The following is a 72,089-nucleotide window of genomic DNA, read 5'->3' on the forward strand; positions in this document are numbered from 1 at the left end:
CCACTGTGGTGCTTATCCCCTGTGAAGACCCCTGGGAGGGTGCAGAGCATGCCTCCATGTTGTCCAAGGAGCCATCCAAGAGCCAAGGAAGCCAGGGGATTTGTCCACCAACTGTGATAATGCAGAGGCTGCTCTCAGGAGCGCCAACTCCCCAGCACCCCTGGCCTTCCCTGCAGGAGGCTGGGTCTACACCCCAGCCAGAGAAAGCACTCAGGCAGAGACATGAGTGTCTGTAGTAATAGCTGTTGTTGTACGTTGCAACAGTGAGTGCTCAGGGCCTGGGGTGGGGGGCACCAAGAGCATCTCCTACAACTCTCAAGTTCAGTCAGCATTTTTGTCTTCTTCCTGACCATGCCAAATGTTGCTATTGCTGTTTGAGGATTTAGTATTATGCTTTCTTTAAACACACACAAAAAAATCTATTATTGCAGTTTTAAAAATAAGTAACTAAGTACACATTCAGATATATTTCATCAATAACTGTGCCCTTCTGGTTTCTTGTAACTTGCCCTCCATGTTCCATTTCCTTGTTGCTGGAGTACGTCCTTCAATAGTTGTTTCAGTGGAGCCTGTGGGTGGGTAACACCCTCTATGCTGTCATTTGTCCAAAATGTCTATTTTTTTCTTATGTAAGTGACAATGTAATTAAATTAAAACTTCAAGCAAACATTTTACCTGCAGCTCTCATGGATACTCCAACTGTCTTTTGCTCTTGCCTCTCAGAAGGAGGAATCTGAAGAAGCTGCCAATCATTTATTGTCAACCTTTCTTTTTCTGGGACTTTTCAGGAGTGTTTCTTTAACTCTCATGTCTGTGGTCTCACTACAGTATATCTGAGTATGGCTTTATTTTTCTTTATGCTTCTCAGAATTCAGGGAGCATTTTCATTCTAAGAACGTGGGTCTTTCTTTGGTTTTCAGGAAGTTCCCTTTCAAATGTCGTTTCTCCATTCCCTTCTGCCAGAATGTGTATTATGCTAATAAAGCCTCTCAGTCTACATTTCAGGTTTCTTAATTGTTTTTTCATATTTTTAGAAGCTGTGCTTACTTATGCTTAATTCTAAGTGCCTTGGTGCCATCTTTCAATTAATCAATTTTCTCTTCAACTGGCTCCAGAGTTTATCACAACGCTTTCATTTTTAAAATTTAATGCAACAATTTTATCTCAAATATTTTCATTGGTTCTTGCAGGGTGTTAGCTATGCTCCCAGCAAAAAATCGGGTCTCTCAGGCAGGGGTCATTGCAAAGGATAAGGAAATAATAGAAGATAGAAAATAATAGAATATAGAAATAAAAGAATACACAGAGATGAAAGTACAGTTTTATAAAGAATAGACTTTATAGGTGGAGACTCGAGACGCCCCCGCCCCCCGTATTCCCATGAGCTGTGAGGCCACCAGTGAAGTTTCACATCGGTATTTATGGGTACAGTGATGGGTTGCCAGGGGTAACAGATTTACATAATAACAGGTAGTTCACTTTAGGTTAAAAGTCTCCCAAAAGGCTTCTAGAGATCCCTTAATTAACTCTATCTACATGAGCAAATGGTTACAAAATCTTTCAAAGACAAGCTTCTAAGTTCTAAGATAAAGCTATCACTTATCAGAAAAGTTAAACAGAGACATAGTGGCTCCATATTTCTTTATCTAGTTATTGTGGATTCAGACAGGCAGTCAAGAGTGAAGCAGGAACTGTCCCTTGGGCTAACTGCTTTTAGCTGCAAGTGTCTGTCTGTCGGGTGGGCACTCTTTGATCAGCTGTCATCCCGTGGCTCCATGCAAACCTGCTTTGTGGTACAAAGCCGGTGAAAGCCGCAGGTTTGAGACTGCAGCCTTACGTTGGAGAGCAGCTGTCACTGACCACTGAGGCGCCCTCCTGAGGCGAGGCAGCTTTTGATATGCGAACTAACACTTTCGTATATTCCTTCAGGGCAAAGCCCTGCAAAACTCCTGAAATCATTTCTGTCTCTAATATAGCAATATTAATCTATGGAGCAACAGGTTCTTTTCCACAGTCATCATTCATGGTTCATTTCTGACTATTTCGCTTTACTGTGTTGTATTCTATTTTGGTGGGAGGTATGCTTTCACTTGCCTCTTCATATACCTTTGAGATACAATTTTGAATTCTTCGTCCTACTTTTCTACAAAATCAGTTGCATCTTGAGTGACCTATAATTCTGAGTGTTTATTTGGCTTATGTTTTAGATTGGTTTTTGTTTTCAGTCTCCTTTAGAAGGGTAGATTTAAACTTTCCATTTTGTTGTCATCATTTTTGTCTCTCTCACAACTGTCCCCCTCTAAAATGTGCACCTGCCCCCCATGTTCAGCTCAGTGATTTGTGTTTGCTTCTTTCCAGGCCTCTGCGTGTCACATCCTGAAGGAAGCCTTAAAGTGAGAATTCAGAGTTGCCACCCACATGGCACTGGCACTAGGGCAGAGCTGAGTGACCGGTCAGAGGCTCCGTCTGAGCCTCCCCAGGCCTGCAGCTCACCAGGCACTGGGGCCCCAGGCGGCACTTGGCAGCAGGTGTTTAGTTTCTTTTGGGGGGCTCAGGTGTGGAATCCCACACCAGCTCCTGGCTACACCCTGAGAGCATGGCTCCTGTCCCCTGTCTTTCATGGAACCTTTGTAGGGTCCTTTACCATGCAGGGACCAAACTTTGCCCATTCTGGATGTGACCAGGCCTGGCCCTCTGCAGGCCCGCAGTTCCAGCCCTGCTCACTATTTGGGATTCTCTGCCATCTCTATCCCACACAGTTTCTTGCTGTGTATTTGAAACCAGCTCTGTCTTCTTGGTTTTCTCTTTTTATGTGTTATCCATTGTTTCTACATGTTTTGAGGAGAGAGGTTTATGATGCATGAATGCACTGTACCATCTTAACCTGAAAGTCAGATGTCCTTCTCTTTTTTAAAAAATGCTCATCTACTCCACCCCACCCCCAACACCAGGCACCTCTACTCTTCCCTCTCTACCAGGGCCAAACATCAAGATGAGATGCCACCATGGGCATCTTCCCTGACTTCCCTTCTGCCTAGGTTGGCTGTGGCCTGGAGACATGCAGGACAGTGAGAGATGCAAAGGGAAGGAACTTGGCTTTGCCCAACTTTCACTCCATGTCACTGAAGCCACAATGGAAAGAACACTTTTGGTGCAGGGCTAATAAATACCTAAACACATTTGCAATTAAACATGGTTTTTCATGCAAAACACAAACCTTGTCAGTCTTGCAGAAGCACCACTCAGGTTTACTACTCTTCTGTGTGGGATATGACTATATCGGTGATGTGTCTGGTGGGGGGGGGGGGGCACTTTCTGATACACTCAGAGGTGATCATTCCAAATGCAGTGTTGAGTGATAAGGGATATACAAACACAGGTAAGCCCATGTAGACTTTTGCTTAAGCAAAAATCTCCCAGATTTTCAGGTGCAGGATGAACCTGGAACTATGCTATGTATAGCACTGGTCAGCCTGAATCACAGCCCTCTCCAAGCCCCTGGAAAGCAACTCTAAACACACTTAGGGGTCCCGTGGCATATGCCCCCTCCATGTTACATCTTCTTGTAGCTTATCATCCTAGCCCCTTAGAAGCACCCACTTAGCATTCTAAAAGACAGCTAGGAAGATGTAAGTACAGTAGTCTCCCTTAACACCATTTGGCTTTCTGCAGTTACCTGCAGTCAACATGGTCTGAAAATATTGAAATGGAAAATTCATAAGTTTTAAATTGTGTGCTGTTCTGAGTAGCACAAATTATCTTTGTCCAGGGTATCCACACTATGCTCCCTGCCTGTTAGTCACCAGGTAGCCGTCTCAGTTATCAGCTCAACTGCCACAGTACTGTAGTGCTTGTGTTCAAGTAACCTTTATGTTACTTATTAATGGCCCCAAAGTGCAAGAGTAGTGATGAACATGCCAAAGAGAAACCATAAAGTGCTTCCTTTAAGTGCAAATGTGAAAGTTTATCATAAGTATGTATGTATAGGAAAAAACATAGTATATATCAGGTTCAGTACTATCTGCAGTTTCAGGTATCCAGTGAGGGTCTTGGAACATATCCCCTTGGATAAGGGGGGGACTATTGTAATGCCTATAAGCATGATATGAAAGTCATACCTATATCATTTGCTTCTGTCAAATACAGAAGCAAATTATCAGATTATCATCACACTTCAGATCTTCCTATTTAAATCAAGTCCTAAGAATGAATGATTCTATCAAAGTTTTATCCTGTTATTTTGTTTCTTAGCTTCCTTGAGTGGAAATACAGGAAAGTCAGGAGAAGTGGAAATGTTTTTGGTGGGTCCCACCTAACTCTTCCCATATGTTTCGTCTTCCCTTAAAGAACCCACCTACTCCCTTCTGAGCCACAGGGTGTAGGGCTGCGGGAGAGTGCAGGAACAGCACTCCTTCCTCTGCAAGAACTCCTTTCTGATCGGCTCCCTTCACCTCTCAATACTTCCCATTCTGGTCAAGGTTGAGATGAAAGACAATAAAACCCACAGCAGCAGAAAGTTTTCAGAACACAAAGCTCTTGGGGTACTGAACTCCAAGAGTAGGTTTCCTAGGGCTGTCTCTGGAGTCCACACAGAGGTGAAGTGCGGGGAGTTAGCTACGCTCCCCGCAAAACGGTTTTTTTTCCGGTCGGGTCTCTTAGGCAGGGGTCATCGCAAAGATGAAAAAATAGTAGGAAACAGAAATAAAAAATAATACGCAGAGCCAAAGATATAGTTTATAAAGTAAAGGTTTATGAAAATAGACAAAGGAGGGTGTCCAGATGATTATATCTCTCCTGCAGAGATATAACAAAGACTCAGCTTACACACAGGTATTTTATAGGGCAGATACAGGCAACGGGATTTACATAATAACAGGCAGTTTGGTTTAGGGTCAAAGTCTTCTAAAAGGCTAGTACAGATCCTTTAACTAACTCTATCTAGGTGAACAATGAGTTATAAAATCTTCTTAGGGCAAACTTCTGAGTTTTATGATAAGGCTATTACTTTAGCAAAAAACAGAGACATCTTGCCTCCGGTAATTGTGTTCTTGGAGACAGAGATGATCTCAGAAGTCAACATGAGCTGTGCCTTGTGGTAATTACTTTAACTGCATGGTTCCATCTGGGCCGGGCTTGGGCATTAGCATATCTATTTAATCAGCTCTCATCTCCAGTGGCCTTTGATCAGCTCTGGCAACCTATGGCCCTAGGTGAAGCCTGTCTTGTCTTTCAAAACAGGTGAGAACCATAGGCCCAGCTTACAGCTGTCTTTTTGAAGTGCAGCTGTTACTGACCAATGAGACGCCCTCCTGAGGCAAGGCAGCTTTTGAACTAACACATTTATTTTTTCTTTAAGGCAAAGCCTTATTTGACTTTTGAAACCAAATCTTGTCTCCAAAAATACAGGGGGCATTTCTATAACTCAGTATCCTTAGGCTCAACAGTGAAGATCGGAGAGTCTGTCTCAGGGACATCATGAAGAGGTTGGGCACATTGTAGGAGGCTTTTCTTGGCCATCTGGCATCCTGTTGTGTACACTTCCCCCTCCTCTCCTTTGCCCTGTCTGGACCCCAACTGTAAGACCCATCGATAGTTGCTCCTCCAGCCTACAGCCCACTTTTACCTAATCTCCTTCTCAACATCAGAACTTTAGACCAGGACTGAGTGTCCCATGTGCCCCTGTCTCCACCCAACAGCCCCTCATTGACGCCTCCCGTCTCGACCCATTGGCATTTGAATCTACAAATCCTGCCTTAAGCCTTTTTGTAGATGTCTGTCTCTATAGTGCCATTTCTGACCTCTCCCTGGTACCAACAATGCAACAGAGCCCTTCGTGTAATGTGCCTACATTATACATTGAATGCATGTATATGACCATATGTAGCAAATTCCAATTTACCACCATTACTGAATTTCTGTGTGTCACAGGTCAGGTTTTCCAGAAGCAGGCTGAGACAGGCTTTGCATGGAGGAGATTTATTGGAAAGTGCTCTCAGGATCAAAACCTTTGGTTGAGGGAAAAAGTTGAAGCAAAATTGCACAGAGGGAGAAGCTGCCTATGATGTCTCAGATGATCCTATGGAGAGTTCTGGGAACTGGGGTGGCCTTCAGGGTCAAACTGTGGCAAGGCGACCAGGCTTTTATAACCTTCATTGATCAATCATGGGATTCAAGCCTCTCCCACTCCACCCCCAAGAAGATGGCATGACCTTGGGCAAGATAGCTCTCCCCACACATGGGCAATTCCTGGAGACAGACACATCTGAGAGCTGTCACCCGGTGACCCTCCCAGCAGCTGCTGGATGAAGACTTCTGTTACTCTTTGTAACCCTGTAGGCCCAGCCTTCCTTGTGCATTGCCCACACTCAGCGTGAACATGATGAATTAAATTGATGTGTTAATTGGATCAACTGTGCTCAACCAGCTTTTTAACTTTTCAGTAGGGCTCATTTGTTTCTCCTCCAGGCAAACTACAGTTGACTGATCCAGGTTCCCAGGCACAGAGCCCACATCTTCAGGTGCCAGCACAGACCTAGCCCCGTTCCCCGCCACAAGGACACCTGCCCAGGAGCTTCCTCAGAGCCCCAGCCACTTCCTTGTTCCTCAGACTGTAGATGAGAGGGTTGAGCATGGGGGTGACCATGGTGTAGAAGGCCGAGACCACCTTGTCCTGCCTGGCAGAGTGGTAGGCCTGCGGCCGCATGTAGGTGACCATGGCAGCCCCATAGAAGAGCGAGACCACCACCATGTGCGAGGAGCAGGTGGCGAAGGCCTTCTGCCGGCCGTGGGCGGAGCGCATGCGCAGCACGGCCCCCAGGATGCGCAGGTAGGAGGCCGAGATGACGGCGAAGGGCAGCAGCAGCATGAGCACGCAGCACACGTAGATCATGGTCTCGTAGAGCGACGTGTCGGCGCAGGCCAGCTTGAGCACCGCGGGGACCTCGCAGAAGAAGTGGTCGATCTCCTGCGAGCCGCAGTAGGGGAAGCGCAGGGTGAAGACGGCCTGCACCAGCCCGTCGGCCAGGCCGAAGAGCCAGGACGCGGCCACCAGGAGCCAGCAGACGCGGCGGCTCATGACCGCCGCGTACCTCAGCGGGTGGCAGACGGCCACGTAGCGGTCGTAGGCCATGCAGGCCAGCAGGAAGCACTCGTCCCCCAGCAGCGTGAGGAAGAAGAGGATCTGGAGCCCGCAGCCCGCGAAGGAGATGGCGCCCCCGCCGCGGAGGAGGTCTGCGGCCATGCGCGGCGCGACGGTGCAGACGAGCGCAAGGTCGGCGAGCGACAGCCAGCCGAGGAAGAAGTACATGGGGCTGCGCAGCCGCGCGTCCGCGCCGATGAGCAGCAGCAGGAGCGCGTCGCCCGAGAGCGCCGCCAGGGGCGCGAGCGCGAGCGCGGCCAAGGCGAGGAGCGGCGGCGGTGAGGGCGCGAAGGGCCCCAGGAGCATGAAGTGGGGGATGAGCGTCTGGTTTCCCGCCCAGGCCATCGTGCCTGCGGGCCGTGCCGGGAGGGCTGCGGCCTGGAAGCAGGAGGTGCCCGTTTAGTGCCGTGACGTCGGGGACGTTGCAACTTTTCCCAGGGGGTCATCCTCTTTAAATGGTACTTGGTTTAGAATAAAAGGCATAGGCTCTTTAAGGAAGAAAACTCTCTAAGGAAGACACAGGTGGTGGTGGTTGTTATTTTAACTACTAGGACTGTCTGCATATGGTTGAGAAGTGAATTTTAAGCCATTTATTGCTAATGTGGGAAACTGCTTCCGCCTCAGCTAGGAACTGGTCCGTTCTCCAGCCCTCATAGTTGCTTTTCCTAGAAGCTCTAGGCCAATCTCACTAAGGATTTGCTTTTGCAGGAAAAGTTCTCGGGCAGCATAGACGGTATCAGCTATGGGAACTGGGCACATATTAACCTTTTCGAATCTCACTTTCCTTGTCCTAAATTGGGATAACAATACTATCTTATAGGGTGACGGTAAGGATTGGATGTGATAACATAAGCAAAGCTTAGTCATTTAAGAATGATGACAGCTGAGGTTACCTGTGCATTTCTCGTGTGCTAAGCACCACATGCGCCCACTGCTGCATCTTCACATTTAATCCTCACGACCACCCTGAAAGATGGGGATGATCATTATCCCCATTTCACAAATGGGGAAACTGAGACAGAGGGAGGTTTATTAATTTCCTTTCAGATGTGAAATCTTAAAGTGTTTCTTAGAAGCTTAGTAAATGAAAAATTGTAGGCAACCCAAATGCCCAACATAATGGAATCACTAAGTAAATTATGGTACAATCACATGGTAAAATAATATATACTCAATAAGCTATTTATGACATTTTAATAGATATTGAGCAAAAATATTACTGAATATTCTTAAGTATTTCTTAAGACTGGGAGAAAGTATGCCAAGATACTGACTGTGTGGTTTCTTTTAGGTAGTGGGATTAAGGGTTATCTCCCCCCAATTTTTTTGTACTTTACACATTTTCTATAAGAAACATGGAAATTTAATTTTTAAAGCAAAGTCACACTATATATAGGATCAACACAAAAATCAGCAGCTATCTCATAAATAATGGCAACTAATTAGCAAAAGTAGAAAAAGTATTTATATGTGTGTGTATACATATATATATATTAGTCACAATTATAACAAAGCTGTGAAGTATGTTAGAAAGAACCGTAATGCTAAAAAATATAAAACTTTACTAAAAGATATAACAGAAAGCTTGAAGAAAGCTATGCATGTGTTTGGATACATAGGCTCAACATTAGGATGTAATTTCTCCACCAAATTATAGAAAATCCATGTGATCACAATTAAAATCCTAACAGGACATTTACAGTTTAAAAATGGAAGTTCAGAGTTAAAATTCTCTCAGAAGTCTGCCCCAAAGCAGTAAGGAGATGGAAAACAGAAGTACAGTCTGCGTTGAAAAAGTTGGGGTAGTTGACAGCTGAACACAGAAAATATCTGGAAGAGACCCCAAAACCAGTAGATGCTGAGCAGGAGTGAAGAAGAAAGTGGGCAAAGAACCCTTGTAAGCACAGACCACAAAGTGTGCTCTCCAAAGAGAGGGGCAAAACCAAAATAGCTAGTATGCAGCAGCAGAAGCAGGTGCATGGACCGCTACAAGGAATCTCTCAGGACGCAGTTTATTCCAAGAAGCAGAGGGGAAAGGATGTGAATAAAGAATCACACAGATCAACTGTATCTGCAGGAATCGTTCTGCCCCTGTGGCAGGGAGAGGAGAGAGGATGGATTTGCATTAAGAATAGCCCTATAGTCCTCTGTCTCAGTAGCCTAAAGATTACTAAAGTTTGCTTTCAGTACCCAGGGTCTGGAGAATCAGGATGCACAAAGAACTCCACCTCTGGACTAACATGGCTGATTAAACATACTCAATCACCATTCCCTCCAAAAATCCCACTAGAATGAGTTACCACAGACACAATGAGAAAGAGAGAAAAGACAACAAAAACAGTTTTTGGAAACTAGAAGCTGATAGATGGGTTGTAACTGACTTGCAAAACTAAGAAGGCTGTGTTCTATGCTGGCACTGCCCAAGAGAACAGTAACCACAGATGGGCCAAGGGCTCAGGAATTGGTGGCAGGAGGTGCCAATATAAGCAGGGATGAGGATGAGACCAAAAAAGGGATTGCTTGGGCTGAAAAACCACGTTGCTACCTAGATCCCCTCTACTCCACACAATGGGCCCTGCCCCTCCTTCACCCTGGCATGAAGTGTGAGACTGATTGTCCCAGGGAAGGTGAAACAGAGGGTTCCAGGACCAGGGGAGGCCCACAGAAGGTGGGGGAGTTGTGAACACTAGAGGAAATTGAAGAAAGCTGAGTGTCTGGCCTCTTCTCCCACTCAGCTCTGGGACTCAGACTTATTTCCTTTGGGCAAGAAATTAGTTGACCCTCCTATTCCCCAACCAGTAATCTGACTGGCTCAGGAAATATCTAAAATTACTGATGTTGCAAGTTTAAAAAAAAAAAGTCCAGTCATCGAACCCAAAGTGAAGCCACAACTGATGTGCACCGCCCACATGCTCAGAGTACCCAATTTGTTTTTTGGTAACCCACACTTTAATATGAACAGACAACCAAGGGTCAGCAAGCATCCAAAAAAAAGTTTCCATCCATGAAGAAGGGAAGGAAAACCAACAAAGCAATACGGTGGGGAAAAAAAACTCTTTGGGGAAACAAAAATATTTTTTAAAAAATTTATCATCAACATGAATGAGATAAAGAAGATATTATAAACATGAATCAAGAAAAAGATACTATAGAAAAAGGAGCATTCACCCATTATTGGGCATCTACCCAAAAGAACAAAAGACATTCTATAACAAAGATATCTGCACCTGAATGTTTATAGCAGCACAATTCACAATTGCGAAGATGTGGAAACAACCCAAGTGCCCATCAATACATGAGTGGATTAATAAAATGTGGTATATGTATACCACGGAGTACTACTCAGCTGTAAGAAACAATGGTGATATAGCACCTATTGTATTTTCCTGGAAAGAGTTGGAACCCATTCTACTAAGTGAAGTATCCCAAGAATGGAAAAATAAGCACCACATGTACTCACCATCAAATTGGTTTCACTGATCATCACCTAAGAGCACATTTAGGAATAACATTAATCGGGTGTCAGGCAGAAGTGGGTGGGGGAGGGGATGGGTCTATACGTACATGATGAGTGCAATGCGCACCGTCTAGGGGATGGACATGTTTGAAGCTCTGACTCGGGGGGAGGGCAGGGGGCAAGGGCAATATACATAACCTAAACTTTTGTACCCCCACAATATGCTGAAATAAGAATAAAAAAAAGAAAAAGGAGCATTCAGAGGACAAAGAGCTCTTTTAAAAATAAAAATACCTTTGTGCAGTTCTGCTTGGAGGAATTCATTTCATGGATACCTTGGCACATATATGAAATGACTTACAGACAAGATGATCTGGTGTAGATTTATTTATAGTAGAAAAAAGATTGCATAAAACCTAAATGTTTATCAATGGAAGAAAGGCTGAATGAACAATGGAATAATGCAAATAAGAAACAACATGGGATTTGCTTTTTATATGTTGATATAGAATTCTCTCCAAATTATATTGTTCAGTGAAAAAGACAAGGTACAGAGCAATGTGTATGGTATAGTTGCATATATACATATATATGTATGTGTGCATATATATATATATACACATACATGCATACATTATATAACATGTTATACCATGTACTATATAATTGTATATCACAATTACATATTATATATTATATAAATTATGTTTTAAGTTACATAATCATATAATTATACTATATTATATATCTTATATCATGTGATAATATATACTATTACATTTTACATATATATTTGTAAAAAAGGAAGTGTGTGTATGTATATATACACAAATCCATAAACAAAATTTCTGGAAAGAAACATGAGAAACTAGTAATACTGCCTCAAGGGAAAGAATCAGAAGAATCAGATTGCTGAGATCTGGGGTAAAAAGAATCTGTGGCATATGATTTTGTACCTTTAGAATTTCCATCTTTGTGAGACAATAACCTCATAAACGTAAGTACATGTAATGTTGAAGTGATCCCAGTGGGATTTGCAGGAAATTGACAGGTGAGAACCCATAGCACGCACGGCACATTGTAGGTGCATCATAAATATTTGTAAACAAATAGCCAAAAAAGTCCTGGAGTTATCAGTTATCAAAATGCCATATAAAGGTGCATTCATTAAAAGAGTCTGGTATTGGTAAAGCAATAAACACACAGACCAATAGAACAGAAGTCCAGAAAATTTGCAATGGAATTTAAACAATGGAATTCAAACTCTGTGAGGAAAGAAAGGTTGTTCAAGAAATGGTTTGAGACAATTGCCTACTTGTTTTGAAAGAAAAAAAATCCCTACCTCATACCACACACAAAAATAAATTTCTGACAGATTAAAGAACTAAATGGAGAAACAGGAGAATGTGTTTATGACCTTGAAGTAGGAATGGTCTTACATAAGGCATAAAACATGTATAAAATATGTAATGAGCAGTAATTCTCAGAAAAGAAAATCCAAATAAACATAGAGAAAGATTACTTCATCTCACTAGTAAACAGAGAAATTCGAATTAAAAGAGATACAACTTTTTACCCCTGAGTAGAGTTTGGTCATATCAAGTGCGGGCAGACAAGACAAAAGAAATAAGTACATATATAAAGTGTGAAAGGACACAGAATATGATAACAATGGTCACCTCTGGAGAGAAGATTAAGATTAGGTGAGGATCTAGTCAAAGGGACACTCTAGCTTGATCTATAACGTTTGAGGTTTTGACACAACCTGTTCACGTATTCCTTGATTTCAAGTAAAGATTGTCATGATATATCTGGGAGGTCTTTTCTCTTTAAGCTTTCTTTGTATCACAACACTTTTAAACACATAAAACAAGTAACAATTAGGAAATATTTTGAAAAAAGTAAAAGCAATAAATACATTTTTTTTACAGAAAAGTAACATTGATTGGATACTGTTCTCAATGTCACCTCTGGGGTGTGAGGTGGGGAATCCCTATGTTGCCAAAGCTACCCAGGCACACACACCACAGTCACAGCACCTGGGAGCACGTCAAGAATCCCATCCTAGGGAATGATGGCGACACCAGGCAACAGGACAGGTGCAAGTGAGGCATGAGAGAAAGAGGCCAAGGGGTTGGAAAGGAGAGGAGGCCAGGTGCAGTGGCTCATGCCTATAATCCCAACACTTTGGGAGGCTGAGGCAGGAGGATCACTTGAGCCCGGGAGTTAGGCTACAGTGAGCTATGATCACACCACTGCACTCCAGCCTGGGTGGCAGAGCAAGACCCCGTCTCTAAAAATAAAATAAATAAAAATTTTGAAAGGAGAGGAATGAGGAGAAACATTAACAATAGGACAGGAGAGGAGAGATAAAAGGAATAATGGGAAAACATCAAGGAAAAGGAGACAAGAGAAAGAGACATGAGACAATGGAGAAAAATAAAAGAGGAAAAATATTAAAACATTGGGAATGTTTTTACCCAGAAGATACAGAAAATAGTAAAACAAAGACAGTGAGAGGGAGGCAGAGAGAGCAGACCTCATGAGCAGGGTGAATGGAGACACTGAGAGAGAAGGCTCAGGAAGGGCACACAGCTGGGACAGTGGCGGGGAGGGAACAGTACCTGAGTAAAGCCGGCAGCCAGGTGGAGGGACGGAGCACTCCTGTTCCCAATGGGACCCTGCAGGTGCTGTGAGAGTCAAGCCTCTGGCTCTTCCCATCCTTCTAGGAAGGGCTATGGAGCAGACTGACTGCATTCAAACCCCTGTTGCTCTCCTGTGCGATTCCTGCTCCCTTTTCATAGCTGCTCCTGGCCCCCGGGCCCCACAGGCTGCTGCCTCCAATCTGGACAGAGCCATTCCCTGACCCTTCCCAACTTGCTCCCCATTGGACTGTCCTGTGCATAAAACGTCCACGTTCAAGAGCCTGGCCTACTCCAGGCAACCCAGGGGTCGTTGGAGCCTGCAAAGCCAAACTCAGCAGGTGCAGACATTCCAGGCCTGCCCATTCAGTCCCAGCCTTCCTCTTCATCTTAATACACCAAAGTCCACCCATCATCCCTCAGAATGCCTCTGCCAGCAGGACTCTGTGGTGACATTCACACCATCCCGTCTGCCTGGAACGACTTCCCTGGTCCTCCATTCATCCAGCAGCTACTTGCTGAGCATTCGTTATGTGCCAGGCGCTGTGCCAAGTGTGGGGATAGAGTGAACAAGCAGATGGGTCTCCCTCCCAGGAGGCACACTCTCGGGACCTTATCCTCCTGCCCCCAAAACTCCCAACTTCGTTCCTCACCAAGTCCCTCTTCCTCACTGATCTTCTCTCCTCTTTTGTACAAAACTTGGTGTCTAGACTCACTAAGTTGCTGATTGACCAAGTATTTCCTGGTTGACATATAGAACATCAAAAGTTCCTAATATGGGGGTCTGTGAACCCTAAACTTATATGAAAATGTGGTGTTTATGTGCATAGTTCTGGATAGAAAGCCCGTAGTTTTCATTATATTCCTTAAAAAAGTGAAAAGACCCTGCCTATTATTGTTAAATTGAAGTTATTTACCTTGCAGTGCTGTTTACATTTTCAAGAATGGATGTCTAATTTCCCCAACCATATGTCTTGTTCATGGGGCACAAAGCCCCTGAGTGCGTGTCTCTGTGTGCCCCGTGTATTCACACCTGAGCGCACGTAGCACTCGGGAGAGATGCCATGGGCACAACCTTCCTGCCCTTAAGGGTTCCAGGGAGGAAATTTTCATCTGCTTGGCAGGATCAGGTGAGACTTCCTGAGCCCAGGAGGTTACGCCAGATCCTGACGGAGAACTGAAATACCAGAGGCCGAGCAGAGAGAGTTGGGTTCGCCGGGCAGAGCCTGAGGCAGAGCAGGTCGCACAGTGTTGATGGGGAGGCAAGTCAGGCCCCTCGGCTGCGCAAGGCCATGGCAGGGGGAGGGGGGGGGCCTGACCTGAACGCAGGCTAAAAGGGGAGGACTGTGTGTCACTGGGTCATGGCTAAGAGCTAGGGTTTGACCAATCATTCGTTCTCTGTCCTTGGCCAAGTGTTCACTGAGCCTCTCATTCCATCTGCAAAATGAGGACAAGAATAATCACCTCCCAGGGTGGTTATGAAGATTAAATGAGTTAATGTGTTCAAATGCACCAGGCACATGCTTGGTTTGCACAGAAATGGGTCAGCAGAGTCTGTTGTTGATCATTGTCAAAGGAGTGGGTCTAAAACTATTCACCAGAGACAGAGTGGAGTAGGGGAGAGACTACAGGGAAGCTGCTGTGATGGCCCAGGCAGGAGACAGCCATCGGCCCTGTGACCCTGGTGCCTTCCCTAGCCATCCTGAGCCCCAGTTTCATCGTCTGTACAATTAGGGTAATAACTGAGTTGGAAACATTTCCTCATATGGCACTGTGGGGATAAACTAGGACATTATATGTAAAAGCCTCTACTCTAGGGCCTGAGGCACAGTAAGCATCCAATACATCATGGTGGCTATTATGATGTCCACAGCCTCTACCACTTATTAAGCTTTGGACAAAGACATAACCAGAAGAATGTAAAAAGGGAGGAATTATTTTTTGAAAGCACTTTGTGTAGGAAATCAGAATTTCTGGGTTGAAAGAGAACTTGGACACTGTTTACTCTGACTCTTATCAGATGCACTGATTGGTTTTCAATAAACACTTTTAATCAGTTGATCAGATGAATTAATCTTTGCTAATGAAGGAAGCCTCACTCTAGTATAATCTAAGCTCTTGCTACCAGTTGAGATGCAAATTTCTCCTGACAAAGGCTTACCAGGTGGCTACAACACATATACTTTCCCAAACCCTTCAGATCAGACCTTGTCAAAGCCCTAGGCTATACACGAGAGACTCCTGCAGATGCACACCTGGGAATTTTGTTGGAGAGCCCTGTAGCAGAAAGAAGTCAGACCCACAGGAGAAGTTTCTTACAGAGAAAGAAAACTGCACAGAAGGGAGCAGACAACCCGAGGCGAGTTTTTCCAGATAAGAGCAGGGCCCTGACTATGTACTCCTTCAAGAAGAAGGGGTATAAGAGAATATGAAAACAGAAAAAAATCTATATGGGAGGTAGGGGAACAGCAAGCAGAAATTTGTTTCCAGGAGTTAGAAATGTAGGTGGGTGTGGTAGGTGGCTGGAGTGGATTTCACCAGTGTCCTTTAGACAAAATCTGACAACCAGATATCCTCAGGGACAGATAACACTCCACTATCCTGAGGGGACCAGAATGACACATGCCAGTTTCAGGGGATCCAGCCATTGTTCAATCCTCCCTAGACTTGAGAAGACCACACCGTGCCCGCTTCCTAAAACCTTCCTAAAGAAGTCACTCCCCTCCTGGGTCCCAGTCTCCCCACCTATAAAACAGCTGGGTCGGAGGGGACAACCCCTCAGTTATTCTCTAGTTCCCTTCCCACAGAATAAAGAATTAAGAAAAAAAACAATATTTTAGAAGACAAATCTAACCATGCAAGAATTCTCTACCTCAAGAGAAATAGTAAACAAGGCCGGGTGCAGTGGCTCACACCTGTAATCCTAGCACTTTGGGAGGCCCAGGTGGGAGGATTGCTCAATGTCAGGAATTCAAGACCAGTCTGAGCAAGAGCAAGACCCTATCTCTACTAAAAAATAGAAAGAAATTAGCCAAACAACTAAAAATATATAGAAAAAGTTAGCCGGGCGTGGTGGCACATGCCTGTAGTCCCAGCGACTCAGGAGGCTGAGGCAGGAGGACTGCTTAAGCCCAGGAGTTTGAGGTTGCTGTGAGCTAGGCTGACGCCGCAGCACTCTAGCCTGGGCAAAAGATGGAGACTCTGTCTCCAAAAAAAGGAAATAGTAAACAAAATAATGGCAGGAATAGCTGTGGGGTGAACAAAGGTTGTCAAGCATTTGATAACAAAGGGAGGAAATGCAAGGGACAAAAAGGAAGAGCATTACCTGAAACCACAGAACCAAGGACTCAGGGAAGGGCTGGGAATCAGGAGGGCAGCGTCTCAACCGGAGCTGTATCCTGGAGCTGTCTGTCCTGTGTGAACAGACTCCCCCACACCCAGGGGTAGACGCATTGGTCAGGAATTTAGGTGTGCAAAGTGGTCTCTCTCACTGCAGGGCAGCAGGTGCACCCCCATCTCTTTGAAGAAAATGAGCCTGACATGGAAGCAGGAGGAACCTAGAAAAGGCAGAGAAGAGAGATTTGCAGGAGAAAGAAAGGCCCTTGTGGTCAGAGCAACTCTAGAATTCTCTCCCTCCCTGTGAAAATAGGAATTGGCTGAGATGCTTAGAGCATCTTCCATCCACAGGCAGGAAATGCCCAATGCCTTCCATGATGCCTGTGAAAGGCTTTTAAGAAATGCCCTAAGACTGGCTAAAATGGAAAGAAAATAGGTTCTGAGAGAAGGAACAACAGAAAGATCTAGAAGGGAAAATTCCATTTTAAAATTGTGGCAGAATCAATAGGAGTTAAGTAAAAGCCTCATCCCACAGAGAGAACATCCATCCCTCATCCAAAAGGAGAGCAGGGTAAGAGCAGGCTGGACCCGGAGGAGGCCTCCCGCGGGGAGCCAGCTCGAGCCTCTCACCTGTGGAGGAGCCCCTCACCAGGCCTGGCCAGCACCTGCTGATTGGCTTTATTCCCTGCCCCCCTTCATTCCCACCCGCTGTTCTCCCCCATGCTGTGACAAAGGAAAGTTGTTTCTGTTCTCACAAATCCTAAGAGATCCCTCCTCCTCCACCACTTCTGTCCCCAGTCTCTGGCAATTAAACCTCCAAGGGAAGGCAGCCTCCTGCAAAGTTCTCTGCTCATCTCAGCTGCTCCAACAAACAAACTCTTTCCCAGGAGAGGGTGCAGAGGAAAACTAGGGAGTGAGGGTTTCTATGGGTCAACGTGGGAAGAATTGGCTTTCCCTCCATCCCAAAAAGAAATGAGAAATGTTGGCTTTTGTATGTCTTATGAACCAGTTTGGGACAGCCATTAAGTTATATACATAGGTGAAGTCAAAGGTCATCTTTTTGCCTCTTCCAAGTACCTGGGCTGCATGAAGAGGCTTCCATCTAAGGGCACACTGACGCTTCTTGCTCAGAGCTCGATTCCACTGGCATTCATCACAGACACCAAGAGTTCAAGGATATAAGAAACATAATCTGCTATGACCAAGAAGTCATCCATCCCTGGCACTGACCACCTCCTGCCCACTCTGTCAGCTCACACTCAAATGGGCTTCTCTCATATTAAGAAATTTCCAAAAATAGAGGTAGCCTAGCACCTTTGGCCTTGGCCTTGAAGTCAGACAAAGCTGGGTGGGAATCTCATTTAGACTTGACCTTGGGCAAGAGACTTAACCAATCTGAGTCCCAGTTTCCTTATCTGTAAAATGGGAATAATGATGTTCACCACAAAATGTTTATTGTGAGAATAAAATTAAATGGACAATTGAAAGTCATCTCCCAGTGATAGGTCCTAAGGATTGTAGTTATTAGTGCTACTGACTTCCATTCTTTTCAAAGCCTAAAAGTGAGATGAAAATACATACTTTAGAAAAATAGTTTAGAAAACTTACTAAAGAAACAAATAACTGCAGCCTGCAGAAACAAACAGACGAGGAGGAAGAATCTGATTTATAGTCACTATACTATAATATTCAAAATGTCCAATTTTCAACAAAAAAAATTACAAAGCATGAAAATAAATAAGAAATTGTGGCCCTTTCACAGAAGAAATTAACAGAACTGCCTCTGAGGAAGCAGAGATATTAGAATTACTAGATGAAGACTTTTTTTTTTTCTTTTTTGAGACAGAGTCTTGCTCTGTTGCCCGGGCTAGAGTGCCGTGGCATCAGCCTAGCTCACAGCAACCTCAGACTCTTGGGTTTAAGCAATCCTCCTGCCTCAGCCACCCGAGTAGCTGGGACTACAGGCATGTGCCACCATGCCCGGCTAATTTTTTTCTATATATATTTTTAGCTGTCCAGATCATTTCTTTCTATTTTTAGTAGAGATGGGGTCCCGCTCTTGCTCAGGCTGGTCTCGAACTCCTGACCTTGAGCAATCCTCCCGTCTCAGCCTCCCAGAGTAGATGAAGACTTTATATCAACTGACTTAAATATTCTCAAAGACCTGAAGAAAACTATGGACAAAAAACTAAAGAAAAGTAGGAGGACAATGTATGAATAAATAGAGACTATCAATAAAGACATAGAAATTTTAAAAATGAGCCAAACAGGCCAGGATATCCCAAAACTCAAATATGAGGAGAAAATAGTTCCCAGCGTGACAGAGAAGTGGAAAAACTCTGAGCAGACAGTAAGAGAATTGGGCTTTCATATTCATGATGCCCTTTCCCCCAATCTACCTAGCACCAAGTCTGTGGAAAATTTCCCCTGACTCAGTTTCTACAATGGAAACAGTGAGATTGAGGTGGACAACTAGCTTCCCACCATATTGGGTAACCTGACAGGAGACCCCTCTCTGCCTCAAACCATGGAACGCATCATGAGTGCCTGAAGGGAGAAATACCCCTGAGGACAGCCAAAGACAAAAGCGGGAGGTAGTACGACCATCCCCAGTCCTGGAAACTCTGCTCTATAAATGAGCCACAGGAGAAGCAATTCAGAAATTTATCAGAGGAATGTAACAAAGAATGTGAGATAATGAAAAAAATCAAATAGAAATCTTGGAACTGAGAAATACATTTGCTGTACTGACATATTCATCAAAGACTCTTAACAGCAGAAAGGATTAAGCAGGGGAAAGAATCAGTGAGATCAAAGACAGATTATTTGAAAATATAATCAGAGGGAAAAAAATAAAAAAGAATAAAAAGGAATAAAGATTGCCTATGAGATATAGAAAATTAACTCAAAAGACCAAATCTAAGACACACTGGTGTCAAGAGGGAGTTGAGCCAGAGAACAAAATCTAAGAGTTGGTTTTCTGAAAGGATAAATAAATTTGAGAAATCTTAAGCTAGAATAACTAGAAAAAAGTGAGAATTGAATAAATAAAATAAAAAATGAAAGAGGAAACATTATAATAGGTACCACAGAAAAACAAAGAATCAAAAGAAACTACTACAAAAATTATAAACCAACAAATTGGATAATCTAGAAGAAAGGGACAAATTTCTAGACCCATATAACCTACCAAGACTGAATCATGAAAATACAGAACGTTTAAACAGACCAATAATGCATGAGGAGATTGAATCAGTAATGAAAAGTCTCCCACCAGAGAAAAGTCCAGGAACAGACAGCTTCACTGCTGAATTCTTTCACATATTCAAAGAAGAACTAATACCAATTATTCTCAACTCTTCCCAAAAAATACTTCCAAACTCATTTTATGAGGCCAGCATTACCCGGAAACCAAAAACAGATACAAACACTAAAAGAAAACAGAAGTACAGGCCAATATCCCAGATGAACATGGATGTAAAAATCTTCAAAAAATTATTAGCAAACCAAATTCAACAATACATTAAAAGAATCATTCATCATAATCAAGCGAGATTTATTCCTGGGATGCAAGGATATTTCAACATATACGAATACATAAATGTGATACACTGCATTAACAAAATTAAGGATAAAATCCATATGGTCATCTCAATATATTCAGAAAAAGCATTTGACAAAATTTAACACCGCTTCATCATAAAAACTCTCAACAAATAAGGTATGGAGGAAATGCACTTCAACACAACATAGGCTATATATGACAAACCCATAGCTAACATCATACTCAATGGTGGAAAGTTGAAAGCTTTTCCTCTAAGATCAGGGACAAGACAAAGATGCCGAGTCTCACCACTTCTATTCAACATAGTACTGGAAGTCCTAGCCAGAACAATCAGGCAAGAAAAGTAAAAGGCATCCTAATAGGAAAGGAAGAAGTAAAACTGTCTCTCTTTGCTGATAACATGATCTTATACCTAGGAAATCCTAAAGACTCCACCAAAAAACTGTTAGGACTGATAAATTAATTCACTAAAGTTTCAGGGTACAAAATAAACATTAAAAAATCAGCGGTGTGCTCGCTTCAGCAGCACATATACTAAAATTGGAACGATACAGAGAAGATTAGCATGGCCCCTGCGCAAGGATGACACGCAAATTCGTGAAGCGTTCCATATTTTTTACTTAATATATATACACCCAATCTAGGTGCACCCAGATTCATAAAGCAAATCCTACTCGATCTAAACCAAATGATAGACAACAACACTTTAATAGTTGGAGACTTTAACACCCCACTGACAGCACAGGACAGATCCTCCAAGCAGAAAATAAGCAAAGACATAGTAGACTTAAACAGAAGGCTAGAACAAATGGGCCTGACTGACATCTACAGGACATTCTACCCTAAATCCACTGAATATACATTCTTCTCATCGGCTTACGGAACATTCTCTAAGATTGACCATATCCTAGGCCATAAAGCAAGTCTTAAAAAAATTAAAAAAATAGAAATCATACCCTGCATCTTCTCAGACCACAATGGAATAAAAGTAATAATGAACCCTAACAGGAACTCTCATTCCTACTCAAGGTCATGGAAGCTAAACAACCTTCTTCTGAATAACAATTTTGTAAAGGAAGAAATTAAGTCAGAAATCAAAACATTCTTTGAAATAAACGACAAAGGTGACACAACTTATCAAAATCTATGGGATGCAGCTAAAGCAGTCCTGAGAGGAAAATTCATTTCCATAAATGCCTATTTCAAAAAGACAGACAACTTACAAATAGACAACTTAATGAATAGACTCAAAGAGCTGGAGAAAGAAGAACAGACTGACCCCAAACCCAGCAGAAGGCGAGAAATTGTTAAGATCAAATCAGAATTAAATGAAAAAGACAACAAAAATACTATAAGGGAAATTAATAAAACAAAAAGTTGGTTCTTTGAAAAGATAAATAAAATAGACACACCACTGGCTAGACTAACCAAGAGCAGAAAAGAAAAATCTTTAATAACTTCCATCAGGAACATGAAAGGAGAAATCACAACCGAAGCCACAGAGATACATGACATTATCTATGAATATTACAAAAATCTTTATGCACACAAATTGGAAAATGAGGAGGAAATGGACAAATTTTTAGAAACACACAGCCTTCCCAAGCTCAATCAGAAAGAAATAGAATTCCTGAATAGACCAATATCAAGAACTGAAATTGAAACAGCAATAAAAAACCTTCCCAAAAAGAAAAGCCCTGGTCCAGATGGGTTCACACCTGAATTTTACCATACATACAAAGATGAACTGGTGCCCATCCTACATAAACTATTCTTCAATATTGAGAAGGATGGAATTCTCCCCAACACATTCTACCAAGCCAATATAACATTGATACCAAAACCAGGAAAGGATGCAACAAAAAAAGAAAACTACAGACCAATTTCTCTCATGAACGTAGATGCAAAAATTCTCAATAAAATCCTAGCAAATCGTATCCAAGTGCTGATTAAAAAAATAATTCATCACGACCAAGTAGGCTTCATCCCAGAGATGCAGGGGTGGTTCAACATACCAAAATCTATAAATGTAATTAACCACATAAATAGAAGCAAAAATAAAGACCATATGATCCTCTCAATAGATGCAGAAAAAGCATTTGACAAAATTCAACACCCTTTTATGATAAAAACACTTAACAACATAGGCATAAATGGGACCTACCTAAAAATAATACAAGCCATATATGACAAACCCACAGCCAACATCATACTGAACGGGGAAAAATTGAAAGCATTCCCACTCAGAACTGGAACCAGACAAGGCTGCCCACTGTCCCCATTACTTTTCAACATTGTATTGGAAGTCCTTGCGAGAGCTATCAGACAAGAGAGCAGAATCAAAGGTGTCCAAATAGGGACAGAAGAGATCAAACTCTCACTCTTCGCTGATGATATGATGTTGTATCTGGAAAACCCCAAGGACTCAACCAAGAGACTCCTGGAATTAATTAACGAATTCAGTAATGTCTCAGGTTACAAAGTCAATACACACAAATCAGAGGCATTCATATATGCCAATACCATTCAATTGGAGAACCAAATTAAGGACTCAATACCTTTCAAAATAGCAACAAAGAAAATAAAATATCTAGGAATATATTTAACTAAAGAGGTAAAGGACCTCTATAAAGAGAACTATGAAACGCTAAGGAAGGAAATTGCAGAACACGTAAATAAGTGGAAATCCATACCATGCTCATGGATTGGAAGAATTAACATCGTTAAAATGTCTATACTACCCAAAGTAATCTATAGATTCAATGCAATTCCTATTAAATTACCAACATCATTTTTCACAGATTTAGAAAAAATAATTATACACTTTGTATGGAAACAGAGAAGACCCCGTATAGCAAAAGCAATCTTAAGCAATAAAAACAAAATGGGAGGTATTGATTTGCCAGACTTCAAACTATACTACAAAGCTGTGGTGCTTAAAACTGCTTGGTATTGGCACAAGGGCAGGGACACAGACCAGTGGAACAGAACAGAAAACCCAAATATAAAACCATCCTCATATAATCATCTAATCTTTGACAAAATAGACAAAAACATACTCTGGGGACAAGAGTCCCTATTCAATAAATGGTGCTGGGAAAACTGGATAGCCACATGTAGAAGACTGAAACAGGACCCACAGATTTCACCTTTCACAAAAATCAAATCACGGTGGATAACAGATTTAAACCTTAAATGGGAAACGATTAGAATTCTAGAAGAAAATGTAGGAAAGACTCTCACAGACATTGGTCTAGGCAAAGAATTTATGAAGAAAACCCCTAAGGCAATCACAGCAACAACAAAAATAAACGAATGGGACCTGATTAAATTAAAAAGCTTCTGCACAGCCAAAGAAACAGTCACGAAAATAAACAGACAGCCTACAGAATGGGAAAAAATTTTCGCATACTACACATCAGATAAAAGACTGATAACAAGAATCTATTTAGAACTCAGGAAAATCAGCAAGAAAAAATCAAACAATCCTATCAAAAAATGGGCAAAGGACATGAATAGAAATTTTTCAAAAGAAGACATAAGAATGGCCAAAAAACGTATCAAAAAATGCTCAACATCCCTAATCATCAGGGAAATGCAAATCAAAACCACAATGAGATACCACTTAACTCCGGTGAGAATGGCCTTTATCAAAAAAATCCCAAAACAACACGTGTTGGCGTGGATGCGGAGAGACAGGAACACTCATACACTGCTGGTGGGAATGCAAACTAGTGCAACCCCTATGGAAAGCAATATGGAGATACCTTAAACAGATTCAAGTAGACCTACCATTTGATCCAGCAATTCCATTATTGGGCATATACCCAGAAGAACAAAAGTCATTCTTTAACAAAGACACCTGTACCCGAATGTTTATAGCAGCACAATTCACAATCGCAAAGATGTGGAAACAACCCAAGTGCCCATCGATCCACGAATGGATTAGTAAACTGTGGTATATGTATACCATGGAGTACTACTCAGCTATAAGAAATAACGATGATACGACATCTCTTTGGTTCTCCTGGAGAGAGCTGGAACCCATTATACTAAGTGAAGTATCCAAAGAATGGAAAAACAAGCATCACATGTACTCACCAGAAAACTGGTTTCCCTGATCATCACCTAAATGTACATCAGGGAAGGATACCAATTGGATATCAGACTGGGATGGGGGGGTGGGGGGAGGGGATGGGTGTATGCCTACATGACGAGTGCATTGCGCACCCTCTGGGGAATGGTCATGCTTGAGGGTGCAGACCCGGGGAGGTGGGGGGGGGGAGGGGATCGAGGTATGAATACATGGCGAGTGCCAGGCGCACTGTCTGGAGAGTGGGAGCGGACGCGCTTGGGACTCTGACTCGGGGGGATGGGCGGGACAGGGACAATGTATATGACCTGAACTTATGTACCCCCATGATGAGCTGAAATAAAAAAAAAAAAAAAAAAAAAATCAGCGGTGTTTCTATATGCTAATAATGTAATGTCCAAAAAAAAGAACTAAAAAAATCCCATTGGCCAGGCGCGGTGGCTCACGCCTGTAACCCTAGCTCTCTGGGAGGCCGAGGCGGGTGGATCGCTCGAGGTCAGGAGTTCAAGACCAGCCTGAGCAAGAGCGAGACCCCGTCTCTACTAAAAATAGAAATAAAAATTATCTGGACAACTAAAAATATATATAGAAAAAATTAGCTGGGCATGGTGGTGCATGCCCGTAGTCCCAGGGAGGCTGAGGCAGTAGGATCACTTAAGCCTAGGAGTTTGACGTTGCTGTGAGCTAGGCTGACGCCACGGCACTCACTCTAGCCCGGGCAACAAAGTGAGACTCACGGTGGATAACAGATTTAAACCTTAAATGGGAAACGATTAGAAGTCTAGAAGAAAATGTAGGAAAGACTCTTACAGATATCGGTCTAGGCAAAGAATTTATGAAGAAAACCCCTAAGGCAATCACAGCAACAACAAAAATAAACGAATGGGACCTGATTAAATTAAAAAGCTTCTGCACAGCCAAAGAAACAGTCACGAAAATAAACAGACGGCCTACAGAATGGGAAAATATTTTCGCATACTACACATCAGATAAAGGACTGATAACAAGAATCTATTTAGAACTCAGGAAAATCAGCAAGAAAAAATCAAACAACCCTATCAAAAAGTGGGCAAATGACATGAATAGAAATTTTTCAAAAGAAAATATAAGAATGGCCAACAAACATATGAAAAAATGCTCAACATCCCTAATTATCAGGGAAATGCAAATCAAAACCACAATGAGATACCACTTAACTCTGGTGAGAATGGCCTTTATCAAAAAATCCCAAAACAACACATGTTGGCGTGGATGTGGAGAGACGGGAACACTCATACACTGCTGATGGGACTGCAAACTAGTGCAAGCCCTGTGGAAAGCATTATGAAGATACCTTAAACAGATTCAAGTAGACCTACCATTCGATCCAGCAATCCCATTATTGGGCATATACCCAGAAGAACAAAAGTCATTCTATAACAAAGACACCTGTACCCAAATGTTTATAGCAGCACAATTCACAATTGCAAAGATGTGGAAACAACCCAAATGCCCATCAATCCACGAATGGATTAGTAAACTGTGGTATCTGTATACCATGGAGTATTACTCAGCCATAAGAAATAATGGTGATATGACATCTCTTTGGTTCTCCTGGAGAGAATTGGAACCCATTATATTAAGTGAAGTACCCAAAGAATGGAAAAACAAGCATCACATGTACTCACCAGAAAATTGGTTTCCCTGATCATCACCTAAATGCACATCGGGGAAGGATACCAATTGGATATCAGACTGAGACGGGGGTGGGGGAAGGGGAGGGGTGTATGCCTACATGATGAGTGCGTTGCGCACTGTCTGGGGAATGGTCATGCTTGACGGTGCTGACTCAGGGAGATGGGGGGTGGGGGGAGGGGATGGAGGTATGACTACATGGTGAGTGCCAGGAGCACTGTCTGGAGAATGGACACGCTTGAGGCTCTGACTCAGGGGGATGGGCAGGACATGGACAATGTATATAACCTGAGCTTTTGTACCCCCATGATGAGCTAAAAAAAAAAAAAAAAAAAAAAATCCCATTTATAACAGCAACAATTAAAAAATGCTTAGGTATAAATTAAACGAAGGACATGAAAGTCTGTATACTAAAAACTATAAAACACTGATAAAATAAATTAAAAAAACAAAAATAAAGAAAAAAATTCCATATTCTGGATAAGAAGAATTAATACTGTTAAAATGTCCGTACTACCCAAAGTGATCTACAGATTCAATGCAGTCCCTATCAGAATTCCAATGGTTTTTTTCCACAGAAAAAGAAAAAATAATCCTTATATTAAATCCAAAAGAAAACAAATAGCCAAAACAATCTTGAGCAAAAAGAACAAAGCTGGAGGCATCGCATTCACATATTATAGAGGGATTGCAATCAAAACAGCATGGTACAGGCATAATAACAGACACACCAACTAATAGAACAGTATAGAAACCCCATAAATAAACCCATGCATTTACAGTAAACTGGTTTTTAATAATCAGTGGGGTAAGGAAAGTTTCTTCAATAAATGGTGTTGGGAAAACTGGATATCCACATACATAAGAATGAAAATGAACCCTTGATGCACACCATATATAAAAATCAACTCAAAATAGATGAAAAACTTAAATGTAAAACCTGAAACTGTAAAACTAGTAGAAATGTACGAGGAAATTCCATGACATAAGTCTGGGCAATGATTTTTTTATATGATCCAGATGACACAGTCAACAAAGGCAAAAATAGACAAATAAGATTGCATCAAACCAAAAAGCGACTACATAGCAAAGGAAACAATTAACAAAATGAAGAGATAACACAGACTGGAGGAAAATATTTGCAAACCATATATATGAGGAGTTGATATCCAAAACATATAAGGAATTCAAACAACTCAATAGTAAGAAAACAAATAAGCCAATTTAAAAATCTGCAAAGGACTTGAATAGACATTTCTCAAAAGAAGATATGTTATACAAATGGACAATGGGTACATGAAAAAATGCTCAACATCACTAATCATGAGGGAAATGCAAATTAAAATCACAATAAAATATCACCTTATATCTTTTAGAATGGCTTTTATTAAAAAAATTAAAATGTTTATGAAAATGTGGAGAAAAGAGAATTATTGTACATTGTTTGTGGGTCTGTAAATTAGTATAGCCATTATGGAAAAGTGTATGAAGACTCTTCAAAAAAAAACTGAAATTAAAACTTGCCATATGATTCAGCAATCCCATTTCTGGATATATATTTAAAGGAATTGAAATCAATATGTTAAAGGGATATTTGCACTCATGTTTATTGCAGCATTATTCACAATGGCCAAGATGTGGAAGGAATTTAAGTGCCCATCAACAGATGAATGGATAAAGAAAATGTGATATATTTACACAATGGAATACTAATCAGCCTTTTAAAAAAAAAGGGAATTCTGTTATTTGTGATGACATGGATGAACATTTGCTAAGTGAAATAAGCCAGGCCCAGAAATACAAATACTATACAATCTCACTTACATGTGGAATCTAAAAAGTCAAACTCATAGAAATAGATAGTAGAATGACGGTTACCAGAGGCTGGGGAAAGGGCAGGAAGAAAGGGATGGGGAGTTGTTAGTCAAAGGGTAGGAAGTTTCAGGTAGACAGGAGCAATAAGTTTTGAGATGTATTGTACATCAGGATGAGTATAGTCAATAAAAATGTATTGTGTATCTCAAATTAACTAAGAGTAAATTTCAAATGTCTCACCATAAAAAATGATAGGTAAGTGAAGTGATAGATATGTTGATTAGCTTGATTTAATCATCCCACATTGTGTACATATATCAAAACATAACATTGTACCCTGTAAATGTATACAAATAGGATTTGTCAATTAAAAATAATAACATTAAAAAATCAGTCATAATTCTATACACCAGCAATGAACAATCCAAAAGGGATATTAAGAAAACAATTCCATTTACAAAAGCAGACAAAAAAATAAAATACCTAAAAAAAATCTTTACCAAGGAGGTGAAAGACTTGTATACTGAAAACTACAAAACACTGCTGGAAGAAATTAAAGATCTAAATAGATGGAAAAACATCCTATGTTCAGAAATTGGGAGATTTCATATAGTTAAGATGGCAAAACTACCCAAAGTAATATACAGATGAAATGCAGTTGCTATCAAAATTTCAATGGCCTTTTTTTTTTCAGAAATAGAAAAGCCAATCCTCAGATTCATATAAAATTGGAAAGAGGCTCAAATAGCCAAAACAATATCAAAAAAGAACAAAATTGGAAGACTCACACTTCCCAATTTCAAAACTTGCTATGAAGATATAGTAATCAAAACAATGTGGTGATAGCATAGGGATAGATATATTGCACTATGAAATAGAATTTAGAATCTAGAAATAAACCCACACATCTATAACCCACTTATTTTTGACAATGATGCTAAGACCTCTCAATGGGAAAAGGGCTGTCTTTTCAACAAATGCTGGGACAACTGGATATCCAGGTGCAAAAAGAATAAAGTTGAACCTCTATCTCATACCATTTACAACAGTTAACTCAACATGATTTAATGAATTAAACATAAGAATCTTAGAAGAAAACCATAGATCAATCTTCATGACCTTGGCTTTGACAGTGGATTCTTAGTTATGACATCAAAAGCACAAGCAAGAAAAAAATAGATAAATTGGACTTCATAAAATTTTTTAAACTTTTGTGCATCAAAAGACACTGTCCAAAAAATAAAAAGATGGGCCGGGTGCGGTGGCTCACGCCTGTAATCCTAGCACTCTGGGAGGCCAAAGCAGGAGGATCGTTTGAGCTCAGGATTTTGAGACCACCCTGAGCAAGAGCGAGACCTCGTCTGTACTAAAATAGAAAGAAATTAGCAGGACAACTAAAAATATATAGAGAAAAAATTAGCCAGACTTGGTGGCACATGCCTGTAGTCCCAGCTACTTGGGAGGCTGAGGCAGGAGGATTGCTTAAGCCCAGGAGTTTGAGGTTGCTGTGAGCTACGCTGATACCACAGCACTCTAGCCCCAGCAACAGAGCGAGACTCTGTCTCGAAAAATAAAAATAAAAAAAAAATATGACCCACAGAATGGGAAAATATATTTGCACATCACATATCTGATAAAGGCATAGTATCCAAAATATGTAAAGAACTCTCCTACAACTCATGAAAAGAACAAAAATCCAATTTTAAAATGGGTAAAGGACTGGAATCAACATTTCTCCAACAAAAATATACAAGTGGCCAACAGGCACATGAAAAGATGCTCAACATCATTAATCACCAGGGAAATACAAACCAAAACCACAATGAGATACCACTTCACACCCACTAGGAAGGCTATAATCAAAAATGAAAAATAACAAATGTTAGCAAGGATATGGACAAATTGGAATCCTGAGTGGCAGCACTCAGATACTCTTTGGCTGTCTGGAAATTGTTCAGGAAGTTCTATGGACACAAAGTTAAAAGGAGAAATTCAAACAGAACACAGGCACATCAATAACATTAACATCATCTTTTTATATATGTTAATTTTCTCCAATAGATAACTTTCATTTAAGCCCTATTTTTCAAGAGGTAGGAGGAAATTACCAATAATCCATCTATAGTTATGAGCTGCCTGACTAGGGCTAATGTCCTGTGGCTAAGGAACAGGAAAAACACATTTTCTATAATTTATGTATTCGAGAATTTACCTTCACTATGTTGTAGCAAAATTAAATTGTTCTAGACAAAAATTTTAAAAAAAAGCAATAGAAATCCTCACATGTTGCTGGTGAAAATGGAAAATGATGTAGCCACTATGGAAAAAGTTTAATGGTCCCTCAAAATGTTAAACATAGAATTATCATATGATCATATGATCTAGCAATTTCACTCTCAAAAGAATTGAAAACAGGTACTCAAAGAAACACTTGTACACAAATGTTCATATCAACATTATTCATGAGAGCCAAAAGGTGGAAACAGCCCAATATTCATCAACATATGAATGGGTAAACAAATTGTGGTATATACATATGGTGGAATATTATTCAGCCATAAAAGGTATGAAGTACTGATGCATGCTACAATGTAATGAACCTGGAAAAAATTATGCTAGGGGAAATAAGCCAGATACAAAAGGTCACATATTGTATAATTCCATTTATGTACAATATCCAAAATAGGCAAATCCATAGAGACCGAAAACAGATTGGGGTTGCCAAAGGCTGAGGGAATTAGAGAATGGGGAGTCACTGCTTAAGGGCCATGGGGTTTCCTTTTGGGGTGATAGAAAAGTTTTGGAAGTGAGGTGGTGGTTGCACATCATTGTGAATGTACTAAATGCCACTGAAATGTTCACTTTAAGTTTTAACTTTATGTTACATGAATTTCACCTCAATAAAAAAGGGACAAGGGACCAAGGCAGACCTTATGTAGATGAAAATAGGAAAGAATTGAAACTTTTGAGTTGACCCTGTAATAAGCTCACCTAGATCAGTTGCCACATAATAATAAAAGGATGCCTGTTCTCCTCTGGAGCCACCCAAACCAATTCTTTGTTGCCTCTGGATTCTTAGCTAGTGTTGGATCTAAGTATGCTCCAAGGGGACAAGTACAAAATCTGTCCTGGGAGAAAACAGCTAATATTTCAAAAAGAATCACAAGATTTTGCTAATCTATGCTTACAAAAAAAAAATGGGAAATATATCAAGGAAGGCATTCTAAGAGTGTTAGATCAAGGAGGAAATGATATAACTAAACTATGAACTTACTGATATGTATAGTGATTAATGTGAAGTGCCAGTGACTAAATTCCGACTAAGAGTTTGCTTGGATATTTGGCTGAAATTTGGACTCAGTTCTGGCTATACTCAATGAAGTTTTGAAGCTAAAACTTCCTTGTAATTATGAGAGAAATAAATTCAAAGGCTTAGCAAGGTAGGAATTTTAGAATGAATTTATGATATTCAACCCACTCACCCCGTACTACATCCCCTGAAAAGGCCCAAATCCTCTCTGTGTCATTGAGAAAACATTAGTTATGAGATCCAGCCTCCTTAAAAAGCCCTTTGGTGGCTGTTCTCTGTAGGCCAAGTGTGATGGGGCAAGATGCTGCCACTAAGAGGGTCCTCCCTAATTTCAATGGGAATTACAGATTACTGGAGTAACAGGGGCCAGGTGACAGTGGGGAATTGCCAGAATAGGGTGCATGCAATGGTCATAACGTACGGCAGGGACGACTGGTATATAGAATGTGTTGATCCTCAGGATCTTTGTTGGTAGTTAAGGGCTCACAGTGTCCTTTATAATGAAATGGGAAGCCTTCATCTATTTATCGGGAAAAAGTCAAGATCTACTAGACAGAAACCTGGTGTAAATCATTACAAGGGTAAGTCATGGCCTCTTACCTAGTTTCCAGACTTAAGCCAGTTCACAGACCTGAAACTTCCTAATTAAAGAACCCTGCAGCACTACCACAGATACATACTGCAAACATTCTCAACCTTCACCCAAAGGATCTGTTGCTATTTGCTAGAGTGACCATGCAACCATGCATAGGAGAAAAGAAAAGACCCAAACCTTTTAGGAATTGACTTTTCAAAAAAAAGACCACTGGAAAAACCTGCTGATCAAACAAGGCCAAGTTTATTACTGATGTAGTAAGTGTAAACACCATCTTGACAGCGTCTTAGTAGTATTTCAAGAGGGAAAGACCAGGGGTAGATATACAGAGTTTTAGGACCTGGATTTGAGTAATTTGAAGTGGCTCTTGTGACGCAGGGATCTGACCAGAACTGGCCAAAGTCTGTGATATAACAGGACCAGTGGGCACGGTGAGTGTGAGTTCTGGAAGAGTCTTAATGAGAAAACAGTTGTCTGACAAGCAACTGAATTTGGCAAACTAAGTCATCTGTTGTCCTGGAAAGGAGACTGATTGAACAGTCCATTTCTCAGATAAAGCTAACAACAAAGTTATGTTCTGATTCATGGGCTTAACTTCGTCGGCAAGAATGTCTTGGTATAAACGGCAAAGTCTTGTTGATGTAGAGGCGTTAGTTTTGAGTCCTGATAGTCAAGCCATAGGAATGCAGATGGGCTCAGTTCTCTCTAGACTGACTCTAAATTGATACTAACTAATTCCTTGTGACCCAAAACACTGGTGTAGTCCACCAGTTAAAGTTAGAGCTTACAGTGATGAGGTAATGAGAGGCATTTAGGCCTAAGTTTAAATCACGGTGCTCCAAGTAAGTTTTTAGACCTGCCATGTGGTTATTTCCCAGATTCGTAATGTATATTTGGAATAGACATATTCAGAAACTTGTACAAACACTACATTGGCTCCCTGAGCTGTTCCATTACAGTAGAAAGAACAAGTTTCGGAAGCTCAGGAAATTCTGTTCTCTATCAGGACAGTAAACCAAAATCAACACCACATCCCCAGGAGAAGTGCAGGTGTTAGTGCTGCCATAAACTTGAAATATGCACATTTTTGGCCTGTACAAAAGGGGAATGGATTTTAGAAAATTACTACACATTATTGTAAAGTTAATCAGGTGGTGACTCTCACTGCAGTGACTGTTACAGATGTGACCATTTTACTGGAACAAATCAGCATAGACCCTGACACCTGATATGTAACTTATTGACCTGGAAAATTATTTTTTTCTCTCAAACAATTTGTAAAAAAGACTAAAAGTAGGCTGCTTGTCCTCAAGGACCAATGGCACATCTTACAGTCTTGTCTCAGGACCACATCATTTCTCCTGCTCCATAATATAGTCTACAGAGATCTTGATCATCTTAACATTACATAGAATGTCTTGCTCTGTGGACAACTCTCATTCGCTGTGCCAGGGACAAAGTGGTTACGGTTGTAGGGACAAAGGTTATGCATATGCATACCAACATGGATGTATCCTCATCCAGCTGACCTGGTTACTACTACCACTGAGGGGCTAATCTCCCATCAGCAGAACCCCATTCTGGGGCCCAACAGAGCAAATTTCCTTTGGGAAATCAGCTAGCCACCTAGTAGCAGGTTGATTATATTGGATCCCTTTCATCAGGAACAAGGTAGCAATTTGATCTCACTGGAATAGAAATCAATTCTTGATTTTACTTTGCTTCCCTTGCCCATAATGCTTCTGACACCACCACCAACTAGGTACTTAGCCAATGTCTTGGATACCATGGAGCCATTCTGTACAACATTGCTTCTGATCAAAGAACTGGTTTCATAGCAAAAGAAGGGCAGCAATGGACTTGTGTCTATGGAATGGACTGGTCCTATAAACATTCTATCACCCAGAAGCAATTGGCCTCGGTTATGACACCAATCCATTTATAGGGCCAGTTCAGAAAAAAGACCCTGAAAAGACATGAGAAAAGGACATCGGGAATGGGAAGTGGAAGAAGAAAGATATAAATATCAATTATGTTTTCATGATCAATTGGTGTGTTGGGAGGGTGTGCATATGTACATGTGTGAGAGCTATTTTTTCCTTCTCACTCCTCCTTCCTCTTATTATTTTATGTACTTATTATTGGTGGTGGCTAACATGCAAATGAGATTGTGACTGATCGTGAGGTATAACTAACATTGCCCACAGAAGGACGCCATGACGGCATGTGTGCATAGATACACATTCTTAGGCAAAAGCAAAATCTGGTTGCTATTTAATGGAAGTTCAAATATGGGTAAAATGGTGCATGTGGATGTTGAATGGCCAAAGGAGTGGACTCTGCCAGTTTTCAAGCTATTGCCTCAGCCCCAAACCCACAGTTCCATGCTCTGATTCACAATGCTAGGGCTGCTTTGTTGTCAAGATTCCCATTAGGATCTGCCCGTAGGACCAGTAGAAGGAAACTGCAAGCCAGGAAGAGGGAAAAGAAACTAACTCCTCATGACTTCCTGTTTTTCCTGTCAAAATCACCCCAGCTATGTTTTTTCATCCTGGAAGTTGGTTCCACTTTGCAGATTTTATTTTCACGCTCCCAACACCAGTTTCCTTCTGCCCTTAGAGAAACAGGCGCCAGCTGGACTAGCCCCAGTGCTTTAGCAGTAGAGACCGGAGACCCTCCTCTGAACTAGTGTCAGAACCAAACACACAGCAGCCGCCTCTCAGAAAGAAGTCTGGGTCCCAGCTTTGAAGCCGCTCCTCTTCCCCAGGCTCTAGAGGTGCCACGTACCACCACAAGTTAGGCGGGGCAGGCCTCAGAGGTCAAGCAGGCACTTCTACAGGGCCCCTGCTGAGGTTGAACACCACGTGGTAATTGCCCACTCCTCAGACATTCTGGCTCCAAGAATCCAGGTTTTAATAACCCTAACCCTCTCCCTTTGCTTCCCCCAGCCTAGGAATAGCAGCTTCTTGCTGTAGTTTTTCTTCTGCAACCCTTGGTGTTCTTGTTTTGCCCACTCAGTTCTCCAATATCTGGTTAGCAGCTCTTTTTTTTTAAGAGACAGGGTCTCACTATGTCACCAGGTTGGAGTGCAGTGGCCTGATCATAGCTCACTGTAACCTCAAATTCCTAGGCTCAAGCCACTCTCCTGCCTCAGCCTCCAGAGTAGCTAGGACTACAGGTGCATACCACCATGCTGGGATAATTTTTTAAATTCTTTTTAGAGATGAGGTCTTGCTCTGTTACCCAGGCTGGTCTCAAAGTCCTGGCCTCAAGCAGTCCTTCCCCCTTGGTCTCCCAAAGTTCTGGGTTTACAGGCATCAGCCACCACACCTGGCCAGCAATTCCTTACATTAAATTTTCTCCATTAAAATAACTGATGTGGTTTTATTCCCTACTGGACCCTAACTGATATATAAGTTATAAAATAAATGGCTCAATTTCTGTCTTTATTTCTGTTCCAGTCTTCAACCTCTAAGACAGATATAGTTTTATAGTTGCAGAACTTGAAGTACTGAAATGAATCTCAGCTACTACAGCAGATTTGGTTTGTGAACAGTGCTTTAAAAATGCTTTCACATATATGACTTCATTTGTTGCTTTCTTCTCGCATTCATTCAACAAATGTTTTATTGAGCAACTGCTGTTTATAAGGCACAGGATCAGGTGCTGGTAATACACAAATAAACAAGATTTTACCTGACAGGGATAACTTCTAAACTGCAGAGATATGGTTTTATTTCTTTAAAAAAGGTTTTATAATGCCTCTAATGGGAGAAGGCTAAGAACTATCCAAAAAGAATTACAGAGACTGAATTTCTAGAATGCTTCCATTTAAGACATCCCTATTTATTAGCCTGAGTCATCAATTAAATAATACAGAAGATATGTAAAGAAAACAGGACAGTGCCCAGAACTTAGTAAGCACTCAATGAAAGACAGCTATTGCCAAGAAGAATTAGGAAATAGAGTAAATTTAGTTCAAGGATGCTATGAATAATCAATGACTATAATAGCAATGCATTGCTTCTTTGTGGGGCTTCACTTTTACATGTTGTGATCTTGACAAAAATCCTAGAGAGGCGGGGCATATTTCATGATTCTCATTTTTTTAATGAGAATATTCATAATGGCTTTACTTGTAATGTCTGAAAACTATAAATAACCCAATGACTATCAGCAGATGAATGGAAACAGGTACTCACAAAAGGTGAGTGACTTACCAATACTACACATCCAATAGCTGGCAGAGCCAGGCACCAGTGCCCTGGGGTTCAGTGCTGACTGCCAATCCTACAGCGGTCCAGCCCCTTCCTCAGTGCCCCCATCACCTCATGGTTCCTCAAGCTGTAAATGAGGGGGTTGAGCATAGGAGTAAGGACTGTGTAGAAGACAGAGACCACCTTGTCATGGCCAGGGGCCCGGTAGCGCCTGGGCCTCAGGTAGATGAACATGGCTGCCCCGTAGAAGAGGGAGACAGCTGTCAGGTGGGAGGAACAGGTGGCCAGAGCCTTTTTACGGGCCTGAACAGAATGCATTCGGAGCACGGTCCCCAGGATTCGAGCATAGGAGGCCACGATGATGGAGAAGGGAAGGAGCAGCATGAAGACGCAGCACGCAAAGAGGAGGATGTCAAAAAGGGATGTGTCTGCACAGGCCAGCTTCAATAAAGCTGGTACCTCACAGAAGAAGTGATCAACATTCCTTGAGCCGCAGTAGGGGAAGGTCATGGCTGCCACCATCTGAATCATTCCGTCTATTATCCCAAAGGCCCAGGAGCTCCCAGCAATCTGGACACAGACCCTCTGATTCATGAGGATGGGATAGTGAAGTGGGCGGCTAATGGCCACATAGCGGTCATAAGCCATGAGTCCCAGCAAGAGCCCCTCAGATCCCACAAGAGAGACAAAAAAGCCAATTTGTATGCCACAACCCACAAAGGAGATGGACTTCCTGCCAGACAGGAAGTTGGCTGCCATCTTTGGCACAATGTTACAGACCAGCATGAGATCCATGAGGGAGAGCTGACTGAGGAAGAAGTACATGGGTGTGTGAAGCCAAGGATCTATGCAGATAAGGAAGATGAGGAGGACATTTCCACAAAGGGCTGCTGTGAAGACCACCATAATGGCAGAAAAGAGGACAAGATCAGTTGGGCTATGGGAGAAGATGCTCAGGAGAATGAAGCCATCTGTGGATGATTGGTTCAACCATATTCCCATGGCTTAGTCATTCACAGTCACCTGAAAACATGAACAGAAAAATTTTGAACTTGAGTAACATGTCTCAGTTGATCTCTGAATCCTTCTTCTTCAGCCAGATATACCTTTTGTAATTCATTGGAGTTCAATAACATATGCTCTAGAGCATACAAGGGGACATTCTTTCATATTCCCATCACACAGATGACAGGATCTCTGCTAGCTCATGGAATTGGACTACATGTCTATGTTTGTAGGTATTCATACCAAGAAGAGTAGAAATGGGATTATTCTAGGTGCCACAGGACTATTGGACAATCCTCCTTCAGCAAAGTCTTGACTTTGCCATATGACATTGACTCTCCTTAGCTGGGATCACATGGACTTGGTAAACTATCTCTAACAGGAGTTGGACTATTTCATGCTCGAGAGATTATTCATATTTGTTACAATGAGGGAAGGTAATGGAGACTTGAGATGTGCTAGTCTTTATCTTGTTCAGGTCAAAAATCTTGGAATCATTTTTAATGCCTCTATTTTTTTTTTATTCTCTAGGTCCAACCCATCAGACAAACCTCTTGGTTCTACACTCAAGGTTTCTCAGAATTTAATTAGCTCCTACCACCCTCACCACAACTACCCTGGTCCAAGCCACCATCCTCTCTCAGCTGGATTATTATAACCTCCTACCTGGTCTCCTGGCTTCTATCCTTGAGCCCTTGGGTCTATTCTCATAGCATTTCCAGTGGCTCTGCTAAAATGTAAGTCATACGATATAACTCTCCTGGTGAAAGCACACCAATGACACACAAAATTACTCCAAATAAAGCTGAGATCCTTCCAATGGCCAGCAAAGCCCTATATCTCTCTCTCATACACACACACAGATACAGACACACACATAAACACAGATACACACAGACACACACAGAGACACACATAAAAACACACAGACACGCATATGCCAGTACTTCTGAACTCATCTCCTACTCCCACTATGTTCCCACTCCTGCTCCCACTATGAGTTCCTTCTGAACTCATCTCCTCCGCTCCCCCTTCACCCACTATGCTTCCTCAAGTTTCCTTGGACAGGACATACCCCACATTTGGTCCTTTGCATGTTTTTCTCTGTGGAATGCTGTTTCCCCAGATTTCCATCCTTCACCTGCTTCATATCTTTACTCAAATACTGACCTGTTTAGATCACTGTTCTGTGAAAGCCATATTAAGAAATCAAATGTCTTGTACTCTCAAGCCCCTTCGCTGCTCCAGTCCAGTCCGCTGCACTTAGGCCACCTGACACACACACGCTTATGTGTTTATGCTGTTACTGCCTGTGTAATCCCACTAGAATTTAAGCACCATTTAAGTTCCACATGTCATTGGCAGCACCCAGAATGCTGCCAGACTCACAGTATGGCCTCAATACACAGGTGTTAACCAAGAAAAGTAACACATGATGAAGTGATAAATGGGTGCAATTTCCATTTTCAGTAAGCAGAAAGGCTCCCACTTAACGACCTTGGCCCGAATATAATAGGAGTTCACTGTTTGATTCATTTCCATGAGGGACAGTGAGTGATACTGTAAGAAATACCTTCAGGTGTTCATGAAGACAAGGACGGAGGGAATGACAGCTGTGTCTGTGAGGTGCTTGTGTGCTGGTGCATTCACGTCTACCTTACAGCACTGCACAGATGAAATGAGGTGATTCCATGGGCACTACGCTGTGTGAAGACCCTGGTTAATTGCCTGCCCAGGCCACTTCAGCTGTGTCTCTACAGAAGGGAGCATGTCCTGACTTATGCCCAAGAAGGCATGCCCTGCGGTCCTTGCCACCAGTGATACCTGGTGTGATGGGCGGGGGGTTCCTCAGGAGTGAATCGCTGTCCCCACAGCCTTCAAGCACCATCTCAAGCCATATTGGCCCCAGGCTCAACCAAACAGCAAAACAAACCGGGTCCCCCCAGACCTCACTGCAGAAGTTCCTCCTCCTGTGCTGAAGACACCCAGCCCTACTTACTGTGTGCAGGGGCACTTGGCCACACGTACCTTCAAGGACCGGCACTCCCCACCCCCTCCCCCCCACTAACTCTCTTGTACTACAATACTACAAGGCTGATTAACGACAACCATCCTGGACAGCTCCCTTGCACTCAGATTCTTACATCCCCAGTGTATTCAACATCTCCCCTTACATGTCTAATGGACTAGTTCCATTAAAGTGGCCAAACAGGCTTCTTGGTCTCCCCTGGAGAAACACTTGCTCTCCCCTCCCCTCCTCCCAGCTCTGCTATGCTAGGTCTGTCCAGTTTCCCAGGCCACAACACCTGGGTCATCCCAGACCCCTCTTCTTCTCTCACACACATATCCCAACCACCAGAAACTCCTGCTGGCTCTTCTTTCAAAATACACCCACCCCTGACCACTACTCAACCCTGCCGGCTCCCACCTGCCACACCATCTGAACTGCTGTTCATGATGACGGCAATGGCCCAGAGGGGACTGGCCTCCCGATCTACCCTTGCACTCCCCACCTCAGTCTGTTTGCCACATAACACTGGAGTGAACCCATCTCTGTGAAATAAAATCCAAATTGCTTTCATCAGCAGACCCTCCTCACCACCCAGACCTGCGTCCTTCTGCTCTCCCCGCTTCCCTGCAGTTCCCCACATGGCAGGGGGGCACGAACCTTGGGGGGCTCAGTGATCCCTCTTACCTCCTCCCAGAAGGCTCTTCCCAGATGCGGGAAGAAAGAGTGGGGAGAGACATAGCACCAGAAGCTGAACCCCCCTACTCCCCCAAGAAGAAAAAACTCAACAAAACCCCGCTGGGGGCAGACAACAGGAGGAAGAGGAAATGCTAATGAAGACACAGACATGAGGAAACACACCGACAACCAGCAACAGGAACTGCAAGGACGAGAGAAGGGTGAGAGGAGAGACCCTCGCTCACCTTTGGGTGGGTGCCCTGTGGGTGGCCCTGTGGATGCCCAGGGCCCCTCAGCCTCCCTGGGCCCCTCTAGTGCAGAGAGCGGGGTGCAGACCCACAGCAGCCCCTCTCAGAGGGAGGAGGAGACACAGGCACGGGGAGTCAGTGGTGGCAAGTGGGGACACAGCCAGTGGCTGTGCATGGCCCACCACGGAGGCCCCTGCCTCCCACAAGCCTCCCTCTCACCCGGGTTGCAGAGCCGCCTCCCGCTGCCCACGCAGGTACTTGGCGCGGAAACGGAGTGAGGGGGGTGAAGCGGGCGGCTCCCATGGGCCACAGACTCCAGTCCTGAGCAGGCGTTCCCAAGCCTGCAATTAAAGAGGCCCAAGGAGGGAGGCTAGGAGGAGCAGGAGCAGGGCCAGTGGGGACAGGGCGAGAGAGCCCAGCTGGGGGAGGAAGGATGCGGGGCCCAGGGCCCAGGGATACAGGAGAGCAGGGAAGACTCCTGGTGCCCTGCCCTTCCCCCATGTCACACTTCCCCAGTGACCCCCAGACCCCCACAGGGTCTCCGCCTGTGGCTGCCCCCTTGGCCCTCCCTGCACCCCACAATCCACACCTGCCCTTTCCCTGTCTGGTGACGTCAGCCTACACCTACTGGTGGCCGTGATGTGCTGGGTGAGGTGCTGTGCTTGAGTCAAAGCTGCGCCCTGGACACAGTCCTGGTCCTGAGGGTTTGTCACCTAGATTGGGGGAGACCCCCACTCACAAGAGGGTGGCGTGGGAGCCTGGTGTCGTCCCAAACCTGGACAGACATTTCTATTGGGCCCGTGCCCTTCCTGGATTACCATGGACAGTCCTGCGCTCACAGCTGTCCTGCTGCTGTCTCGTGGAGCCATGGACAGCACTGCCTTCGCTCTCCAGAATGTCTGGGTGAGACGACAGATTTTATGGTTATTCCGTATTTGTCTTTATTCCCACGGGAGCAGGTCTGTTTTCAAAATAGCGAATTCATTGGAAACCAAATGGCAGAATCATTTACTTATCTTTTCATTTTAACTCTTTAGTTTTAGTTAATTTGACTGGTTTTATGTTATTTTCACAACAGTAGTGATATATGCTTTACCTGCTAAACAACTTGGGGGCTTTAGAAAGGCGAGCAGCTCAGAGGGCTTCGAGGAGAAGGGTCGCAGAGGGAGGCCAGAAGATGCAGGGAGGTGGGGGCAGAGGACCCGGAAGACGTGGGCAGAACAGGCCTTCTGTCTAGCTGGTTCCAGGCACACCAAAGTGGCTTTGAAGGAATTTCCCTGCAGCCATCACACCCTGCTCTCTCCCAGTCCTCCGGCGTGGCCTCCACAGCCAGCTGATCTACTCCGGTTCTGCATAAGCACCCGGTGTTTTCCCATCTCCACACTTTTGCTCAAGTTATTCTCCCCTTGGAACTTACTTTGCTTCTTTTATCTTCTCCTATTGAAACTTAATTCGTTCTACAAAGACCCATCTAGAACTCATCTTTACTACTGTGACCTTCCAAGGATTCAATCCACAAGTACTCCAGCTGCTGTGAGCTCCTTAGTGACAGCACGGATGAACCTGGAGGACATCACACTAAGTGAAATAGGTCGGGCACAGAAGGACAAATACCTCATGATCGCACTCCTATGTGGCATCTCAAACAATCAAACTCATAGAATTGAAGAGTACAATGATGGTTACCAGAGGTTGGGGGCTGGGAGCAATGGAGAGATTTTGGTCAAAATGTACAACATTTCATTTAGATAGGAGGAATAAATTTGTAAAGATCTATTTTACAGCATGGTAATTACACTTAATAGTAATGTATTATATATTTCAAAATTGTTAAGAAAGTAAATTTCTAATGTTCTTACCACAAAAATAATAAGTATTTAAAGTGATGGATATATTTATTAGCTTGCTTTAATCATTCCACATTGTATATATATCTCATATATATCATAACATCACCCCATAAATATATACAATTATAATCTGTCATCTAATAATGAAATAAAAAGAAATTATAAATAATTAAATACATCATAATACTGGCACAAAAAACAGGCATATTAACCAATGGAACAAACTATAAAAGCCCAGAAATAAACCCAAGCATTTATGGTCCACTGATATTCAACAAAGGAGCCAAGAACACACAATGGGGAAAGGAAAGTCTCCTCAATAAATGGTGTTTGGAAAACTAGGTATTCACATGCAGAAGAATAAATTTGCATCCTTATCTCACATCATGTACAAAAACCTATTCAAAATCTATTAAAGACTTAAATCTAAGGCCTGAAACTATAAAACTACTATAAGAAAACACATGGGATGCCTGGGAGTGGTGGCTCACGCCTGTAATCCTAGCACTCTGGGAGGCTGAGGCGGGTGGATCTTTTGAGCTCAGGAGTTCGAGACCAGCCTGAGCAAGAGCAAATCCCCGTCTCTACTAAAAAATGGAAAGAAATTAGCTGGACAACTAAAAATATATAGAAAAAATTAGCCGGGCATGGTGGCACACGCCTATAGTCCCAGCTACTTGGGAGGCTGAAACAGAAGGATTGCTTGACCCCAGGAGTTTGAGGTTGCTGTGAGCTAGGCTGACGCCACAGCACTCACTCTAGCCTGGGCAACACAGCGAGACTCTGTCTCAAAAAAAAAAAAAAAAAGAAAGAAAGAAACTCAAACAACTCAATAGCAAGAAAATATTAATAAATAATTTAAAAATGGGCAAAGGACCTGAATAGACATTTCTCCACAGAAGACATACAAATGGCCAACAGGTATAAGAAAAAATGTTTAACATCACTAATCATCAGCAAAATGCAAATCAAAATCACAATGAGATGTCACCTCATACTTGTTAGAATAGCTCTTATCAGAAAGAAAAAAGACAACAAGTGTTGGCAAAGATATGGAGAAAAGGGAACCCTTGTACACTGTTGGTGGAAATGTAAATTAGTACAGCCACTATGGAAAACAATATGGAGCTGTTTGAGTCCATTTGTGCTGATATAACAGAATATCTAAGACTGGATAATTTGTAAAGAACATAAATTTATTCCTTCACAGTTCTGGAGGCTGGGAAGTCCAAGATCAAGCTACTGGCATCTTGTTAGGGCCTTCTTGCTGCTTCTTCCAAAGGTGATGGATGCCACGTCCTCACATGGTGGAAAGCAAAAAGGTGCTGAACTCACCCTTTTAAAACAGCATTAATACCTGCTCTTGATCATTTAAGGAATAAAAATAATAAAATAATAAAATAGCATTAATCCCACCTGTGAGGGTGGAACTGTCATGGCCCTCACCTCCCAAAGTTCCCACCTCTTAACACTGCCACAATGGCAGCCAGATTTCAACATGAGTTTTGGAGGAGACATTCAGACTACAGAATTCCAAACCTGGCCTCCCCAAATTCATGTCCCTCTCACACACAAAATACATTCATTCCATCCCAAAGCCCCCAAAGTCTTAACTCATCCCAGACCAACTCAAAAGTCCAAAGTCCAGCATCTCATCTAAACATCGTGTGAGTGAGAATCAAGGCATGGTTCATCCTGAGGCAAATTCCCTTCCATCTGTGAGCCTATGAAATCAAAATAAGTTAGGTGTTTCCAAAATACAATGGTGGGACAGACACAGGATAGACATTCCTACTCCAAAAGGGAGAAATAGGCAAGTAAAAGAGAAGTAATAGGTCCCAAGTAAGTCCAAAACCTCACAGGGAAAACAACATTAATTCTTAAGGCTTGAGAATAATCTCCTTGACTCCAGGTCTCACTTTCTGGATTCCCAAGACCTCAGGTAGTCTTGTCCCTGTGGCTTTGCTGGGCTCAACCCACGTAGCTGCTCTCACACACTGGAACCTCGTGTCTGTAGCTCTCCCAGCTGGCATTGCACACCGGTGGCTCTATAGTTCTTGGGTCTCAGTGGCGACCCCACTGCTGATACCAATGTTTTGTTCCAGTCTGTTTGTGCTGCTGTAACAGAATCCTACAGACTGGGCAAATTATAAATAAGAGAAATTTATGTTCTTGGTGTTCTGAAGGCTGGGAAGCTCAAGACCAAGGCTTTGGCAGGTCCAGTGTCTATTGGGGTGCTATTCCTCATTGGTGGTACCTTGTTACTGTGTCCTCACAGGGCAGAGGGCAGAAGAGAAAGAGAGAGAGTGAGGCAGTTCTCTGAAGCCCCATTTACAATGGCATTGGTCCATTTATGAGGGATAGTCCTCAAGACTTAATCTTTATCTCCCAAGAGGCCCCCATTTCAATACTAGGGATCGCATTGGGGATTAAGTTACACCACATGAAAATTGGGTGGGACACAACATTCAAACCATTACAGGAAATTTTTCAAAAAATTAAAAATAGAATGACCTAGCAATTCCAATTCTGGGTATGTATCCAAACGAAATTAAATCAGCACCATGCAGAGATATCCGCACCCACATGCTCATTGCAGCATTGTTCTCAACAGCCAGGATATAGAAACAACCTACATGTCTATTGATAGATGAATAGATAAAGAAAATGTGGCGTATATGTGCAATGGGATATAACTCGGCCTTAAGAAAGGAGATCCTGCCATTTGAGGCAACATGGATGAAACTGAAGGGCATTATGCTATGTTAAATAAGCCGGACACAAAAAGACCAATGATATCACTTATATGTGAAATCTAAAATAGCTAAACTCATACAAGCACAGCATAGAATTGTGGTTTCCAGGGGCTGGTGGGTGGGGAAAATGAGAAGATTTTGGTCAAAAGGTATAAAGTTTCCATCCTGCAGGATGAACAAATTCTGAAGATCTAATGTACAGCAAGGTGACTGTAGTTAATAATATTATATACTTGAAATTTGCTAAGAGAGTCAATCTTAAGTTTTCTTACCACAAAAAAAGGATAACTATGTAAAGTGATGAATAATTTAATTAGCTTGATTGTGGTAATCATTTAATGATGTATATGTATATCTTAAATATATACAATGTTATTGAGATGGGATCTCACTATGTTGCCCAGGCTGGTCTTGAACTTCTGGGCTCAGGTGATTCTCCTGCCTCAGTCTTCTGAGTAGCAAGGACTATAGGTATGTGCCACCATGCCCAGCTCTAAATACATACAATTTTTATTTGTCAATTATACTTCAACAAAGCTGGGAGAAAAAAGAAATATTAAAATCACCTGAACTATATTACTTCCGATGGTGGAAAGAGCTAGAAACGTTTTTAAAAAACTGGGAAATTCTCATGTATTTGAAAATTAAGGGATATACTTCCAGATGGGTAAAATCTTAAAATTCCCATGGAAATTGGACAATATTTTGAAAAGAATAAAAATATAACATATCAAAATTTATCAAGTCTATACTCTATTTAGAGAAAAAATTAAAGCCTTAAATGAGTACATTGAAAGAGAAAAAAAGCAGTAAATAAATAACTTCAGTATCCACGTCATAAATTTGTTTAATATGGTTGCTGCCTTGACATCCATTTTTAGGCCTGGCATAAGTTGTTTGAAACCCAGTCGTATCCTGTCATCTTTGGCCAGTTAAATCCACCCCCAACTCCAAGTTGTTTGCAATATAGACTGCAAGTTCCTCTCCTCTCACTGACCCAAAACCTAACACCTCCCACAGCTTCTAATAATGATGGAACCTTATGGTCAACACCAGAGTCACCGTGTAAATCAATTCTGGCCTTTGCACGTGCTTTCCTTAAACTAGCCAATCCACAACCCCCTCAGGGCAAGCCTAAAGGATAAGGCCCAGGGACCTGGATACAAGCTGAGTCCCACAGGTTTTCTCTCTCGCCCTCCACCCACTGGGTGAGCTCCCTGCAGGCTCCAGACTTCCCGTCACTTCCCACCCTCCAGCACCCCTAACCTCTCTGGGATCTGTAAGGAATAAAATTACGTTTCATATATTTTGGGTTTGCCTCCTCATTGTATCTTACCTGACACATCCACATCCAAATCTTTCCCCTGTCAGGGCTCTCCCATGGGGTGGCTTATGTCTCCTGGCTTATGGCTACTCTCAACAGAGAAACTTCAAGATCAAATTAGAAAGAAACCATAACAACAGAAATCACAACAATCCATCTTAAGAAGTTTGATAAAAACATCCAAATAATCTCAAAGGAATAAGGAATGAAATAATAAACACGAGAAATTTGTGAAATACTAAACAAACAGAGAAAACCAACCAGACAAAACTTGATTCTTTGGAAATACTGGTTGAATTGATAAATGCTTGGCAAGTCCAATCAAGAAATAAAGAAAACGGCACAGTTTACAAATATCTAGAATGGAAAATGGGACACCACTAGAGATACTAAGGACATTAAAAAGATAATAAGGGCCAGGCGTGGTGGCTCACGCCTGTAATCCTAGCACTCTGGGAGGCCCAGGTGGGAGGATCACTTGAGGTCAGGAGTTTGAGACCAGCCTGAGCAAGTGCGAGACCCCGTCTCTACTAAAAATAGAAAGAAATTAGCTGGACAACTAAAAATATACACAAAAAATTAGCTGGGCATAGTGGCGCATGCCTGTAGTCCCAGCTACTTGGGAGGCTGAGGCAGGAGGATCGCTTGAGCCCAGGAGTTTGAGATTGCTGTGAGCTAGACTGACACCACGGCACTCTAGCCCAAGGAACAGAGATTCTGTCTCAAAAAAAAAAAAAAGATAATAAGGATACTATGAAAAATAATACAAATATATTTGTAAATTTTGAAGGACTAGATAAGTCTTATAAAAACACAACTTACCAAAAGTTACAGAAAAATAAATAGAAAATATGAATAGTTCTTTACTTTATTTAACAAATTGAATTCATAATTTAAAATATTCCCACAAAGAAAAACCCAAGACCCAATGGCTTCAGTAACAAATTCTACCACAGCTTTAGAGAAGAAATAGTAACAATATTCCAGAGATTTAAAAAAAGAGAGAGGGATCTTCCCGGCCATCCTATCAGGACAATATAACCTTTAACCCAAAACTTGACAAGAATATTACAAAAAAAAGGTCATTACAGGTCATTCTTTCTCATGAATATAGATGCAAAAATGTTAAACAACAAAATATTAGCTAATCAAATCCAGTAATATATAAAAACGATATTACACAACAAAAAATTGTATTAATTCCATGAATGTTATGGTGGTTTAACATTCAAAAATCAACCAGTGTAAATGTGATAAGTGTACCGAGGATTTGTTTTAACCAGATGTGGTAAGACATGCACACATGCAAATGCCTGTCACGAGGGAAGAGGTTTTTATACTCACAGATTCCCAGAAACAGGAGGTAAGGCATGGGCCACCTGGGGCACCCTGGTCAGTCAGGAGGCAGAGTGAGCAAGGGTGAGCCTGGGCAAGAGCCTTCACTGTGGTTCCTGTGGAAAGGAGTGGGCAAGGTAGGGTGAGAGGGCTTAGGACTGGCTTAGAGTTGATTTGTGGCCCAGCATGTGATCAATTTTGGCAACTGTTCTGTGTGCCAGAACATACATTGAAGGAAATGTATGTTTTCTAGTACTTGGGTGCAATTTTCTGCATATGTCCACTAAATCTAGTTGCTATTCAAATTGTTAAAATGTTCTGTATCCTTACTGATATTTTTGTTATCTTGTTGTAAAGTTACTAAGAGATGTGTGCTAAAAAAATCTCACATTATTATTGTGAATTTGTCTATTTCCACTTGTAGTTTTTTCAAGTTTCCCTTTATATGTTTGAGGTCATATTAGTAGGTATATATATATATAAATTTAAAATTGTCATATCTTCTTGGTGGATTGATCCTTTTATGAAATATCTGTATTTCTAGTTTAGCTTAATGCTTTAACATCTGCTTTGTCTGATGTTAGCGTAGCCTCATCAACATTTTGTAATATTTTTTTTTTTTGAGACAGGGTCTCACTCTGCTGTCCAGGCTAGAGTGCAGTGGTGTCATCATAGCTCACTGCAAACCTCAAACTCCCGGGCTCAAGCGATCCTCCCGCCTCAGCCTCCCAGAGTGCTAGTGATTTTTTCTGTTGACTTCTGACTCCGTTAACAAATTCTCTCTTTTTCTGGTCTAAACTGTTGATAACGCATCTATTGAGTTCTTAATTTAGTTTTTGATATTTTCAGTCCTAGAGTTTCATTTTATTCTTTTTAAAGACTACAGCTGCCTGGTGAAATTATCTATCTTGTTTTCTTTTCTCTTGAATATACTAATATAGTTATTTTGAAATCCATGAATGTTAATGCCAATGTCTGCGTCTCCTATGAGGATGTTTCTTTTCTTTTTCCCCCTCTTGAATTTGGTTATTTTATCCTGTCCTGAGGCTAATGGAAGACATCGTGAATTACAAATTATAAAGATAACCTGAAGCTCTGGGTCATACTCTTCTCTTCTGGATAGGATTTGCTTGTCCTTTTGTTGGGCAGCTAAATTAGTAGCAGATTACCTTAAACAGCCTGTGATTGCCCTGCACGAAGCTGGGCTCCATCTTTATGAGAATTTGTGTTTCTGATTAATAATTACTCCTAAGTGCATAATTTTCCGGGGTCTTAGTTGGAAGTTTGAGGTGTTTCTGAAGTCTCTGAACCCCAGATTTTGTCTCCCAGATCTATGAGACTACCAGAGGTTTCGCTGAGCTTTCCAGCCATTAGGCCCTGGGCTGCTTAGGAGTCAGCAAATGCCTCGAAGGGAAAAGCAGCACAGAATGTCCAACTCATTGCAAAATGCTTCCCCTCAAGTCCTGGCTGTTTTGGTATCTTTATAATGCCTTCAAAAGATACGGTTTGGGATTTTATCCAATCTCTCATTATGAAAATTGTTCTGACACCAACTAGTCCTCAGTGGCTGAATTTTTTTTAATTTAATTTTGATTTTTAGTTGTGTAAAACATTTACCAAAGTCCAAATATGAAATAAAGTACACTTAGGCTGTGCGTGGTGCCTCACACCTATAATCCTAGCACTCTGGGAGGCCGAGTGGGGAGGATTACTTGAGCTTAGGAGTTTGAGACCAGCCTGAGCAATAGCAAGACCCTGTCTACACTAAAAATAGAAAAATTAGCCAGTCATAGTGGTGTACCCCTGTAGTCCCAGCTACTCGGGAGGCTGAGGCAGGAGGATCACTGGAGCCCAGGAATTGGAGGTTGCAGTGAGCTAGGCTGATGCTACGGCACTTTACCCAGGGTGACAGAGTGAGACTCTGTACCAAAAAAAAAAAAAAAAAAACACACTTAAAGATGTCTAGATTCATTTCTGTCCCTTCCCCACATTTCTTCCCTTCTCCCATAGGTAACCATATTTATTAGTTTTTGGTTATTCTTTCATTGTTTGATTTTGAAAATATAAAACAAATTTGTATATAAGTTTTCTCCTTTCTCGCACAAGAGATAGCACACTGTATACACTGTTCTGCATCATGCTTTTTTCCCTCAACATTATATCCTGAAGAGTACTCCAGAATAGAAGATAGATTTACATTATGTTCCTTCTTACAGTTGCAATCTACTCTATTATGTGGATATGCTATAGTTTACTCTGGTTCAGAGTGAGCTTTTAGATTTTTGTTATTATGGAAATTTTCAGACTGTACAAAATTAGACAGAATAGCAGAGTGAAATTCCATGCACTCACCCCCTAGCTCTGGCAGTTGTAACTGGTGGCCAATATTGTTCCATCTACACTCCACCCACCTCCTCTCTCTTACACCACTGGATTATTTAGCATAAATTTCGGGAATTATATAATTTCATCAGTAAATACTTTAATGTGTTTCTCTAAAATACGAGGAATAAAAAATAACAATAGGATGAGCATTTAAAAAGAATTCCTAACAGAGAAACATCAATATTGACCTCTCATGGCCATATATGTGACAGTTACTGCTTTCATTATAGTGCTAGAATTAGGGGGATAATTTGAATGCCCTAGCCAATCAAAAAATTTTAAATTAAACTTACACATTAAAATGAAAGAGAATGTTCTATTTATACAAGGTAGTTTTCAAAATAAAAGAAAGTGTCATTTCAGACATTAGTAATTTGTCTGAGAAAACTAGACATTTCAGAGAATATCTCCACCTCCTTTAAAATCTTAAAGGCTGAGTAATATGATTGCTATTAACAGACTCTTCTCCCTTTCCTACTGTGGGTCTCCAAGCCCCAAGGCAGTCTTGATTTAGGTTGATTCAAGGGCAGAAACATTTAAAAGCACTGTACAAGGGTGTTTCCTTGTTTGCACGTGATCGAGTTTGTCCTGTATGTAATGCAAGGAATTGTGTCTTAGGAGCTCTCCCAAGGCCATGTGTCCACAGGTATAGACAGCAAGTCTGTAGAGATTGACAGGATGCCGAGGTCACTGTGGATTGAGTTTGGGGAGGAATTTTGGATGGAGAAGATGGGCTTGAGCTGGATCTTGGGGAATTACTTAAGTCTGAAGATGGACAGAGGAAGAAGACAGAGGAAGTTCCAATGGGGAGAAATGTGTGGAGAGAAAGTGTGGATGTGGGAAAACGTCAGGTGCACAAGGAGGATCAGAGGAGAAGGCTGAAAAGGGGAAGAGTGAGAGATCCTCTGGGTCAAGTCCTCCAAATCCAGTGTACGCTAAACCAGCTGGGAGGTGTCCTTTCTCTTCCTCCCCAGACATCCTCTCTGTCCCCTGGTCTTCCTGCCTCTCCCTCTTGGTCTGCCGTGTGCATAGCTCCCAGACTCCTGAATGAGCTGGAAGCTGGGGCAGAGAAAGGGGTACACATCCAAAATGCTGTGGCAAAGATACCTTAAAAAATTAAAGATTTAGAAGGAACAAATAAATTTAGTTACTTAGACTTTGGCAAGTGCATTATAAGCATGTTGGCCAGTGAGAAAAATGACTTGCTTCTAGGGGACACAAAGCCAATGGACACAGAGTGACCATAAAATCCATCCTTCCCCCAGGACACCCTGGAGAGTGCAGGCAGTGCTGTGCGTGACTACACTGTGGAGAAAGGGGCAGCATGGTAAAGGGACACACGACTGTCCATGGCAATCCAGGAAGGGCACAGGCCCAATAGAAATGTCTGTCCAGGTTTGGGACGGCACCAGGCTCCCACGCCACCCTCTTGTGAGTGGGGGTCTCCCCCAATCTAGGTGACAAACCCTCAGGACCAGTACTGCGTCCAGGGCGCAGCTTTGACTCAAGCACAGCACCTCACCCAGCACATCACGGCCACCAGTAGGTGTAGGCTGACGTCACCAGACAGGGAAAGGGCAGGTGTGGATTGTGGGGTGCAGGGAGGGCCAAGGGGGCAGCCACAGGCGGAGACCCTGTGGGGGTCTGGGGGTCACTGGGGAAGTGTGACATGGGGGAAGGGCAGGGCACCAGGAGTTTTCCCTGCTCTCCTGTATCCCTGGGCCCTGGGCCCCGCATCCTTCCTCCCCCAGCTGGGCTCTCTCGCCCTGTCCCCACTGGCCCTGCTCCTGCTCCTCCCAGCCTCCCTTCTTGGGCCTCTTTAATTGCAGGCTTGGGAACGCCTGCTCAGGACTGGAGTCTGTGGCCCATGGGAGCCGCCCGCTTCACCCCCCTCACTCCGTTTCCGCACCAAGTACCTGCGTGGGCAGCGGGAGGCGGCTCTGCAACCCGGGTGAGAGGGAGGCTTGTGGGAGGCAGGGGCCTCCGTGGTGGGCCATGCACAGCCACTGGCTGTGTCCCCACTTGCCACCACTGACTCCCCGTGCCTGTGTCTCCTCCTCCCTCTGAGAGGGGCTGCTGTGGGTCTGCACCCCGCTCTCTGCACTAGAGGGGCCCAGGGAGGCTGAGGGGCCCTGGGCATCCACAGGGCCACCCACAGGGCACCCACCCAAAGGTGAGCGAGGGTCTCTCCTCTCACCTTTCTCTCATCCTTGCAGTTCCTGCTGCTGGTTGTCGGTGTGTTTCCTCATGTCTGTGTCTTCATCAGCATTTCCTCTTCCTCCTGTTGTCTGCCCCCAGCGGGGTTTTGTTGAGCTTTTTCTTCTTGGGGGAGTAGGGGGGTTCAGCTTCTGGTGCTATGGCTCTCCCCAGTCTTTCCTCTAATCCTCTTTCTCTGGTCTACTTCTCTCTTTTTCTCTCCTTAATGTCTTATTAAACTTTTCTTTTTCTTGTTCCCTCTGTGTGGACTGGGCACTGCGCTCTGGGCCCCAGGGTTGAAGAGCCGTCCGCAGCAGGAGGAAGGATGGCGAAAGTGAAGGTGGAATGTGGAAGGATAGGGCTGGTGTGGGACAGGCGTCATTGCGCCCTGAGACAGTGCTGTAGAGCAAAGTGGCCTCTTTATATTGTCATTTCTAGGAAGAAAAATGACTCCACTAACTTAACACCCAGCAGAAAGATCTGAAGTTAGAGAGCAGGAAAATGAGCATGTGAGATACTGGGATAATTTCTTGAGTTGTATTTCATAATACAATTATTCATTCAACAAAAATTTACAGCACTGAGAGCATAATAGACGCCAGGCACTGTTCCAGGAGCCAGGGATCCCACCGTGAGCAACAGAGGCATCAGGGACAGAGTCTAGCTGGGAAAGCAGAAAGCAAACGAACCCTTGTGAACAGAGTGCCGTGGGCCTGCTGGCGGCGCCCCTGGTGCCCCGCGGCAGGGAAGGCGAGTGGGAGGGAAGAAGGATTTCAACTCCAAACAGGGGCTGAGGGAAGGCCCTGCTGAGAAGGCGAGGAGGACGTGAGGGCATGAGGTGGAGTGCGTGTGAAGAGCCCCTGTCAAGAGGTCAGAGGTGTTGCTGGAGCTCTCAAGGCCGTGCCCACTGACCATGTGGGCAAGCCGCAGGAGACCAGCGACGCTGGAGTCAGGGAGTCCTGGGAGAGCAGAAGGACGGAGGTCTGGGTGGTGATGGAGGAGCCACCAATGAGAGTCTTGCTTCTCCTCTTGAAGCACTTGGCCGTCAGTGTTGTGGAGAAGGACCCACTGTAGCACCAGGTGCCAACAGCCCGATGGGGGGAGGGCGGTTCAGGAGGTGTCCACCCAGGGCACAGTGACAGCAGCCTGGGCAGGTGGGAGCCGGCAGGTGAGAAGCGGTCAGGGCGGATGTGTTCTGGAAGAAGAGCAGCAGGGGTTCCGATGGCAGGAGTGCACATGTGAGAGGAGAGTACTCCAGAACAACCCAGTGTCAGGACCTGGGCAGCTGGACAGACCTGTCATCCCTGAGCTGGGGAGGAGGTGGGGACGGATGTTTCTCCAGGGGAGACCTAGAGCTCTGGTTGGCCACTTTAGGTAGAACAAGCCCACTGGACACCCAGGAGGGATGTTCAGTACACAGTGGGCATAAGGATCTGAGTTCAAGGCAGCCGACCAGCGTAGGGAGACAACTGTCCTTAGTGACCCACGTGGTGTTGTGTAAGTTAGGTTTGCAGAATTTTTCCTGGAGAGTTCCACATACGCTCTCTCATCAGAGGCCCACCGGCAGCCGTGTGTATCCTCCTTCCACAGAGGGCACAGTACCTCCACAGGGTTGCAGAGCACTGGACAAGGCCCACAGAGACTGCAGATGGAGCTGGGTCTTGGCCCAGCCCTTTCTGATTTTTCTGTCTGTTATATTTACAGTTTCTGCAAAGAAAAGTCCTTGATAGGGAGAGCCGCTTGTTATGTAAGTGCAAGTGTGCTACAAGCATTTCTGATTAGACAGAGAAAGGTGAAAATTGAGAGAAGGAAGGGAGGGAGAGAGGGAGGGAGGGAGAGAGGGAGGGAGGAAGGAAGGAAGGAAGGAAGGAGGGAAGGAAGGAGGGAAGGAAGGAAGGAAGGAAGGAAGGAAGGAAGGAAGGAAGGAAGGAAGGAAGGAAGGAAGGAAGGAAGGATCTCCCTAAAGGTACATGTGGCCAGAAACATTCCTCCACATCACGCCTGGATGTTGGTGGTGGTGAAGACGCCTGGGCGCGTCTTCTAGGGCACAAGTCAGGACATGCTCCCCTCTGTAGGGACAAGCTCAAGCAGCCCACCTTGGTGGCTGTGGATCTGGGCAGGCCTGTCCTAGTTGAGGACATTATCTGGGTCGCCACACAGAGAACATGTCCTGTGGAGCAGCCCCATTCGTCTTTACGAAGCGGTAAGGAAGACCTGAATACACCAGCATGCGACTATCATCTATTTGTTGGAGGTCATCCTGGTCTTTTGTGACTACCTGAAGATATACATTATCACTCACTGCCCCGCATAGGAAAGAATGTAGCAGGGAACTCCTACTACATCAGGTCAAGAACGAGGTCTCCTGCAATTAAAGAGAAAGCTTTGTGCTTTTAGAACACGGAAACTGCAGCTGCATGTCACTTCCCTGGGCATTATTCATGTCAGTTAACGCGTACATCCTATGGTCAGACCCTCCTGCAGGCAGAGAGTGAGCAAAAGAGATGGGAACCCCTGCTCTCACAAATAGAGCTGACAATTAAAAAACAAAAAAAAATCACCAGGTAAGCAAGTACGCAGAATGTCAGGGGTGAGGAGAGCTGTGGAGTAAGACCAAGCAGGGGAGGAGGGGCCAGGGGTGCTTTGCAGAGAAGCTCTGGGTGACCAGAAGAGCCCCGAGAAGGTGTGCAGGGACGGTGGATAGCGGGGAGACATTCTGTGGAGAGGCAAGTGCAATGTCCTAAGGCAAGAGGGTGTCTGCCTTGTTCCAGGACAAAAACATAAAGGGGCCTGAGCAACTGAAACACCCCGAGTGGGGAGAGGGTCGGAGGCCAGGCTGCAGTGCTGGCTGCGGGAGGGGCAGTGGGGGGACCTCCAGGGTCCTCTGGCCTGGCTCTGAGGGTGTGGAAAGCCAGTGGCGTATCTCAAGCACAAGGTCGGCATTATCCAGCTCAAGTGCCAGGCAATGGCCTCCCCGCCACAAGTGGGGGACCACAGCTGTAGCCACGACAACATGTTCATTGTGCAGAAGGAATGTGACATGAGAGACCACGGGGCAGGGTCACCTGGCGTGGGGTCAGCTGGGGGCCCCTTCACGGCAGAAGCCAGTTTGACCTAAGCCCTGTAGGACATCAGGAGACACTACTTTTGTAGCCGTGCAGATGAGAAACAGCTAACTTCTTGCTGTCTGAGGGGCCAGCAAGACACGTGATTGTGTATATTCCACAGGCAATTGGCAGTTTGGGGCTGGGGCGTGGAAGGGGCATCTGTGATGCGATGAGGGTTTTTCTGTCATTTGGCGAGATGCCCACGTGGACCTCTGGCTCCTCCACCTCAGCCTCACAGTCACCACGCAAGGATGTTCCCTGAATTCAGCAGGTTCAAAAATGTAACTGGAATTTTCATCTACGTTTGAGGAATTGCATTCATACTAACCGACTCACAGGACCGAAACTTAATAGCCTTAAATGATAATGTATTGCCCGGTAATGAGAGTCTTGTCACACAGGAAACAAGTGCCACTCTTTAGCAAAAGCATCTCTGATTTTTAAGACTCCAGGTAATGGATCAGAGGCTGCTGAGTGAGCGAAGAGTGAGAGAAAGGGAATTGGGAGTTGCCGACCAAGAATTTCTCCAAGTTAGCTTGCTCATCTCAGAATTTTTTTCCCAGAAACAGCCTGATATAATCCTCCATTATCTCAAGTCTTGGTTCTACATTTACTAAACTTTGGCCAACTCCTCAGAGTCTCAGTTTCCTCATTTGTAAAAGAGGGTCTATGCTAATTAGGCTGGGCATGGTGGCTCACCCCTGTCATCCTAGCACTCTGGGTGGCCGAGGAGGGAGGATCATTAGAGGCCAGGAGTTCAAGACCAGCCTGGGCAACATAGCCAGACCTCATCTCTAAAAAAAAAAAAAAAATTACCTGGGCGTGGTGGCTCACACTACTTGGGAGGCTGAGGCAGGAGAATCACTTGACCCCAGGAATTGGAGGCTCCCCTGAGCTGTGATGATGCCACTGCACTCTAGCTGGGCAACAGAGCAAGACCCTGTCTCAAAAAAAAAAAAAAAAAAAAAGATAACTTATTAAGTAGGTATTACCTATACTGGTTTGTCAGCCACTTTTACTGAGACCCTGATAGCAGGATTATTTTTAAAGGCTCAACATAACTAAAACCTCACTGTTCTCAGGAGGTACGGGCACCCAGTGCTCATTGCTTCTCCACATTGGTCCTGGGACGTTCCTGTCACCCCCAATGTGATTGACAATGACAGGAGCCATTACAACTCCTCCTTTCTCATGTGGCACCAGAGGAGAATTTCCTTTCTCCACACTATGATGGTAACACAGCGGTTGGCATGATAAAACTCATAGAAACTAGAGAAAGACTCCAGACTAAAGAGCAGCTCCTGCTTCATTCCCTTCCCTTTCTATAACACACATGAATTATCTCTGAGGATGAAATGGTTCAAGATTATCAAATATAGTTTCCAGACTCCGTATGATCTCAGACGAAAGACTCAGTGTCATATGGTAAAGCTAAGACTTGCTGACAGGGATTGTCCAAAGGTCTATGACACGTAAAACAGTCTCTACTCACCATGGTAAGGAGACAGACCAGTACAGATACATGTTCCCATTCTATGAGCTGGGGTGGGGGGCTCCTGTCTCTGTGTCAGGTGGACATGAAGGAGCGTCCGCCGCTATGCCCCAAAGCTTAACTTGTGGAGTCCTGATGAGTTGCAGACAAAACAGCTGGCTGAAGATATGGAATGAAAATGTCAATGAAGAAGCATCACTCAATCCAATATTTTTTTGTCCATGTTCTCAGGTGACCTGGAATAACAACTGAGCCATGGAGACATGGTTGAACCAATCATCCACAGATGGCTTCATTCTCTTGGGCATCTTCTCCCACAGCCCAACTGATCTTGTCCTTCTCTCTGTAGTTATGGTGGTTTTCATAGTGGCTCTCTGTGAGAATGTCCTCCTCATCTTCCTCATCTATGTAGATCCTCAGCTTCACACACCCATGTACTTCTTCCTCAGTCAGCTCTCCCTCATGGATCTCATGCTGGTCTGTAACATTGTGCCAAAGATGGCAGCCAACTTCCTGTCTGGCAGGAAGTCCATCTCCTTTGTGGGTTGTGGCATACAAATTGGCTTTTTTGTCTCTCTTGTGGGATCTGAGGGGCTCTTGCTGGGACTCATGGCTTATGACCGCTATGTGGCCATCAGCCGCCCACTTCACTATCCCATCCTCATGAATCAGAGGGTCTGTGTCCAGATTGCTGGGAGCTCCTGGGCCTTTGGGATAATAGATGGCTTGATCCAGATGGTGGTAGTAATGACCTTCCCCTACTGTGGCTTGAGGGAGGTGAACCACTTCTTCTGTGAGATGCTATCCTTGTTGAAGCTGGCCTGTGCAGACACATCCCTTTTTGACATCCTCCTCTTTGCGTGCTGCGTCTTCATGCTGCTCCTTCCCTTCTCCATCATCGTGGCCTCCTATGCTCGAATCCTGGGGACCGTGCTCCGAATGCATTCTGTTCAGGCCCGTAAAAAGGCTCTGGCCACCTGTTCCTCCCACCTGACAGCTGTCTCCCTCTTCTACGGGGCAGCCATGTTCATCTACCTGAGGCCCAGGCGCTACCGGGCCCCTGGCCACGACAAGGTGGTCTCTGTCTTCTACACAGTCCTTACTCCTATGCTCAACCCCCTCATTTACAGCTTGAGGAACCATGAGGTGATGAGGGCACTGAGGAAGGGGCTGGACCGCTGTAGGATTGGCAGCCAGCACTGAACCCCAGGGCACTGGTGCCTGGCTCTGCCAGCTCTTGGCTCTGGGACATCAGGTTAATAATTCACTCAATTTCAGTCTTGGTTTCCCATTAATAATGAGGATTATGACACCTGCAGGCTTAGGTGGGTCTTTTTAAACTATAAACCAGGACCAGGCACAGTGGCTCACACCTGTAATCCTAGCATTCTGTGAGGCCGAAATGGGAAGATCACTTGAGCTCAGGAGTTTGGGACCAAACTGAGCAAGAGTGAAACCCTGTCTCTACTAAAAATAGAGAAATTAGCCAGGCATTGTGGCGTGCACTTGTAGTTCCAGCTACTCAAAAGGCTGAGGCAGGAGGATCACTTGAGCCCAAGAGTTTGAGGTTGCAATGAGCTACGATGACACCACTGCACTCTACCCAGGGTGACAGAGCAAGACTCTATCTCTAAATAAATAAACAAACTCTAAATAAGTACTCTATATTTCTGGTGATAACCCAGCTTTTTTCTCCAATATTTTGTATACTGATTATTTTGTAATATACATTACAAAGGGATGTAGGACTTTGTAACTCAAGCACTGTGCAGAAATAGGCATTGGGAATGCTATCACTTATTATTTAAAATTGGAATGACTTTTATTAGCAGAGGATTCCCTGAGCTGAACCTCCTAACTCTTGCTAATACCTACCATTTATTCAGAGCTTATTATATGCCAAGCATCATGCTGTGTGCTTTATGTGTGTGTGTAGCTATCACTTGTCTGTTATTTATATAATGTCTCACACCAGTTATAGCCACACACTAGTGTCTTAGATGAAAAGCTTCCAGATGATAGAATATAAGCTTATACACTATGAACGGTTGCTTGTGCCTGTAATCCCAGCACTTTGGGAGGCTGAGGTGGGAGGACTGCTTGAGGCCAGGAGTTTGAGACCAGCCTGAGCAACATGGCAGGACCCTGACTCTATAAAAAAAATTTTAAAGTTTAGCCAAGCATGGTGGTGGATGCCTATAGTCCCAGCTACTTGGGAGGCAGAGGCAGGAAGATCACTTGAGCCCAGGAGTTTGAGGCTGCATTGAGCTATGATTGCATCACTGCACTCCAGCCTGGGTGACAGAGCAAGACTCTTTCTCCAAAAAAATAAAAAATAAAAAAAATAAAAAATAAAATATATATATATATATATATATATATACACACACACACATAAGCCTATAAGCATCTTTGGAGAGTACCTGACCTTCATAATGTGTAAGTGGAAACTTTATAAAGAATTATTGAAGGAAAAAAATGCAAAGTGTTTGAGATTCATAAGGAATAACATAGAGACTTCCTTATTTGTGTATTTAGTGTCTGGCACATAGGAAACACATATGAGCATGATGTATACACACCATCTTTTAGCAAAATTTGCCACTCTGTATCACTTTAGTTTCTATAAGGAGAAAATTGGCTAAACAGTTTCCCTTTAGGGGAAGATTAGAATTTAATGACAGAATTTGATGTTATTTGAAAATTTATTTTCAATATTTCAATTTGAGCTATTTGTATGATTTGTGTCCATCCTTCCAAGCTCTGTACCAGTCCTCTGTACATATTTAGAACAAAACTATCTTTTCCTGGGGAAAAAAATCACCTCTATTTAAGGAAGAGAGAACAGAGAGACCAGAACTGGGTCTAGAATGAGACTAAACCCCAGGGTGGTATTCCCTCAGTTTCAGGCTTTGGAAAGGACGGAGGGTGGACACACTAATGACCATAGTCCTTAGAATCAACCACGGGAGATGACTTTAGATTGATTGTCCATTCATTTTAATTCTCACAAGAAATATTTTGTGGTAACATCATTATTTCAATCTTACAGATGACAAAACTAGGGCTCAGCTTGGTAAATCCTTTCCCCTCACTTCCCAGTCTTCCTCTCCACCTCCCCCCGGGGGAGAGAGTCTGTTTATTGGAGCAGCTGAGATGAGCAAAGAGCTTTGCAGGAAGCTCCCTTGCCTTGGAGGTTTAACTGCCAGAGGTGGGCTCTCTGAGGATTTGTTAAAATGGAAGCAACTTTCCTTAGTCAAAGGGCTGCAACATTTTCCATTGTGTACCTGTACCACAATTTTTTCTGGTTTTTGAGACAGGGAGTTGCTCTGTTACCCAGGCTGGAGTGCAGTGGTGCAATCATAGCTCACTGCAGCCTCCAATTCCTGAATTCAAGAGATCCTCCCAATAGCTGGGACCACAGGTGCCCACCACCATGCCTGGCTAAAGTTTTTCATTTTTTGTAGAGACACAATCTTACTGTGTTGCCCAGGCTGGTCTTGGACTCCTGGCCTCAAGCAATCTGCCCATCTCAGCCTCCCAAAGTGCTGGGACTGCAGGTGTGAGCTACCATGCCCAGCCAGTATACCATAATTTACTTTATGATTCCTTACTGATACCTCTTAGGTAGTGCCCAAACTACCAAATTAATTTTAAGCTCCGTAATATTAAATCTCTTTCTAGTTATCCTCCTCATTTTTATCCCATCTTTTTGCCTTGTACAAACTACAATTTGCCCCAAAGTCTCCTCTTCCAGGAATTATTCCCTGATTAAACGATGCCCATTCTGCTCTCTCTTGGACCTTTCACCCTTCAACACGTAATTATCTTGAGTGTTTCAACCAGAACTGTTTGTCTACAACCACTGAACCCCTACACTGGAAGAAAATTCAGAGGAAATTTAATCTAGCTCCCTTCCAGGGAGGCAGAAATTTACACTACAATCACCCGAACCAAAGTTTCACCAGGCTGTGCCTTAAGGAGCCCAATCATAGAAGCATTTCTATTTCATTTTATTTGCATTTTTTGGTATAGCCTTTGTGTTTTTAATTTATTTCCTGGACTAGGACCAGATATTCAATTGACAAATGTCTGCTGAACACCTACCCAGAAATATGGTAAGTTCTGGATCACAAAAGAGGCCCTGCAGGGTTCTCCTTATGTCCACATACACAATTCAGTTAACTAATTGATGCTCCTTATGAAAGCAGAGTTGAAATAATCTCACAACAGTCCCAGTATGTACAATAGCAAACTTAAAATTTACTAAAATAAGAAAATAATAGAGATAGAGAATAGATATCAAAACATAGGGGGAAGGAAGAAAGGAGAATCTGGCTGAGGGAATGGGAGTTCAAGATATTTGCCTCACTTTTGTGTATGCTTGAAATTCTCCATAATAAACAGTTAGAAATGCTCACAGGCCACTGAGTTTTGCCAACTAGTAAATTCTGTGCCACCAAGTTGCCAGTTCATCTCATTGAGAGATTTATATGTAGTGAACCTCCATTCTAATCAGGCAGATTTTTTGTTTTGTTTTGTTTTATTTACAGACAGGGTCTTGCTCTGTCACCCAGGTTGGAGGGCAGTGGCCCAATCACAGCTCACTGCAGCCTCCAACGCCGAGACTCTAGCGATCCACCTTGGTCTGCCAAAGTGCTGGGATTACAAATGTGAGCCACGGCGTCCGGCCCTGGCCTCAATTTTTTATGAACATGAGAAATGGCTTTACACCTGCAGTAGGAAAGACTGTATATATTTGTGTGATTTATTGAAGCTAAGCTTGCAGCATAAGAGCAGGGATCCTATCTGTCACAGTCACATTGAGTCCCGTAGTCTGACCCTCCAAAAGCCCAGGAGGAACATCTGCCGCTGCGACCAGCAGTTATCACCCTTCTCCACGCAGGAAAACAAACAGCCACAGGGGGGCAGCAGAGAGCCGGGAGGGCAGCCAGGCCAGACAACTGGGGTACAGGGGCTTAGTTTATTTTTGTTTTTGTTTTCTATTTTTCTTTAAGGGGAAACAGTAGATGGAAGAAATGTGGTTTTCGTTTTGGGTGTTTTTTTTTTTTTAGCTGCTTATTAGCAAAATGCAACCTTTGCCATCACATGAGTCTGAAATAGCCAGGGATTTTTTCACAGAGATGTGAGCTGGGCCTTGAAGGACAGATCTAGTGTTAGGTGGGAAGAGAGCAGAGTGGGGTCCAGACTCTTCTACCCTTCCTATCTGCTGCCCCTGACAAGTGCCTTAGCCTCTCTGCGCGTCAGCGTCCTCCTCTGCAAAATGGGAGTGAGAGCACCTACTTCAGAGGCTGCCGGGCCAGGACAGCGAGCAGAGTCCACGCAGGCAGCACAGGGCCCGGCACAGAGGCCCACATGTGAGTTCCTGCTGATGCTTATGAAGAAGCTGAGCAAAGGCACGAGGTGGGGGTGGCACAGCGGGACTTGTGTGGAATGGGCTCTGTAGGAAACACATGTGAGCAGGGAGGACGGGCCACGATTGTGGGGACCTTGAAGGCCAGACCACGGAGACTGGCCAGGGCAGCTGGAGAGCAAGGGCCCACAGTGGGGAAGCTGCCAGAGGCGTCCTGAGGGGCTGAGGCTCTCCCCTCTCTACCCAACAGCACCACCAGCCCCAAGTCTGCTGGGTGCCGGTGTGTCCACCTGTCTCCTGAAGACCCACTGTGGCAGCTGTCAGATGTCCCCAGGTCTGGGGACCTACCCCAGAGTGACCAAGGCAGCACAAGTTTGGGCCTCTCTGTGGAGCAGACAGACTCACCCCCAGCAGCCCCTGCCTCTAGGGCCATTCAGAAAAGTTTCATTTATTTAGTTCTGTCTGTGTGTGATCCTGAGCTAGCACCTGAGGGCTGCGCACAACGCTTCACGTTATAGAATGAAATAAAGTGAGTAACCCCCTTGCCGTGGGCAGCTCACATTCACAGCCCCAGGAAGACACAACACTGCAGGGAGGAGGCGGCTGTGGGAGTCCCCGAGCTCTGAAGGGTGTAGAGGCTTTGCCTAAACCCACATTAGGTGCAGGGCCGGAGAGGCCATTCCAGAAGGAAGAGGAAGGCGGGGGAGGGGAGGGGAGAGGTGAGTGGCCAGGAGGCAGAGGTTTGGAATGTGTGGGAGATGGACAAAGCTGGGAAAGTCAGCTGGAACCAGACAAATGAAAATTGAGTCTGGAAACATAAGTGTGGGTCAGAGCTTCATAGCAGCTGTCAGGTTTGTTCCAGGTGGGAACCCAAAAGAAAAGTACCTACAGGACAGATGCGGTTAATTGGAAACTTAAGCTTGTAAAACAATAGCTGCAGGAGCCTGGAGAGTCCCCAGAAGTTGTAAATATAACAGACACCTGCAGCCAGCATTCCTATCGCCCCTGATAAGGACCAAGCTACCCTCTCCCTTATCTCCACAGGATGACACTGATACAGGGGTCCCAGAAACTGGTTGTGTAAAAAAATTTTATTACAGCAGCTGTTCTGGCCTGAGAATCATCTCTCTGGACTCAAACCTGCAGGTCCCCCAGAACCTGCCCCCGCTCCCCCCTTCCATTTCTGGAAGCGGATGTGAGTGGCCTTGTGCCATCAATCTCATCCATTTCTCCCTCTTCCCTTGCTGTGTCCTTCAGCTCCTCCACCTGGCTGCCCACCACCAGTGACACTAACATCCTGGTCCCCACCTTAGTCCTGGGGGCGGTTTCTTGGAGACATGTCCCCAGGTGAAAGCTTGATGGGACTTGGCTACCTTCTCCTCACTGCCTACTGTTAGGTCCAGAGCCCACAGAGAGACACATGAAGCCTCAGGTGTAGGAAAATGCTGTTTTGTTTTTGGGCATCTGGGTGCAGAAGGGTGGAGGCCAAAGTGTGTCCACCCCAAGGGAGGGGGAGCCTTGGGTTTTATAGAGGGCTTCTCTGGGGGGAGTAAGTACCTGGGCCAGAACAACTGCTGTGATAAAATTTTTTTAAACAACTAATTTCTGGGACCCCTGGGTCAGTTTCATCCTGTAGAGATAAGGGAGGGGAGTAGTTCCCTCCATATCAGGGGGATAGGAATGCTGGAGTCTGCAGCTGTCTGTCAGGTTTACAACCTCTGGGGCCTCTCCAGACTCTGGCTATTGAGTCACAAGCCTCGGTTTTCCATTAGCCACATTCTGTCCCATACATACTTCTCAGGTTCCCACCTGAAACAAACCTAACACATATAAATATAACTCAAAGGAAGTTAAATACCATTTTATATTTGACAACATTTTCCTGATTTTCTCTTGGGCTTCTAAAGTGTCTCCACTATTAAAAGTGAGTTTGAGGTTCAAATAACAATTCTAGAATTTTGTTGCTAGAAACCTTGTCAAACATTACAGGTCTAAAACATTTGTTTAAATAGAATCACACGTTACTTCCAAAACAATGGCTTTCATTTACCCAAGAGTGACAGTCTTTAGAAGACTCTAAGAGCAATGAAGATGGTATATGGGTATAAACTTTAACCCTTAAAGTTTGGTTTTTCTAGTTAGTCAAAACACAACAAAGATGACACAGCAATTATTTTGACAAAGCATAAAATCTTGTCTCTCTTAGGCCAGTCACCAAAGAGGCAAAGAAAATTTTCCATCGTACGACTGTTATCAGTGGCCACTTCAGATGTAGTTACTTTCATTGATGTATTAATTATGATCTTAAACATTTAAACTTTAATAACAATTTTAAACTAGTTCCATTTATCAAAGGTAACCAAGGTCATGTGAACTAAAAGGCATTTGAGTCCTTTCTAATGTTCTTAATAAAATTTGACATAAGGTTACTTATTTTTTAACCCAATTAATTAGAACTCTTTTACATCTTTTGTTAGTGAAACATTACATACACGTGACATATAGACATTTTTGGAGGTGAAGCAAGGCAGAAAGTTCTATAGTTTGAAAGCTCAGAGCATACCAAGGAAAAAGTTGCATGTAAAGTTCCAGTTACGCTTCTTTCAGAAGCCAGAGGAAGGAAGCCATCAGATCTTTCCCCAGTGGGGGGTAACTGGGCAGCACAAAAAGGGGTGGGCAGGCAAAGACTTTATCTCCCATCAAACAGAGAAGCTGTGGAATACACAGAGGGTTTGTATTTTACCTTTCACTCTGAAGGCGGGCGTAGGAGAGGGAAACAGAGGCCCCGAAAACTCAGGAAGAGCAGAGGATGTGGCTCCGGCGTTCTCACCCCGCCTGAGAGCTCCCTAAGGCTGGGCCATCCCAGTGCGTGGAAGTTGAGTCTGTTCCGAAGCCCGACTGAAGCAGGTCCTGAAGATCTGTGGGTAAGGAGAGGGCCTGCACAGGGCGTTCGCCGGATCTGGAAGGTGAGTGCAATCTCCCTTCTTAAGAAGAGGGCACTTGCTCTTCCGGGGCCCTTTCTTTTTACAGCTGGGGCGAGGTCCTGTGGGAACCACTTCCTGGGGCAGGCCTTCCTCCAGTGCCCCAGCTGGTTGCAGTTAAAGCAGACGGACTTCCCCGAGCAGGCTGTTGTTCTGGTGTCTTCTTGCCTGGGCCTTTCTGAGCAACTGTCTCTGGGGGAAAAAAAAAAACACTTTTACAGTGGCAGCCACTACTTGAAAAGCTTTTTCTACTTTGGGGGCTGCTGTCAGTCCCACTCCCTTTTTCCTTTGTCCTCTCCCCATCGCAGTTATCAAAGACCTTGAAGGACAGGTTTAAAGTTCCACTTGTGGAGTCTGAGGCCCCTTTTCAAGTTTTTGGAGTTTATGCCAAATATTGGGGCCAACTGGGAGATGAAGCCCATTGCTAAGATGCATTGTCCCTCCCTAGTGTCAGGATGTAGATTAGTAAAGAGGAGAATGACTTCAGACAGGAAAAGGGGTGGCATTTCAGCCTGGCTTCATCCATGTGGGCACCTGATTTGCAATGCCTTCGGACCCTGCAGCCTCCCAGAAAGGGAGCTGGTGTGCAGCGGGGAGGGAGTTCTGGAATGGCCAGCCAGAGCAGATGTGGCCAGGCGAGAGAAACGGAGATGGAGAGGAGGAAGGAGGAACAGGGGATCCAGAAGGGAGACATCGTCCAGGCAGTGAGGCAGCGAGAGAGATGCAGGCATGAGAAGTGACGTGAGCCAGGCATAGTGGAGACCAGGAAGTCTAGCAAGTTTGAAGAAAGCTTGAAAGTAGAGGACGTTAGACTCTTCACCAGCCAGTGGTGATAGAAAGAAGGTCAAGTATCAGAGATTCATTCTGGCACCAAATTTCCTGGTCATTTAATTTATGGACGTTTGGGATGGGGGTCAATGACGTTTGGCCAAAGTTCCAACTGAATGTTGCCCATGATGGATGTTTTTAGGGATGGTCATATGTTGCCAGAAGTCTGAGAGGGCGTCCCCAACTCAGATGACTATTGAAGGTCTGATCAGACACATCAGCCATCCCCAAAAATCTGAAGCCAGACCAAAACCTAGTGATCTAGGCCAGAGAATGGGTGTCCCCAAACTATGACTCAGATTGTGACCTTGAAGTCTTCTCCATAGCCAGGCGTCCCTGGGTCTGGATGAAGACTGATGGGGGCAGTGCGCCCCGGGAAAGAGTGGTTAGGAAGCGTCCCTTCGTGCCACCTCCCCAATGGTAGACCCAGGCGCCGGATTTTTTCCTTGACTAAGCCAAACCAAAGCAAACTGAAAAGCTACTACTCTCCATGTTGTGCCCATAACCATTCCCAAAATTTCCAGAGACCAAATGACTCACTGAATTCTGAACTATTTGAGGTCAGCGAGAGGGATGTCCTAGGAATTGCAGAGGAGGGAGCAGTTTCAAGACTGAAGCAACTCACTCTCCAGAGGTAGAAAAATGAGAAAATAATACAGTTCCCTCACTGGGGAGAAAAGTGACTTCTCCCCACTTGGAGGCAGAGAAAAGTCCCTGTACAAAGGCAGAGAAATGATTTTCCTTTGTCCTCGTGCAGAGGCAGAGAAAGTTCCCATATGGCCACCAAATGTTAGGGTAGAAAGGCTCATAGGTGCTCACTGTGCGGGTGGAGGATTTCCCACAAGAGATTAAGATATATAAAAGTATAATTTATTTTATCCTTTTTTTTTTTTTTTGAGACAGAGTCTCACTTTTTTGCCCAGGCTAGAGCGAGTGCCGTGGCGTCAGCCTAGCTCACAGCAACCTCAAACTCCTGGGCTCAAGCGATCCTACTGCCTCAGCCTCTGGAGTAGCTGGGACTACAGGCATGCACCACCATGCCCGGCTAATTTTTTGTATATATTTTTAGTTGCCCAGCTAATTTCTTTCTATTTTTTTTAGTAGAGATGAGATCTCGCTCTTGCTCAGCCTGGTCTCAAACTCCTGAGCTCAAACGATCCCCCAGCCTCGGCCTCCCAGAGTGCTAGGATTACAGGTGTGAGCCACCGAGCCCAGCCTATTTTATCCTTTAGAAGGACAGAGACAATGTGAGGGGAGCAGGGAGATGGTGTGGCATCCCAAAGAAAGAGAAGCGAGATGCCAGCAGGGAGACCAAAGAAGCTTGCTGCTTTTTTAGGGACAAAGAGAAAAATAGTAATTGTTGTGGAGTAATTAGTGAAAACACCCTTCAATAACAGGGTGCAAGGTGAGAGCTGTGGTAAGGGCCTAGCTAAAAATAATGCACAGATCTAGCTAAAAATAATAAACAAAAATTAGTAACTGTCCCCTTGTAATTGCCACTCCAGAGCCACACATCTGGTGGTCATAAAGAGTCCTAACTTCTACCCACAGCTGGTGTCCATAAAGATTCTTAACTTTCTCCATAGATAACATCACCTTTTCGAAACCGAAAGGCAGTTTTCAAGATATCTTCCAGGCCTCGGATTCCAGTGGATCGACTGGCCCACCCAGACCAGTGGTCCATACCAAGAAATGGACTCAACTGGAATTGTGACCCCAGGGACTGGAACAACACAGGAAGATGATTTCTGCATCCTTCTAATTTTGCCCCAATTAACAAACCTAAGTGCCTACTCCCTTTCCTGTCAAACTACCCTGAAAAACCCTGTCTCCCAAGTTCTTAGAGAGGCAGATTTAAGAAATGACTCCCATCTCCCCACTTAGTGCTATGCAGAATGAAGACTCTTTCTCCATTGCAATCCTGATTGTCTCGGGACATCGGCTCTTCTCTGTGCAGCAGGCAATACAACCCGGTTGGGCGGCAACAAAAGCAGGCAGTTGCAAGACGTCAAGCTGTCCGTCTTTCTTGTTTTTTCTGTTCCTGGAGACCTGGTTGTCTCTGAAACATATACAGGCCTGTCACAGGGGATGTGAGTTTGCCCCTGAGATATGGTTTTGGGCAGGAAATGAAGGCCTAGAGTCTGTCTGTCCAGGAGTTTCCTAGGAATTCCTTGAGGCTGTAGAACAAATTTTAAAGGCTGTGAGCTGGGGAACGTAAAGAGAAAGATGTACATTTCCTTCCTTTTGGCTCCTTTTTGATGTTTGTGAAAACAGTCTCTGTAGGATGCTTGCTAACTTGGGACAGAAACAGCCAAGAGTAGGGAGAGCTCAAAAGTGATTTTTAGAAAATTGGGAGATTCAGCGCTGCCCTAACACTTTTGGTCCTTAAATTCTTGTCTTTAGGGGCCAACTCAAATGAGGAGACAGACTTTTCTGGCAAACTTTCCCAGTCTCTGTCCTAACAGGAGTGAGCGGAGCCCAGTGTCCCCAGACCCTCTCTGTCTTCTGTATGTCCTTCCAAGACAATGGCCAGCTTTGCCCCAACCCAGAGCAGGTGAGCCAGTGAGCGAATGACTATTGTCAGAGAGCTGTTAACGCCTGCTATGGCCCAGGCCCAGGGCTCTGGGGGTCAATGGGGCAGGAAGAAGAATCAGACCACGAAGGGGTATTTGGGGGGTGCTGGGGGGGGGGGCATCGCATGTCACATGGCCACCTTCTCCACCTGTACTGCAGGGCAGCCCAGAAAATGGGTTCTTTATCTCGGCCTTCACTCACTCAGATAAAGAGTAGGCTATTCAGCAGAGATGTCAGAAACAGAACAAATCTCAATGCCAGGAAATCAGGGAGTTTAGAGCCAGCAGGGACCTTTGAGATCATCTCATTCACTCTCTCATCTTGTGGATGTGAAAATGGGCTCAGAGATGCGAGTGGGTGGACACAATACAGGTCCCCGAACTCTGTGCTCAGGGCCCGGGACCCCGTGGTCCCCCAGGCCCGTGCAACGCTGGCACTAAATTCAAATGGATTTCCAAACTGGCAAAGACTGAGTGAACCCAGTTTCCTCTCCTGGATGCATAGGAACAACTAGCCTCAGACCATTTCCTTCTACCTCTGGCACAAAGTGGAACAGGGTAGTCCCCGCCACCAAAACCTACCTGTGGAGTTTGGACTCTGCCCCTTTGCTAAGCTGGAGACCTGAGGACTAAAAGACATTGTTACATCTGAATTGTGTCCCCATAAAATTCTTATGTTAAAGCCTCAACCCCCCGTCAGAATCTGACGGTATTTTGGGCTAGGCCTTAAAAGAGGTGATATGGTTAAAATGAGGCCATTAGGGCGAGCCCTAATCCAATCTGACTGGCGTCTTTACAGAAGAGAAAATCTGGACACACCGAGACACCAGTGCGCATGTGCGCACAGAAGACCATGCGCGCTGCAAGCCCGAGAGCGCAGCCTCAGAAGAAACCAGCCCTAGCAGCACCCGTATCTTAGACCTCGAGCCTCCAAACTGTGAGCAAATAAATGTCTGCTGTTTAAGCCCCCAGTCTGTGGTATTTTGTTAAGGCGGCCCTAGGAAAGCTACAGATGTCGTCACGGGAGGCCTTAGCATTCCCAGGGCCATTCCCAGGGTGAAACCTCAAGGGGACCCAAGCTCAGCAGGGCGTCCAGGACGCAGCTGAAGTGGGCCCAGGCTGGCTGGTGCTCACGCGGGGCCTCCTGGCTTGCGGGTCGGGGTCGGGGAGTTGGGGGTGGGGGCTGGGTCTGGAACCCAGTCTGCTCAGACGCCGCCTTCTCCAGAAAGCCTACCCGAGCCCCAGATGAGATGCCACCAGCCCCAACTCCTCCAGCACCTTCTCTGTCCCTATCCAGGACACAATATTGACATTCAGTTAGGTTTGGGGAAACCTACGAACCTGCCAAGCCCTGTGCCCTCCACAGACCAGCCCTGAGAGGAGATGACCCAGGCAGTGCTCCCATTAAAAGGCCATCCATGCGGAGAAGCGCAGGGGAGAGGCGCGTCTAGGGCCAGGAGGGGATTCCAGGGGGACGGAGGAAAGGTCCAGCAGAAAGGGCAGCCCCTGCTCTTGCGATGGCGACAGGTGCGCTGCCCTACGCCGGGAGCGCCTCGCAGGTTTCCTGGTCGCTGCTGCCGAGAAGGCGCAGGGGACCTCTGGCTTCCGGCCAGCCGCGGGGCTCGGGTGCTCTCCCGCCGGGAGCGGAGAACTAGCTCCGCGCCGGCTGCCGCGGCGGGACTCCCGGGGGCGGACTTGCAGGCTCAGGAAGTTCCTGGGTCCCAGCAGGGGACCCGTTAGGCTTCCCAAGGGAGGCTCCCCGTCCCCGCGCAGCCGAGAGCCGCTCGTTAAACGCTTGTTAGAAACTTTCCGCTTAACGAGCCCTGGCGGGAGGCGCGGGGGTGGGGCGCGGCGGGAGCCGGAGACGCTGCTGCTCCCAAGCAGGGGCGCCTGAGGACGAGGAGCAGGCTCCAGAGGGAGCCAGGGGGACCTTAGCTGTCCCGTCCTGCGCTCCCACCTGGGGAGCCACTAAAACGGCTCTGAGAGCGCCCGGCCCTGGCCTCGGCTTTACTTGGGCTTTCTTCCTGAACAGAAAAGCGGAAGTCTAGGCTGCAGCAGCCAACTCTCTGCACTCCCGGTTTTCCTTAGTGTGGTCGCTGTTGACTCACTTGTACCCCGGCCCCGCCTGTCGCTCTGGCCACCGCGTGGTCTCCGCGCCGCATTGCGGCTTCCACTGTCCTGGGGCCCCGGCGAGCTCCCTCTGGTCAGACCCCCGTCCCCCGCAATCACGGCGTGCCCCCATCGTTTGCTGGCCTGTGTGTCGCCGGCCTCCCCGCGCTCCTCACCCACGCCCCGCGCTCTGGAGAGCAGGGTCCTTCCGTTTTGTCTCCTTCCTGCTCTAGCCCCTGGGCTAAAGCCGGGCCTGTCTTGGCACACCTGTGGATCCGGTGAGCGTCTCTATAGGCCTCACGTGGTGCATATACATATATTAATTCGTTTAAGCTTCATCACCAACCTAGACTAAAGGCACTACTATTAATCATCCCGTTCTACAGACGAGGGACCCAGACCTCGAGGTGATGTGTGACTTGAGCCCTGGCAGTGAGTGCAGGAACTGAGCCAGCCCAGGTGCCCCTTCCAGAGGGCCACACATGCTCTGAACACCGCAACTCCACGCAAACCACAGTGCTCATAAACAATAGATTTGTTCCCTTACATTTTGAGACAGATACAGAAAATAAAAGGTGAGAGCCCCCCGTCGAGTGCTGGCACTCTGCACATCACTCACACACTCACCAGCGCACTTTGGTGCCTCATGCAGACACACACTCTTGGGTGGATGTGCTTGTTTTTCCCATAGACTGGATCATTTTGTGGATTATCATTTCATTTCTGCAACATGCACTTTTCATTTTTTGAAACCCATCCTCTGGCAAGTATTTCAGCTGGCAATTTTGGATTGAATGATTTCCATCACTATCCTTGCAATGCTCCGATCTTGCAATAGCTCCTCAACTCCTTCGTACTTGGCATTTCCTTAAATTTATTCACATTTTTATTATTTATATATCTACTTTGCCTTCATTACAAGCAATACTATAAATAAATTCAAGTTTCAAGGTGCAAGTTATTTGTCTTCTAATGCCACATTAAAGCATTGCATAAACATTAAGTATGCTTCTGGGTCACTGGAACCATTTTGCACACTGCAGCTGTCACCTGTGCTGTTCCCTGGGAAACACTAACTGCCTCCTTGTGTTTTAGGGTTTGTTTTTATGTTTTAGCATTTTATAGCAACTTTGTAAAGCCATAATTTACACATAATAAAATCCACTCATTGTAAGTGTAAAGTTCAATGATTTTTAGTTACAGTACAGAATTCTGCAGCCATCACCACAATCTGCTTTTAGAACAGTGCCGTTACCATAAAGAAAGAAACTCTTGCATGCCCATCCGCAGCCAGTCCTCACTCAGGCCTAGGCAACCAGTGATCTCTTTCTGTCTCTATTGACATGCCTTTTCTGGAAATTTTATATAAGTAGTAGGAGTGGATTGCCAGATTGTAAATTTACCTTTGTAATAACAAAAATTTAAACATAGTGTTACCATACAGCCCCTCAATTGCACTCCTAGGAACATGCACAAGAGAGTTGAAAACATATCTTCACAGAAAAAATTGTACAAAAAATGTTTATAGTAGCATTAGTCATGATACACAAAAAGTGGAGACAACCTAAATGTCTATCAACTGATGAATGGATAAACAAAAAAGTGGTATATTTGTGCAATGCAATATTATTCAGCTATAAAAAGGAATGAAGTACTGATACACGGTTCAATAGAATGAACCTCCAGAAATTATGCTGAGTGAAAGAAGCCAGACACACATGGCCACACATTATGTGTTTGTATCTCTATGCAATGTCCAGAGCAGGCAAATCCAGAGAGAAGAAAGTAGATTAGGGATTACAGGGACTGGGGGAAGAGGGCTTGGGAAATGACTGCTAATGCACTCAGGATTTCTTTTGGGGGTGATGAAAATGTTCTGGAATGACCTAATGGTGATGGTTGCACATTATGAATGTACTAAAACCTACTAAATTGTACACTCTTAAAGGTGAATTTTATTGTACATAAATTAGATCTCAATTTTAAAAATAATGTGCA

At 44.2% G+C, this 72,089-nt stretch overlaps 3 protein-coding genes and 1 non-coding gene across 4 annotated transcripts; 2 read left to right on the forward strand and 2 right to left on the reverse strand.

Annotated features, from left to right (window-relative positions):
- Positions 1-6,532: 6,532 nt before the first annotated feature.
- LOC123623617 (olfactory receptor 56-like) lies at positions 6,533-7,483 on the reverse strand. Its single transcript, XM_045530948.1, has one exon. It carries the CDS (start codon positions 7,481-7,483, stop codon positions 6,533-6,535), a length of 951 nt encoding a protein of 316 aa, XP_045386904.1.
- Positions 7,484-20,648: 13,165 nt separating this feature from the next.
- LOC123623730 lies at positions 20,649-20,755 on the forward strand. Its single transcript, XR_006730008.1, has one exon. It is a non-coding gene; the product is annotated as a U6 spliceosomal RNA (small nuclear RNA).
- Positions 20,756-35,896: 15,141 nt separating this feature from the next.
- On the reverse strand, positions 35,897-36,844 carry LOC123623352 (olfactory receptor 56). The gene has a single exon (XM_045530417.1). The coding sequence runs from the start codon at positions 36,842-36,844 to the stop codon at positions 35,897-35,899; it is 948 nt and encodes a 315-aa protein (XP_045386373.1).
- A 19,613-nt stretch (positions 36,845-56,457) lies between these two features.
- LOC123623132 (olfactory receptor 2V2) lies at positions 56,458-57,519 on the forward strand. Its single transcript, XM_045529902.1, has one exon. The coding sequence runs from the start codon at positions 56,482-56,484 to the stop codon at positions 57,427-57,429; it is 948 nt and encodes a 315-aa protein (XP_045385858.1). The 5' UTR covers positions 56,458-56,481; the 3' UTR covers positions 57,430-57,519.
- The last annotated feature ends 14,570 nt before the right edge of the window (positions 57,520-72,089 follow it).

Source organism: Lemur catta, chromosome 18 (genome assembly GCF_020740605.2).
Source record: "Lemur catta isolate mLemCat1 chromosome 18, mLemCat1.pri, whole genome shotgun sequence".
Taxonomy (NCBI): Eukaryota; Metazoa; Chordata; class Mammalia; order Primates; family Lemuridae; genus Lemur; species Lemur catta.

What these genes read in the sequence shown, in the direction of transcription:
- LOC123623617 (XM_045530948.1), bottom strand. Translation starts at nt 7,483, where the DNA reads ATGGCCTGGGCGGGAAACCAGACGCTCATCCCCCACTTCATGCTCCTG.
- LOC123623352 (XM_045530417.1), bottom strand. Translation starts at nt 36,844, where the DNA reads ATGGGAATATGGTTGAACCAATCATCCACAGATGGCTTCATTCTCCTG.
- LOC123623132 (XM_045529902.1), top strand. Translation starts at nt 56,482, where the DNA reads ATGGAGACATGGTTGAACCAATCATCCACAGATGGCTTCATTCTCTTG.